Here is a 72,089-nt window from a genome sequence, read left to right as displayed (position 1 = left end):
ATGAACATAAAAAACTCTAAAAAGAATATAAGGATATATTTTTATTGAATAATACGTCAAAAAAACATAAAATGAAAAACAAAACTAATTAATGGTCTTCATTTTCAGTTCTCGGCCAATTTATTATCTCTGTATAAAAGCGGTGGTGTTCTTCTGGAATGTATACAAAAAGTCGCTTTATGTCTTCAAGTTTTTTTGAATTTATCGGAACCTTTCCTTGTGAATAAGCTGGTTGTTGCACAGGGGTAGGAAGTTGTAATAAGTTGGAGGTGGAAAGTCTAAATTTATGGCTTATAACCCCGTCTATAAAATTAAACGCCTTAACTACGCCAGGTTCATTTGAAGAATATCTAAAATGCGTGAAGTTTGAAATTTAAAATGTGTATTTTTGGTCTCTCGGCACACCTCTACCAAGAGATTCAATGGACAAAGTGTTTTTTTTATAGAACTTTGGCCACCAACCTTTAAAATCAGCAATATCTTCAGTTTTTGCAAGTTTTACAAAATATTTCGATTTGTTTGTTGAATTGACCATCATTTCGACGTATTCCATTATTGAGTAGATTCTATCATGTGTTTTAATCACTCGTTTAATGGTTGCAAAATTTCGATCATTTGTTAAAAAAGAGTGTCCTCGTTATGGAAAATACTGGTTAATGGTTTCGAATCGGTTCGTATGCACCAACGCCATTAAAAATCTGATTATAGTATGGTTTCGATTCTGACCACTGCAACTGTCGGAGAAAATATGTTGATGTTTAGTCCCGACTGGAATTTCATTCTGCAAAAAGTCCAAAAGAAATGACGCTACTTCGTTGGGACCCTTTCTTGCGATACCCTCTTGATAAAGGTAGAACTTGGCTTTCTGTTTTCCAGCTAAATTTATTCCAAAAACATTAAGAGTAAGCTGTCTTAAATAAAAAGTTTCTTGTACTGGAACCAGTGGCAATTGAAGGTTCTGCATATAATCAAATGTTATTACGACGGTATCATCATTTTCGGGATTTTGGGATATTTCAGTACAGAATTTTAGTTTGTTATAAAATTTCTTAGCTCTGCGTTTATGCACCATTAATTCCGCAGCAGCGGTTCGTTTAGCAGTATCATTCAGCAAGGGACTTTTTATTTTGACACCTAGTTCTTCGCATTTGCAGCAGGTGTCCAATTGCGGTCGTCCAAAAGAGACGGAAAATCTTTCTTAAAAGATTTTCAAGTAGAACTTGTATTTTATTTTGGTTGACGGGTTCTGTATTTTAAATAAATCGTACATAATTTTCACGTTAAGTTTCTCGTCAGGATAATGTCTTTCTTTGCTACTATAATGTGAAATTTTCGTAGGAAAGCTCCTGATATGATCCTCAATCTGGCAAACTATATTTCCTGGAATTGCATTTCCAGAAATACACTTGCCTCTTTTGTCATTAGGATGTTTGCCCTCTACAAGTAACTTAGTTAGACGTCGAACTCTAACAGGTGTAATTGCGTGAATGTTAATAAAAGCCTTTTTGCACACCACGATTCATCCAGATGAGGATGTTAAAAAGTATTTAAATGTGTAAGATTTCGGTTTAGCTCGCCCTATATTCCTCGGCCTTTTAACTTTGACGTTTTGGCAAGACATTAACGCTTGTAAATATGCATCCTGCTTATTCTTGGTTCCCAAAAGCCTGAATTTTTGAAGAATCTCCTGATGGTCACCTTCGGAAAATCGGTTATAACACTTTAACTTACATTCCCAAAAAAATATACTTAACAAAAGCTAACCTAACCTTCAAAACCCGTAACAACTTACCCGCAGTTTTCACCCTGTTCTTTAGCAGAAACTACAGCACCTTTATAATTAATAAATTCTTCACCCTTTAGTAGAATTTTTTATTATTTCACACTTGTATAACTTTCTTTTACCCTTCTTGTTCGTTAAAATAGTCGAAGCACTATCAGAGTCACTACCACTTGTTAACGGCAGGGTTTACAATAACAAACAACAAAACAAAAATAGCACTACTTATAATGCTTTGAGAAAGAGCACATGTCACTGACTTGTGTTGTTACTCAACGAAATCAATTATTAGGAGGAGAATAAAATTGTGCGAATGTTATCGGACAAGTGATGTTACTGTATGGAACGATGTATTTACCCTTAAATATTGCATTATCGGTATAAAACAAAATGGCCGAAAATATGATATGTGCTGTTTCTCAAATGACCGATTCAGTTGCTAAGATATAGATATTTGAAGTTGGTCTAGCGTAGCAAAAGGAAATTGATCATACGTGATTAAGTAGGCGGTGAATGACAAATGTTATCTTGGGTGACAGTCGCATTAATCAGTTAGCATTTACAGTATTGTCACCGCAAATTGTCAAAGCGTTAAGAATGCCGCAGGTCTTTATGTACGCAGAATATGCCGATATGGTGTTTGTTTATGGTGCACACCACGGAAGTGCCGAGACATCTTGTAGAGAATATGGTCGACGATTTTCGAGCAGACGACTACCGAGTCCAATAGTATTTACTCGTATCTGTGCCAAACTGCGTGAGACTGGTAGTGTACCCAGAAGAGAATTGCTGTACGCATTGGTCTTCCTCACGTAAAGGGATGGCTGATATAACATAAGCAAGGTTTGCATATATTTTATGTATAAAGGGTACAACACCAATTTCATCAATACTATTCACTGATGAATCAACCTTCACTCGCGACGGTATTAACAACACTCACAACTGGCATCGGTGGTCTCATGAAAATCCAAATGCTGCTGCTGAATCGAATTTCCAACATCGATTCTCCGTAAATCTATGGTGCGGAATTATTGAAAGAACGTTGCTTGTTCCCGTTGTATTTCCACAGTGTCTTACAGGAGCCGAATATTTAAATTTTTTACAAAACTCTATGTCAATAGAGGATATTCCTTTGAATTCAAGAAAGAATATGATATTTTAGCACTACGGACCTCCCGTACATTACAGCAGCCAAGTGACACAATACTTGAATAAAACTATCCCAGGACGTTGAATTGGCCACGGTGGTCTCATTAGTTGGCCACCAATGTCGCCTGACCTTACTACCCTAAATTTTGAATTATATGGATGGCCGAAAAATTAAATTTATCAAGAAAAATTAAATACGCGAGAGGAGTTAAGAGGACTTAAGATTATGCATTGTGCTGCCCGCATTAAGGAATGTCATGATGCTCTCCGAAGAACTATACTCGAAATTATTCCTAGAGTTGAGAAGTGTATTGAAGTTGCCGGTAAGATTTTCGAACCATTTGGCTAAACTAAGAATAGCGAATTTTTATTTATTTGTGTTAAAAGTTATTAAATAAAAACTATTATGCTCTAACACTAGCATTAAATCTAAGTAGCTGTATCTTAGCAATAAATGAAATTAGGATATATGTTTGTATGAACTTTTCTATTCAGAATAACGGTTACTATAATATATCAAAATATCCAGAAATTCCTCCTGAAACACCCTGTATAAGGAAAAACATTTTGGGATCATAAGGATTAAAGCCATAGTTTTTCCGTTTTCTGAGTATGGGAAAGTTAGAAAAAAATTCTTTCGACTGTTTTCTAACTAGATTTATTTCACTCCATAGATCACAAACATACTGGTATATAATAAAAAAAAAATTGTATTTTCTGTTATATGGATACCAGAGGTTTTATTTTGCTCTATTGATTACAAAACTAATAGTTGTAATGAGATCTGAGTAAATTTTTACCAAAAACGTTTTTTTTATTAGAAACATCTAGGCATGAAATTTTTTGACGAAACATAATTTTTTACGATTGTTTTCTAATCTTATCATCGGATTTATTTTACAACTAAATCATAAACACACATATATACTTACTTAACGTGGCCAAGCAACACTTTAAGCATTTTAGCCTCCTCGACCACCGCCCTCCATCTAGTTCTATCTCTTGCTACTTCATTCCAATTTCGTACTTCCGTCATGTTGGCGTCTCTCTCTACATTATCTTTCTGTTTGGTCTGCCTCTCTCAAGGGTCCCAATATCTCTATTCTCCGCCTTGACTTTGTGACCTGCCCATACAAGTTTTCTGGCCTTTATTATGCTAGTAATCTATGGCTGTTAAGTTATTTTCCCTACCTCACCATATATGTGTGTTTCCTTTACTGGATCTTGTACGGGTTCATACATTTTCCTTAAAGTTTTATTTTTAAAAGAGAGTAGTTTTTCTTGTTCTATAATAGTCACGATTCACGTCTTGCAACTATTCAGGACCACAGTAATCATAAATGTATTGTATATCTTCAGTTTTACTTTTCTTGGTAGATTTCGTGGTAAAAGCAAACTGCTCACAGCAGCTATGTCTCTATTGCCGCTATATATTCGACACTGCATTTCTTTTCTAACATCATTTGTTTCATTTATCTGTAAGCGAGCGTACTTCACTATTTCAAAAGATACATTATCTGTTATTAGGCTTATGTCTTTGTTTATTTCTCTTCATTACATGTAACTTCTTATATTTAGTTTTATCCTTACTTATCCGGAGCCTTATTCTAAATCCTTTCTCTTCTATTGGCGTATAAAGTCTTTTAAGCATTTCCTGTGTATTGCATATAATCCCCAAATTATCCACATATGCTACCACCTTGAATATTGTTTACCTATTTCTACACCATAATCATTACCAAGCCCTCTTGTCGTCTCTTTTATAATTGCTATTATTAATTTATAATTTTTAATAATTTTAGAATTGCTAAGAAGTTTAATCTAAAAACCGCCTTTAGATCTGGCAATACAATAGGAAGTTCCGTTTCCAAAACAAAGCCAGAATCTACAGGAGACACTAAAAACTGCATCTACCTGATCCCTTGTGAGTGTGGGGACTCATATGTTGGCGAACAAGGAACATCGCAAATGGACGACCACTGGAGAATTAGCCAGATCAGGCATTGCTGAACATACTTGGACAAACGGCCATAACATACACTGGTCTGAAACAAAAATCCTAAGGAAGGAATCACACTGGCCAAAAAGGAAATTTCTGCAAGCTGCCTACATAACGCCAAACCAGAGCGTCTTTAGCCAACCCAGTGTAAATATTTCCAACATACGGAGACCTCTTCTAGTAGACGCTCTCTTCACGCATCATCAGAATTCAAGCCTCATTGATGCCATCAATCATATATAAGCCTGCAGAATAGGAAATTGCTTTAGTTTACACTTGATAACGGTCGGAGATACTTACCGACCGAAACGTCGTGTTGTACGAAAACAAAGATAATGTGAGTCCGACTACCTGTTTCTACATTACCATTGTCTACTACTTTCAAAAATCATAAATAATAGCTTTGTATCTTTACGACTTATTTTAAAGACAGTTACAAAGAGCCTATCTCTATATGATATAATAATATTAATAATTCTAATACATGAATGGTAAATCCATAATATTGATGCCATGCTTAGCTCACATTATAGTGGACCTTCTCCTTTAATTTTCTCTGTAAAATTTTTGAAATGTTAATTAAATTATGTTGTAAACTAACTTTTATGAAGAAATATGGTTGCAATGATCAGTACCTCTCTACCTAACTGACAGTAAAGACAACGTCACTGAAGTAACACGAGCCGCCACTAATACAGTATTGCACGCATAATATGCAAATTAAAACTTTTTAATTCGACTGACAATTCATTTTATGTAACTTCTTTATCTAACATACAACAACTTATGATTTTATGCAATGGTAATTGCAGCCACGTGCCATACTTTAATCATTGCCCAGTATTTCAGCCACACTGATACAAAGGTTGCGCCATTATTTACTACCGCTTAACGTAAAATTTGTCTCACATTAATCTACATTTAATCAAAGTTAATGATCGTGCCCATTAGCTGTCCATAAGTCAAAATTTATTTAACACCAAAAAATTGTACCTCCGCAGTACTTGCACAATAACTTGATCCTTATATCGGTAGCTACGAAAGCTCGGCTTCTCGCATCTTTTACGTTCCGCTTGGGTTGTTCATTCTCGAATCGACGGATTATAAATCTGAAATTTCTTATATTAAACACGTTGTTGAGCAGACCTATAAATTAGTCGGTAGCTACTTATCAATAATTTCTCTCTTAGATTTTGCCGACTACAGTATTAAAGTATAAATATGAGGATAATCAAAAATTGATAAACAACGTAGAAAAGATAAATTATCCATTATATATCATAAGGCTAAAAATGTATAGAGAAGAAATTTCAGGTTAATCTAATTCAATAATTTTACACGTGTAAAAATAAAATGTTAAAATAATGCACCAAGATGACTAAATAAAACTGAGGCTTACATATAAAGAATATATTATATTAATAAAGTCAGAAGTGAAAATATATAAGTTTAATAAAAATATTTATTAACAGCACTCATCATTGACAAGAATTTGTAGCGAATTCCATGAAACTAATGATACAGATCATTTTAATTTATCAAGTTATAAAAAAACTTAGGTTACTGACGTTATTGTATTTATACTTATTTATGTTTTACGTTTGTAAATGTGATCTGACATATGCATATTATTATCTATTATATTTTGTAATAAGTTTGTGGTGCTATCTCTTAATCATTTTTATTGTCCCTAATTATTGATTTTATATTTTTCAATAAAGAAAGTTAAATATATTTTATTCTTTGAAAATAATTTAGTGTAGGATAATTTCATCAAATACCTAAAAAAGCATAAAAAATTACCTCGGAAACTTGAAAAATATGAAGAAATATTGTAAATCCCTGGACGCGAAAAAAAATCAGGGCCTGAAATAGAAATTGTTTCCTTGGAGATTTTAAATGCCTAAGATGAAGTGAACCTTTTTTTTCCTCGAAACTATTTGCAGTTCCTAGAAAATTAAAAATTCCGTTGAACGCCTAAAAAATATTTAAAAAAATATAAGAAAAATATCACGAAAAAAATACGTGTCTATACTATGTCTTCCAAATATTTGACAAAAAAATTTTAAAAATATTTTATCTTGTTTTTAGCATTTAATACTTTCCAAACTTATTCGTATATATCTCTTAAGCATTTAAGAGAACTTTATATATTTGATTAAAATTGGAATAGTATATTCTATAACAAGAGCGAAATAAGCAAAATACTACACGATTAGAGAGGTTTGTTGCCCGAGCCGTCAAGCGAGGGGAACGAGACTATTTTTTCTATGACTATCAAATAAAACAACAGGGTGTCCCAAATTTAAGTGTAAAAAATTCAAAGATAAAAGGTCAGTAAAATTAGGGTAAAATAGCGTAATTTAATACTTTTTAAAATATTTTGTAAAAATGTAAAACTTTCGAGTACTTCCGGAGATATCCGAATAAATCAAAAAATCTTTTAAATTATTTTCTGTCATGTAAAGTCGTAGAACAAAGTAAAAATAAACTTTTTCATAGCCACTCTTTTCGCCTTTCATGATAGTAATTTAAAATTGATGATAAGACATTTTGTCTTTCATAGATCATTATCAACTTTTTTTCTAGGGTCACTATAGTCAATTACATCACATCCAAATACTTCTATTTTTACCTTTTCAAAAAAAGTACCAGTATTGTATATTTTTATATATTATTATTAAAAAGAGTTTGTAAAAGCAAATAGAAACTTAAAATCCAAAAAAAAATTAAAAATGTAAATTAAATTTATATTACTCGATAAAAAAAACTATTTTTCTTTATATCAAATGTTTATTCTCATTCTTGAACAAACAAACTATCAAAAACAATAAAGGTTACAAAGGTTTCCTCATTTTCATTAATTTGGGACATCATTTGACTTGGAACATTTACGCGGTTTTGTAATGGGTTATCTATATATCATTCAGCAATTTCTGTAGATTTCCACCCTCCGTGTCTTTTTAATGTTTCTATATTCGCCCCAGAATCCACAAGCATTGTTGCAGATGTTCTTCGAAAATAATGACTCGTGTATAATCCAGGGTTGGGTAAGTTCAAAAATTGTGCCACTTGTTTAGGCATATATCCTAGTTTATTTATTTCAATCACTTGCTTGGTGCAGCATCCATTTTGAAATTTAATGAAGATACTATTTGTCGCAATATCTGGTGGCCGTAGAGATAAATATTCTTTAAATAAGGTATAAAACTTTCCAGTGATTGTAAATTGTCTAGGCACTTTAGTTTTTGTATCAGGAACATTTATTATTATCGCGGACCCAAAGTTCTCAATATCCTGAACTTTCATTAAGTAGAGATCTTGTCTTCGACAAGCTCTCATAATTCCTAATATCACAGCAACCTAAAAAATTAGTAAATTATACATGTTTATGGTATTTTAAAGATCTAGGATATGTGAGTAAAAATATGTGTAAATAAATGTATGTACCTTTGTAGCAAGATAAATATGATCTGGAGCATTATTTATGAAATGGTTGACTTCTTCTCCAGTTAATATCTTTGATTTTTTTCCTCGATAACCATCAGATAGTAGCCTGGCATATTTTGATATATCTGTATTGTGTTTAATGTTAATTATTTTTCTAATCATTGAATACAGTTTCCATAGTGTTGACGCTTTATTAGACTTAGCTAACTGACTAAAATAGGCGAAAATCACATTTTCGGAGAACGAATTAGCTTTTTTTAATTTTCGCCATTGCATGAAAGTGTCATATTGTTTAAGGTATAAATCTTTCGATTTTTCAGGCAACAGATTGCCAGCAGTCGCCTTCGCTAATTCTATAGTTTCTGGGGGAATAGCAGTGAAATCAAAATCGCTACTGCTTTCAGTATCAGTCACTAAAAAGAAATAAAGCTATAGAAATAACTAATGAAATATTTAAATTTACACTCCTTTTTGATGTATTGGCTAATATTTATAGAAGTATTTTTCTTAGCTTCGGAATGTTTGGATGTTAAAATGCATAAAGATATTACACAAATACAAAATTGAAGATAGGTTAGGATGTCAACGTTTCTAGGTTGAGTTTAGATGCACACGGAATTACGGTTCCGTTGTAGCTTTAATTGGTTGAATGTGTTCATCTTACTATAAAGTTCCGTGATCGCGGACTCGTGTAGATTTGTGTTTAGTCAATTGGAAGTATGACATGGCTTAAAATGACATAGTCATCTTAATTCAAGATTCGAAGTATGACTTTTAGGTGGCGTCACAAGTATTCATTTCGTAACAAGTGCGAGAATGAACTTTGCCGCACTTGTTGCGAAATGAAGCCATTTCTTTACCAAAAACTATATTGAAATGTACTTATTTTGCATATTAATAATCGTAAAAAAAAATTCTTAATTTTTTACTAATACAGTAATTAAAATTATTTTTTTTTTAAAATTTAATTTCATCTCGACTTTGAGATGCTTGACGTATTTTTTTTTAATTAAAAATAATTTTACATACTTTTCAGCCCTGAAGTTGTTTACCATCTCATTTCAGGTATCTTAAAGTTCTTCTAACAAAAACTCATTTTTGTTCGACATCTTTAGATATATTTGGCTTTTTTTCTAGGCTTCTGGAAATATTTTTTTGTGCTTTTTATGCTTATTTCATGTGACGAAAAAACTAATACTAAAACATTTTTTAATATTTTTCAGACATTTCAAGTCATTTTATGATTATTCTGTCGTTTTTAAAATTAAGCTTTAAGTGAAGTATCTTACTTGGATGAAAAAAAATTCTTTTAAAACCATGACAGTTTATTGGAAATCCAAAAGAACCATAGTTGGATTTCTATTTTGCCTAAGGCTAAATTGACAATTGATATTTTTTAATATTTATGTGATTTAAAAAAAATAAAGGACTACTTTGATATTCGTGTCTTGAGGGGACTAATAGCGTCTGTTCCCAGATTGAACGGCTCAAAATGAAACCTTGGCAACACGCAATGACTCGCGTGGCATTATATTTAGCCATGATCTCTTATAAAAAATTAGCTTGGAAACGCACCATAAAATGGAATGAAGAAGAAGATGAAAAGTGACGAAAACGCTAGCCAAGAAGAAATAAATAGACTAAACAAGGAAGTAGGAAAGGAACTCAGAAAAGACTTTAGACAATTCAAAGATGAAAAAATTATTAAAACTATCGTGGAAAACAAAAGCATGAAACGCAAACTAACAAATAGGAAAAGAGAAACTGTCAAACTGAAGAACAAGGATGGTAATATCACATCAAACAGAAAAAAATTGTTACAATTTGTGGAATTATTACAAAAAATCTTATATACTAAAGAAAATACTGTAAATCCAGAGAAATATCTGCAGAGAAGGGCAAAAAATCAGGTCTCCTAGGATATTCTACAGATCAGTCTGGACAAAATTATTATTGCTTTGAAAAAGATGAAGAATAATACAGCTTCAGGGGATAACGGAAGATAACGCATCACAGAATTATGGCTTCTGACAGGAAGACCAGCACTGCTGTCCATGATTTCAAAAACTCTTTAACCTATGTTTGGGGAATTAGAATATCCCAATATAGTGGAATAATTATATAATTATACTTTTGCACAAGAAGAGAGATATAAAAAATATTTACAAAAATTTTTTTGACGTTTTTTAACGCAATAGTGCGTAAAGCAATTTAATAGTTTTGGTTTTTTGTATATTTTTTAGTAGTAAAAAAAATGTATGTTACACGTGTGTAAAATTTTCTTTTTTCATTTATACGTATTGTCAATTTTCCATTCATAAAAAAAGTATCATTTTACAATTGTTCTTCACAAATTGTTCTTGCAACTACACTCTTTTCTTCTAAATATTTTAAGTACATGTTAATACATTGACGTCAATTTAGCTCCAAATGGCTATATCTTACCGAATTTATTTTAAATTTTACGTGAAAAAATCTATCTTCGAATAAACCTGAAAAGTATCTAAACAAAGGCAAAACCGCCATTAAAAAAAGTAGTTTTTATTATTTAATTGATAAACTCTTAAGAGTGCTCTTCTCAGCGATGAAAAGCTTATTAGCCTTATCACATAATTTTTTAAAATATTAAAAAAAATTAAAACCCTCAACTAACTAACACCCAATTACTTAACATCGTAAACCCTTTTATTTCTGCCATCGCTTAGACTAATAGATGGATTTCAAGTAAGCCCCAAATACTATATAGGAACATATAGTATTTGTATAGGTAACAATAACATCCAAGGCCTATAGGCCTATCATCCAAGACTATATTATTAAGTTCCCCCAGAACAAGATCCATAGTGAGGCTTCAAAAATTAGGACCAGTTTTCAGATAGTTTTGAACTTTGCAAACACCCTCGTTCTAATTTCTTTCAAATAAAACTAAGACCAAATTCGAAATCAGCTATAATGATGTAATGTAAATAATCTATAATAAAAGAAAAGACTTGAATAGGCAAGTTTTTAAAGATTCAAGTTTTTAGAGATTCAAGTATTGCAGGCCACTAAACACTATTGAATTCGGCTAATTAAATTTAAAAGCGCCCTTAATATCGAGAAAGACAGCAGATTTATATTTATTAGCATCAGCCTTAATATAATCAACTAATCTTTTAACATACATTTCAGTACTACGAGTTAAAACTATATTGGTAAATATGATGAAAATTATCCCCATCCTCGAATTCTTTCGAAAGTTTAATGAATTGCTCCAAAGTTTTTTTTAAGAAAGGTAATAAAGTTATGGCGATTAAGGATTACTAGCTGGTTTACCAGATTTCGGTATAGTGATTAATTTGCCAAATGTCCAAACTTTTGGAAAATATGAGAAAATAAGACAGTCATTGAAGAGACGACATAAAAAGTCTGCTATGATAACTGAGATCGTTTTCAGGATGATACCTGAAACCCCATCAGGTCCATGAGTATTTTCATATTTAGACATAATTACTAATGTTGAACTTCAGATGCATCAACTTCTAAATTAATATTCAAAGGTACCAAAGGAGTATCTAAAAGTGCCTGATCTCTAATTAAGTTTTGCTCAAGAAGGGAAATATAATGGACCTGGAAATATATAGTCCAATTAGTCTCCTTAACTATCATTATTAACTGTACACTAGAATGTTAACAAGTAGATTGGAGGCAAAGATGGGCATTAGTTACGGCAGCAAGCTGGTTTCTGCTCAAAGTTCAGTAAAAGCGACTACCTGACTACCGACATTGCTTGAAAACTTGAAAAGAAAAGACTATTGAATATAACCACCCCGTAGCATTGATATTTCTTAACTTCAAAAAGGCTTTTTATAAGGTAGCACTAGCGGTCATCTTACGAGCGTATCAAGGTTGTAGAGTCGACAACCAATATTGCGACGTAGTTAAAACTATATAGGAAAATGCTACAACATCTGTAAACCTACATTCTGAAAACAACAAGATAAAGATAGAAAGGGTAGTTAGGCAAGTTGTCACCAAAGCTATTTATTACTGTACGTATATAAGTATGCATTTAAAAGGTTACTATGCCCACAAAAATACTCATCGATAGAGAGAAATTCAATTAAATGAGCTTTGCGGATGATCGTTATTATGTCAGAGAATCTGAGAAGAAGAGTTCTATCGTACAAGAAATTGGACTGAACAAAATTTTGAAAACACCAAAATGATGACTAACATTTTTCCCAGTGATCAAATACAAATTAATATCAACAAAGTAGAATTGGTTGACAAGTATGTATATTTGGGTCATGAGACTAGAATAATCAAAGACAACTAAGCAAACGAATTATACTGTGGTGTAAAGATCATAATTGAAACAAAGAAAACCGCAGAAAAATTAAAGTAACACAAAAGCGACTAGAAAGTTTAATGCTTAGCCTGACCCTAAGAGACCGATAAATGAAGAGATACGCCGATGTACTGGGCAGATGATATTTAAAAAAAAAATCACTACTCGAACACGGACTGGGCACAATGCTAGAACAGAAGACGGGCGACTGTTAGAATGAACACCAAGAGCTAACAAGCATAGCTAAGGCAGACCTTCTACTCGATGGAGGAATAATCTGAAGAGAATAACAAAAAATTGGATTGCAATAGTCAGGGACAGAGAAAACTAAAGATGTATGGAGAAAGGCTGTTTTCAATAATGAATCTGAAAGGGGCTGAATAATGATATGGATGATGAATAGAGCTAGAACTAATTGTCACCGCAGGAATATAACCAGGTGTTACTAATTCTATTTAAATTATAGATTGAGTGTTGGCCTAATATCTACGTTTATTTGCTTTAACACAATTTCATTAATATTATAGTCCCTTTAATCATAAATAATGTTTTATTGTACTATGATAAGAAGGTATAAAGAAGTGACTTACGGTGAACTAATTGGCATTTAGTTGACAAGAAAAAGCTTAAATTATTGATAGAATAGTATACATAAATTCTACAATACATATAAGATATACTTTAAAGTATCACTGCAACAACAACTTTTACTAAAATACTTTAACCAGCAAAGTATCCTAAATTTTACTTCAGCTCCAAAAGATCTTAGAAGAGTTAGACTTAATTATTGCTAAACTATTGCTATAGCTAGGGATTACTAACTAAACTAGAACATTTCTTTAAAAAAACTTAGGAGCCTTCATACTCTTGGAAAAATAAAAGACAAAAAGCGTTTGGCTTAAGCATAGGATCTAAAAGAGTAAACATTATTTTGATATAATTCTTAGAATATATATTATGAAAAAATTAATTTCGTCTTCGTTTCCTCTTATTTTATTTGTTTTTTCTTAGGTTTATAATATTCATAAGATACTTCATTTAATATTTTAGCCGGTTAGGCGAAAATCATTCAGAGCGAGACAGACAGAAGTTCATTATGATGCGGTAGAAAAATAACTTCAATAAAATATTAGTTGCTATGTGGTCACTCCTAATTTCGTCATCTAAAGTATTTCACTTCACGCAGGCAAGCTGTATCTTATTTTGAATTTTCATCTCGCACTCGACGTTTCTGAGAGCTCAAATATATGAACGCTCTTAAATATATTATGCAACCTATGAGCTTCCCAGTTTCTTGCTTTAAGAGAATTAACACTCCTGCAAAGCTCCTAATACCAAATTACCAATAAAACTACTTTTATTACTAATAACTTAAGCCACATATACTTACTGATACTCCTCTCAGTTCCTAATAAGTTAAAGGTTATAAATATACGGAAGTCCCTGCCGTTTTATGGCCGAGGCCGGGAATCTCGGTTATTAATAACGCTCTTATTGGTAAAAGCTGGATTATAAACTCAAGCGTCATATTAAATTGTCACGTACTGGATGCTTCGCGATTATTAAAAGATGCGCGCTTATTTTCAATTGCGTTTTTTTTCTCGCTTTTCTGATTAGCGGTTGTTCAGGTAGACGCATACATTTTGTTGCTTATCATTTGCATAATTGCGAGTTATAAAGTGGTGTAATTACTGTGATCAGTACAGAAATGATTATGTAAACTAAAACTCAAATAAAATTAATATTACTAAAAAAAATACGGTAAACGATGGAAGAAGCTGAGCAGGAAGGTGTAAAGTGTTTTATTTTATTTTTTAGGTGACACCTAAATCATAATTGGGGCTGTGCACCTAATTCTTAACGTATTAAAGGATTAATATATTATTTAACGAGGAACGAAAAGCGGTAAACTAGTCATCTTCATATAATTATCTGCATCACCTTACATTTCAGCCATCGTTAGTTTGATACGAGATATGTACGCAACTTGTCCTAAATTTGGATTTACTCCATCTTAAAAGTTACAAAAATGCTATATTTATGCTAGTCAACACCAAGAGAACGAAGTATTTCTTTAGCCATACTTTTATTCAAGTCCACGATTTTACTATGCTTAACATGCTTAGAGATTTACATTATGTACTTGAATTTAATAATTAGTAATATGTACCTTAAGAACTGAACCTCCTGAATTAAGAGTTCAGCTGAGATCTGAAAAATAACATTTAAAGTATTTTTTTTTTAATTTTGAATTTTAGTCCTACTACATTAGTTGCTCCTACATTACACTTTAAGTTTTGAAGCAAATAATAGAATATCTTGATCTGAAACAATTAGTTGGACTAAATTTATGCTAAACATAATATCTACCCATTTAAAGGAGCATTCCTTAATATCTAGACATGCACATCAGTATTTCAAAATCAACATAATTAAACGCTTTGATTATATCTCAAGAAACGGTAGAAGGGACTTTCATATTATCATATAATAGGTATAAGAATCTTAAAAGGAAAATAGATAATCTTCTAGCATCTTAAAATTCGCCACCAACACTTATAGTCGAAATAGCTTCCTATAATAGTGGAGATATTGCTTTTTAAGATTTATTACCAATACTATATTTCCCAATCTCCTGGCGAGAAAAGAATAAGCTTTATTAGAAATATATATTTCTTTTTTCAATCCACATAATTCGTGGCCACCTCCAAATTTTTTTTGTCCTTGGTAGCAGATTGAGGTTTTAGTGAAAGTAAAAATTCGTAATTTAATAGTTCGAGTTTCGTCAAATTTTCGATTATAATTTTATCCTACTTTCCATAATATTTTATTTACTGCCTTTTCAAGGGATGCAAAAATAATAAATTTCCGTTACTTTATTCGTTTTTCCAATGCAAATAATTTGTGATCAGAAAAACTTCATGCTACCCAATAAAAGGATGATACTTGGGTGAAGCTGATAATATATAAATTACTATTTATACTTTAATACACTTTTTCCGTTATTTTGTGCAATATTCTTTTGATATGTACCCTACTTTTCATAATATTTGATTTACTGCAAACTGCTTTTCTAATACAATATCGCCTAGGGATAAAAGGTTAATGACCCTTTAAATAAAACTACTCACAAAACCTTTCCAATCAAAATTTAAGAGGCAATTCTTAAAACCTTAGACTTAAAAGTTACTGCATGAACTCCCTAAGCAGATGCAATCAAAATGAGCCTCTATCAAAATATGGTCCACTCCTTTGGCAATATATAGCCAAAGTACCAAGTAAGATTCCCACTGCATAAGATCTGAACTGCATAAGCTATAATGGAACTTTCCTTTTTCAATTAATTTCCTTTGATTTTTCTCATCATATAAATAAAAATATAGGCTTAAATAAATAATTCTTAAGGATTTCATGATAAAATTACCTGTAGGTATGATAAGACTGTTAAATCACTCAAATTTATACGTAATTGTGAACACAGCTAAAGGCTTTTATATGAACATAAAAATCTTCCAAGACTTAAACCATCCAATCCAAAAATAGCCATAAATCCTAAAGAAAGAACAATATATATTTCTTACAAGGCTTGAATCGATACAACTTAATTGAAATTATTTTAAATAATCAATTTTTACTATAGTAGTCTTTAGAACAGATGTTTTAAAATGATCTGTGAGTCTAGGGCAAAATCCAAAATGATGATAAAGGTTGCCAAGTCATCGATTTTTGTCATTTAGAAAAATACATTGAGAAAGTGTTATTTATTTCAATATATCTTAGATTTAATATTTATAAAATATAGACTTACTACATAAATATGTTATTGTAAATCTTGAGGTTGTTGTTAAAAATAATACTGAAGAACTTAAAAATGAAGAGATTCATAAGTACCTCACTCTAGGTTCTCTAAAATTATGCTTTTTTCTAAAACTGAATATTGAAGTTCAGGGTTAAAAATAATTTGCCAATACGCCAATATTATTACACCAAAATTGTTAACGCCTTTGATATAATTGCGCTCAAGGCCTAATAAGAACCAATTTGATAATGCACCTTCTAACTCTTATTGAAAACTTGAATTCCAAATAGGAAACTGTTGAAGGCCCTTCACCCTTCACAAGTACAAGTATAAAAACAGTTTTGAATGACAACATTATACAATATCATCATGAAATGTGTCTCTTGTTTCCTAAAATTAGTTATTAATAGAAAGTAAATGGTGCCAAAATTTTAGGATGAACTCAAATCCCATCTTTACGAAGAGTTTCACGACTAATGAAAGCAATTAGTTTATTCTTTGAAATGGATCGTGGGATCCTATAATATCCAGATAATTATAATAGATATCATTTCGAGAATTGAGTAAATACACTGAACCATGATTTTCACTTTTATGCTTATATTCATATTTAAATTGGTTTAAAAGAAATGACGTTGATACATTTTTTCTTTAGCGTTTCGCAAATAAGACTCCACCACTGAAATACTAAAAACATTAAGAAGTCCCCATGGCGCAAGCCATACTTTATACCTGCATACGGGGTGTGCCCAAAGTAACAATAATAATAACTGCCCGGTGTACGCCAGATAAATGAGCCACGATAAACAATTAATTAATGTTAGTTAATTATAAAGTGTGTCATAAAAAAATTCGGGAGAAATTAATATTCGAGCTATCGTGCGGAGAGATATCTTTGGTAGACGAGATGCGCTTATCTTTCTGGCTTATACCCGTGAGGCGGTTCTTTCTCTTTTGCCGACTTATCTTCTACTGCTGGCTGATGGTAAATTATTTAGTTGTGTCACTATAAATCTTTAGTTACTGACTGGTTTGTGTATGTTGTCTGTCAAAATTTAAGACTTTTATATGATATCAGACTTATACACCAATAACTGAATATTAAAAGAAGTTTTTTTATTATTTTAATTAACAGAGTAATATGCAAATATTAAAGTTTTAGAGAGAAAAAGTAGGTAGGATAATTTACTTTTAGATTTATTATATGTATACAGGGTGTTGCATAAATAAAGGTATATAATTTAATAGCAGATTCCTTTTAAAAGAAGAATGAAGTTAAGTTAAAATTTTCTAGCCCGAAAGTCAAAGGCAACCAAGATACAGGGTGAAAAACTTAATGTAATTTTTTTTTGAATTTTGGCCATATAGTTAGCATTCATAGCAATATTTTTTGTTTTTGACAAAATTTCGCAAATAAATTTTTTTTTACGGAAAATCTTAAAGTTAAACTTTTTTTAAATTATCTCATAAAGATCCCCACCAGCAGCATTTTGATTTTTTTAAACAAAACTAATAATAAGAACGCAATAAAAGGTAAAAGCAAACATAACGAAACGTGTGAGATTTAATTTTTATAACCACTTATCAAATTAAGTGACAACCCTAAAAAAGGAATGATTTGAAGGTTTGCCTCAGGAATTTGCTTTGATTGAGAAATTGTATTAATATGAAAAATTAAACTTATGGCCAAAATTCAAAAAAAATACGTTAGGAATAAGTTTATCACCCTGAATCTACGTTGTCTTTGACTTTTGGACTAAAAAAATTTAATTGAATCTTATTAATTTTTTAAAAGAAATCTGCTATTAAGTTATTGACTATTAGTTATTTGACACTCTGTATAATTTTCAGAATAGATTCTTGGATTATCTTAAATCTTTTTAAATAATTGCTGTAACATCCATCCTATACTATAACTACCATATTAGGTATTTATCAATTATTAGCCCAAGGTATTTGGTTTCTGAAACTTTAATGATCTGGTCATTATCTATTTTTATAAAAAGAAAGAAGGTCTTCAGCTTTGGTCAATAAAGAAGCTATATAATTAGTCGTAGACAGATTTAATAATAAATTATACAAACAGAGCTAATTTTTAGTTAACTTAAACACATCTATTACTGTTTATTCAGTCTTTCTAAAAGCATCTGGATAAGAAATTGACATAACAATCTAGCTCATTAAGAAATAAGGAATATAAGGATATTTATAGAAAACATTATCAAATGCTTTAGCGAAATCGCTAAAAACTTCATTATCTTCTTTGCCCAAATAAAACTTCAATAATATCAAGGAGGACATCATATTCTTGTCGAGAACATGTCATTTATGTTATTTATTTACAATAACATGACTAGCAATGAGAATCTGAGCCTATTTTCTGGAATGTAGTTTTAACAGTAGTAGTAGTGCCGGACTTAAGTATGGTCACAAGGAAAATTTTAAACCTTCTTGTTGCTTTGCCTGCTTTAAAACTATATATAATAAAAGATTAAGAATTTCAAAGAACATTTGCTAAATGTGTAATAAATTTTTTGTAGTATAAGTCTATTAAGTAATAAGTCTAAGAAATATTGAGTGCGAGCATCAGAATAAAGTCAAAATCATTGTGGTGAATAATAATTATTTTCGATTTTACACCTACATTTATAAAATATTTCTTAACAAAGTAGTAGCTGAATATAAGCAGCCTTAATAATTTTTCCGTTTGTTGCTTCCTTAATTATGTTTTTAATTATGTTTTCTTCCTTATATATTTTTATTTTGAATCATTTTTATTTATATCTCATTGGTTTTAGTTTAATTACTTGCTTATTTTTTAAACTCGTTTAACTTAGTTCAATAATAATAAGCTTTATTTCCAACAAGTTACATATACCCAGTTACAGGAAAATCAATTAAATATATAAATGTACAAGTACGAATGCATGAACTGTATTAGATTCATGCAACTAAACTATAAAAAAATTGCTATATAATAAAAAAAAGTAGTTTGAGAAAATAAATAATAAAAAAGCAACACTAAATTAGGATAAAAATCAAGAATTAATTTAAATCAAAAGAGCAGAAAAAAAATGAATAAATAAACGTATTCAAATTAAAAACTAAATAACTAAGAACTAAATAACCTAGTCTCCCCCATCGACCATACGTAGGTGACTCAAAATAAGTGCTAGATTTTCATGGTGAATGTTACGAGAATCAGCAATAGTGTTAAAGTTTTGACACATAAAGTGAATAGGACTCTGGTACAGAATGTTGGACCTGGCTGTGTCCAAGTTAAAAACTGGACACTGTCTAGATCCTGGGCGTGGTATATGAAAGCAAATCCTTTGCAAAAGGGATGGGCAGCCAATTTTATGGTTAAGTAAATTAAACAAGAATTTCACCGAACGCATCTCTCTTCTTCGCAAGTGACCGTTCAGTATATCTAGAGAGTAGCAGGTTATGGTCAAAACCTCTTGGAGGATAGACTCCATCATCCTTAAATGCCAAACATTTAAGGAATCGCCGTTGGACTGATTCTAATAGGTAAATGTGCTGGTTATAAATGGGAGACCAAATGAGGGAGCTGTAGTCCAGCCTGGATTTAACAAATGCATAGTAAAGAGTTTTGGCAGTGGCAGTGTTCGGAAAAAGTTTGCAATTTCTAATAATAAAGCCCAGCATACGAGTAGCCATAGAAACAGTATCTTCGATGTGAAAGATAAAAGAAAATCTTTGGTCAAAGGTGACTCCAAAACTCTTAAAACAGGTAGACCTTGCCAGAGATTCTCTATTAACTGAGTAATTAAAGGCAACTGGACTTTTGATTCGAAAGTAGCTGGCTACATTACACTTGGAAACATTAAGGTTAAGCCTGTTCAAAGTGCACCAATGGTGTACAGTATTGATGTTCTCTTGCAGTTCACCACAATCTGCTATAGAGTCAATCCTATGGAAAAGCTATAGGTCATCAGCATATGCTAACCGAGAGCAATTAAGGGTGGAGATTAAGTTATTAGCGAAAACGTTAAAGAGAAGGGGATCCAGGTTAGAGCCCTGAGGAACTCCAGAGGTGGGTGAAAAACAAGCAGATCTAAAGCCTTCGACCACTACAAACTTAGAGCGGTCAACTAAATAGGAGTTAAGGAGCTTTATCAAGCGATCGGAGAAACCAAACTGGCATTCAAGCTTATTTAATAGGATGAAGTGGTCAATCTGGTCAAAAGCCTTTTGAAAGTATGTGTAGATAACATCGATTTAACCTCTATCATTAAGTGCTTCACACACAAACTGAGAGAAGAATGCTAGGTTTGTAGTACATCATCGACCAGAAACAAAGCCATGTTGATCGCTGGCCAGCATGGACTTAAACTTGGGAAAAATTAATTTATGAAGAGCCAACTCGAATAACTTAAGGATTTGTAAGTGCAACAGAGCAGTCCTAAAAAACTAGAAATTAGATCTCGGCCAGAGGTCATTTTGTTTTTGAGACACTTGCTCGCCGTTATAATGTCGGTAGCTGCGAGCGCGACGACGTCTATGCAAATTAAGGGAGGTTCAGAGACGACAGGATGATCGCTGGGACGTGAGTTCGTGTATACACTCCTGAAATAATGTCCACAAGCGAACACAATACTGTCAGGCGTATTGTATTATTGGTTAGAAAGCTTCATTGAGCCGGGGATTTGAGACTGATTACGTTTGCCTCGAATAAAAGACCAAAATTCACTCGGATCGGAGGTTATTTTATTCTCAATACTATGGATGTACGTTTTGTAGGCTTGTGCAGTTAGACTTTTTAATTGTCTTGCGCAAAGATCTAAATATCTCTAGATGATGATTAGACTTAGAAATCTTAAAATTGCGAAATGCTCTTTCCTTTTTATATATATTACAAATTATGTCCCCCGAAAACCAGGGAGGGAAACGTCTTTTACATTTTACCTTGAAGGGTACCGCTCTAGCGAAAGTGTTGTTCAGTATATCATAAAAAACATCACATGCAGAGTTGACGTCCTGCTGCACCGTAACAGGCGACCAATCAGTATCTAGCAACAGCTGATACAAAAGCGGAAAGTTAGCCTTTCTAAAATTAAATTCCTTTATTTCAGCTTTATTAAGGGGTAGGTTATTGAGAGAGGTAAGGCCTGCACGGAATTCAAATGACAGAGAAGGATGGTAGGTGTCCTCCGGGACAAGAGATGCACCGCTGTTAAGTACAGAGATATCGAAGCTTGCAAAGATTAAATCTAAATAGCGAAGATTGTTATTAAGTTGTTATATAATAAGTGTTATATGGAGTTTAAAATTTAGTTTTATAGTATTAAGGCTGACTTATATTGAAAATTTATAAGAACTTATGACGAGAGTCAAAGATACCAGTAAAAAATACAATCTAATACTGAACGGAAATAAAACCAAATTCATGATTATCCGGAAAAAAATCAATGCCGGTCCAACTTACTATCAAAATCTAGATAATTAAAACAGTTGCTCTATACACGTACTTAGGTACAATAGTAAACAATGATGCTTAGGTACAATACTCAGCAAATTAAATGTCGGACTAAAAAAATCTCCAGCGAGCTTTCTAAAAATATCAAACACTTTTTAAAAGCCTTTAATCTAAGAATACAAGTCAGAGTGCTTCGCTGTTATGTGTTCTCAGTGTTACTTTATGGCGCAGAATTATGGACACGCAGAAGATGAATCTCTTGGTTTGATACCACAAATGATAATCGCTAATATCTATTAATGGATGAGCACTGAAAGAAGAAGAAGAATTGTTTAAGTAACTCATTTTCTTATTTATATCTATGCCGCATACCTATCGCAATCAATTTTTTAACCTCTTTTAGGTTATTTGTTGCAGAAAATCATTTTGTTTTAGACTCTTTCATTATTTGTAGATATATTTTAAGATTAGATTATTGTACTATTTACTGCCTTACAAATTCATATTAACAAGTGCATTTAAACAAATGATTCACTTTCTAGGAATAAAATTAATATTTGTTTTTTTTTCTTATACAGAGAGACTGATATATTAGACATATATAGAAAATAATTCCAAAAAAAAAGTTTTTATGAAAATTTTTATTTGTTTTTCATGAGCCATATAATCAAAATATAGAAAAACACGCCAAAAGTTCAATACTGTACGTTGCTAATGGACCAAAACCTAATCGATAAAACAAAATAAAATGAAATAAATTCAGAATTACAACATATATTCATTATTACTTTCCCTTAACATTAACAAAAGTTGCTTTGTCCATCCAAACCAACTAGACAGAAGTAAAAACCAAGGGGTTTCAAATCAAGCGATCTTACAGACCAGTAATATGGTCCTAGGCACTAACTACTGACCAAAAAACATCTCAAACAATTCTCTTATTATTTGATCAATGTTATAAGGAGTAATTAAAACCAAGAGGTGCCAAATTGTTCCAAAAAGTGATTCACCACTGGCAGATATTACAATTGAAGAAAAATACATAGACTAGAAAACTTAGCTTCTTATGTGTAAGTATTTTTTTAAGTATCTCGGAGCCAATTATTAAAATAATTTTCTTTTGTTAACATTCTTCTTTATTCCCCAATCTAATCTTTAAAAAATATTAACAAGAAAGATTTTTAAAATATCTACTAATTTGTCTTTGATTTTAAAATGTGCCTTAGTAGTAATTCAAACCTTAATTTTAAAATCGCTTTCATCGACTTGTGACCCGGTGTACAGTTTTGGTAAAAGAAGAATTTTTCACTTTTCCCTTGTGCCCTTATAATTTTTGTTTTTCTATGTATGTTTTTCTTTTTTTAAGATAGTCAATGACTAATATTCAGTGACCATCCCAAAATGCGAAAGAAAAATCTTTTCCGGTCGACTTTTATATCTTTGGCTAATTCGAAATGCTTCCCACTTAGCTGATGATCTCTTTGATAGTGTGTAGTGTCTGGATCTTCCTTAAATAGCTCTAAATAATTCTAAATCGTAGACGCATTGTCATCTTTTTCCATTATGAGCAAACGTATCACCTATTTGGAAAGAAACTTTCTCATATGCAATATTCATGCCAAATTGCATAAGCACCACCATATTATGATATTTTCCGAATGTTAGCTGTCTCACACAATTTTACTTTGCGACTATCTATCATGATTGAGGATTTGGGCGTAAAGGCTTCATTTGGATGACCACAGCGGTTAGTATCACTTGTGTCTGTACGACTGCATTTAAAATTTATTGTACCACCGACAAATTGTTGTTTTGGATAAAACAGAATCCAAAACTCTTTTCAAGCCATTACTGAGATTAAACGGTATATTCTCGATCAAGAATCAGTGTTTTATGCACACACTCAGTACTTTTCATATGTTTTAAAAACACTATCTATTTCTAAACTATTTTTCAGTCATTATTAGCCTAATATAGTAAATAGATGAATTGGGTAAGAGAAAACACATAGGATGAACAGCAAGATTACCAAATCTAGATTCTTGATGTCAAATTTACTTTTTCATCTCTCTCCTCTATATTCTTTTTAGCACCAAAAATGTAAAACCAAAATTACCAGGGGTGCGTATGATTTTCCTAAAAATTAGCTTCACGTTTCAGCTGCTCACTGTATAACTGCTTAGGGAGTAGATTTATCACGATAACAAAAATTCTGAATAAAAGCGGCCCGACAAAGTTTAGCACATAATATTTCCTGGCAAAGCGGTCGTGCCTAACGTCCCTTCTAGCCAAACGTTAATTTTATAATTTCACGGTAAAGTACCGCATTTTATACGAAACATGTAAAAGATGGGCACTATTCCTCCAGTTCAGGCTGTTCTGAACGGAGCAATTAAATCTAATATAACAGGCCTGCTAGCCTGCAGTCAAATAATAAAAGTCATAGTAGATTCGCGAAGAGATAAGAAAAATATAGACTGGAAAATTATTTTACAGCGCAATTGTAAATTAAATGGAGTTGTTTTATTTTAAATTTGGTTTGCATTGGCGCAGGTGTTTGTGGATTCGGTTACAAGAAACAGGCAATTTAATGATTTGTTGAGTCATTAACAATTTGAATGACAACATTTTTTTTCTTGTGCTTTATAAGGTTAAATCATAGTTTCTAGGGTCATAGAGTGTATTGTTTTGAAAAATACAACTGACTTCGGAAAATAGAAGAGAATAGTAATAATACGGAAAAATCATAATTGTACACCTGCCCTTCTAACATCACTCATGATGACATCCTTCAGGAGTCTGATTAAGGTGATCTTACGGCCTTAATGCTGCTCAACTATACAAAAGCATTTGACAAGTTAAATCTTTAATTATTATTGGTTGTCTTAAGTTATTTGCAATTTATAAATTTATTGGCATGTTGTTTAATAAAAAGGTACCTGTAGGATCGCACATAATGCGTAAAATGTAATAGTGTTCCTTAAGGATCTATACTCGGTCTACTTTCCTTTACACTCTATACTTCTTAACTTCACACCCATATTAGCTTTGTTTCTTCGCAATTTCATGCCGAGGCATTTAGTTTGAAAAATATTCATGACACAAATTTCAAGGTTTATGAAGACGTTACTTCCAAAAAGCTGTAAAACGGACAAAAGCGTGTAAAAAACCACTGTTTGAGTTTGAATCCTCAAAAATAGCGTAATGTTAAAAATGTGATGTAAATTTAAGATTTTCTGAACATGTTCATAACTTTATTAGATAGGTATAAGTTTGAGGTTAGTATCAAACTTATATATAGTCAAGATATATTTTTTTGAGTGCTCATTAAACTTTAATTGAGCTTTTAATTGCAATTTACCTATTGTGATGATTTCTATGGTCCATGCCTTCTTGAACATGATTCGAAGCGGAAACAACCAATACACGTGTGCGCGTTTGATTGGCAATGTCATGAAGTATTATAGGGGTGCAACTACAAAACTGCGAGAGATCCGATGGTTAAATATAAAGAAATGAAGAACTTTTCGTTGTTTGAATCGCTGAGATATCTGTACCAAAAAATTAAGTTTAGACACGATGTACAATTCAGACTTACGTCATAAATGTGTGATCCCTCATAAATTATATTCTCCTGCCCTACATAAAATTGCTCTTTTTGAAAGATTATTTAGTTACTCGATCTTGGCTTTAGATATTAGATTTCCTATTCAATTTAAAATATTGCCTTTATAAACATGAAGCCTTAAAAAAATAAACTTGTTTTTCCATCTGTAATTATAACTATAGTTATAAATATGAGAATCAGGTACTGAGACACGGTGTCAATCACTCAAGGGCTAAGATAGCTTAGCTTTAACTTCACCTTTTTGTAAGCTTTAATTAAAGTTTTCAATAAAGTCATTATTATTATTAAAATTATTATTAATATATGCATTTGTGCAAAAAGCTTGAATAAAAAAGTCCTGTTGTAAAAACTAAATAATGAATATCCTCAAAGGCTTTTCATAAGATTAGTAAAACATATATTTGCGTATTTTTTAAAAGTTTATTTGTTATAATTTTTGTAATTTATAGTTTCTATAAGGCCTTTTTATAAAATTTAAAATCCAACGTTTAGTCGCCGTCATTATTAGGTTTTTTAAAAGTAGCCTAGATTTTTTTTTTTTTTGGTTCAAAACGTGATTTATTAATTTTTCTAGAATCAATACTGCAATTACCTCCTGAAAAAATTTGAAAAAGTAAAAACATCTTTTTTGGCAATTTTTTTTCTATTAGATAAATATATGCTTCTTTAAAAATGTTAAACTGTTTTCCCACAACAGCTTGAACTTATTTTTGCATTGTATTATTTTAATAAAAATATAATAAACTCTAAGTAATAAAAAAAATTAAACACTAATTAAAACTCTTAAAAAAACACTTAATAAAAATTAATTCTTTAAAAAAACGGCTCAAACAGACCTCCTTCTTTGGCTAAACAACAAGTTCTAATAAAACAATAGTCCATCATAAAAACCATTTCCTACTTCCAAATAAAAGCTTCTAGTGAAATATTTATTTAGGCACATTCATTTAGGGACAAATCTGGATATCTAGAAGTCCATTTAATTTCGCCAGTCTCACTAATAAGATGGTTAGAAAAAGTATTTGTTAATAATTCTTTTTTCATAATCGATTTATGAGCAGGACAGCTGTCTTGTTGAAAATAGATTGATCCTAGGTGTAAATCATGACTTATTTGAATGGTAGGAAGAACTTACTTTTGCAGCAACTCAAAGTATTTTTGGGCGTCTAAAATACCACTAGCAAAAAATGGTCTTAAAAGAGGGTCGCTTAAAATACCTCAATGTCAAACATTCAATTTTAAGGATACTGAGTATGGGACTGCTCATTTTTCGTGACTAATATCAAAGAACGGAAGGGTTTTGTTTTATGCAATGAAAAAGAAGATTCATCTGAGAATGGATAATTTCGGAACAAAAATTTTTTCCTGTTCCATCATGGAAACATCTACTAATTTTTGGGAATATATGAAATAGTTCCTCTCCAACAGTTAATACTACTTGATAAGCCACAAACCATTTCTTCCAGGAATCGGTCTATTATTCGGTTTATTATTATTATTATTATTATGATTATTATTATTATTATTATTATTAACACACAAGTATTAAAATGTCTCATATATGCTTGTGTTAATAAGATACAAACATCTAATATATCAATTCTAGTTTTAAAAAAAAAACTTATAGAAAATTAGTATCTGACTATTTAAAAATATCATGTGTTACCTTGAATAGAAAGAATGTTATTACATATGAAACTTGTAAAGCGTGAACTGGCCCTTAGCTCAAGTAGTCTAATATTCATTAAAAAGTGCCAGCGAGATGTGAAGAAATATATGATAAAAAGATCAGAAAATGACTTTATTAAATCATAAGACCTACACATATTTTTAGCATTTTTTCATTGAACTTTATACAAAAATTCTTATCATACTTATTGAAGATCTATCTAAACAGTTCAGTTTTTTTTAATTATAAATTGTTACAGTTTATTTTCTTCAGATACATAAAGAATAAGAAAATAAAATAAATCCAAAATGTTAGCGAATGCATAGCTGGATTACTACTAAAACCATTTATGGCGCGAAAATCTTTGACCTCTAGGAGTCTTAAAGAACAAGCCTTTGAAGAATGTTGGGTTCTTGGTATTATTATGAAAATGTAAATACGTTAATTATTCTGCTAGTTTTTGTACAATTTTATTAGTATTCTGTAGTTAAAGTTGATTCGTAGGGTTTCTTTAGGGTTCTACTTACGTTTGGTTTATTATTTTCATCTATAGTGTTTAGTTTTTAAGTAGTTCATCTTGTTTGAGAGCCCCATTTTCGCCCCAATTTAGGATATTTAGGTTATATTATTGTAAATCCCTGTAGTTCTAATTTTCTCGAATTTGTATACTTGCTTGCTTTGACTGTCAGTATTCTGCTAAAATTATTGGTCTCTTTGGGCAAAAACAATGAAGATAATTCTAAATATTTCGAAACTGTTCCATCGGGTTTTAAAAAGGACGCGTTTCGTGACAATTCATTCAGTTTTAATTATTTAGTCAGTTTTTACCCTGAAAACAATTAAACGACAGTCAAAGCGAATTAGGTTAGTGTTTTTGACGTTGACAATAAAAGTGTGTTCCCGAATTTCGTTACAGTATTTTTGCCGGTTTTACTCCAATGAAAAGTTGAAAAGTCACCTTTTGAGTATTTTAGTTTGTGGATACTAAATGCAAATACGTACTGCAATAGTGAAGGATTATAAGTGCTGTAGTTAAATAAACCAACTTTTTCAAGAATTTTTGTTTAAGTGTCCAGTTTTGTGTTTCCGGGAAAAGGTCAATTCCATAGGTAAGTCTTAATATTTTCATTTGGCATCTTGGTTTATGATACTCTACATATTACATATGTAATTTTATACAAGTAGACTTGAGCATACCGTTAAATTTAACTATCAATGCTTATATCTACTTACTCTATTGGCGATTCCTCAATCTGGGTATTCCTCCACTTTCAGGCTTTTTTTTCTCCTCGGTATGGTTTTCATCCACTATTATAAGAAGTAGAAATCTCCACTCCTCTACTCCAATAACGTCCATAACATCTACATCGACATTTACTGTTACACCGATCCACCCAGGTCCTCCACCTCAATCATGCAGCCCTCTTGGAGTCAGGTTTGATCAATGTTTGTGATATATACCAACCAATCAAAGTCCTATCAACATTTATTAGCTTTACTGTAGTATATTATACTAAATACTAACCTCAAAATTACATTATCACTCTCATTATTAGATTTCACTACTACACTATTATTTTGAATAGTTTTATAATTACTAGGTGTATATTAATTATTTCATTGAAATACACCGTATAGATCTCCTTGTAAACTGGATAAATAGGCCTATTTCGAAAGTACTCAGGCAAACTTTTAGCCCCAAACAACAGAATATCAGATTTTACCCTTGATATAGACACTATATTCAGGAAGGGCATACATAACTTATTTTTAAAGTAATAGGTTTGATTAATAACTTTTCTTTTAATATAGATTCACTTGAACGTATCTCAGAACTAAAGCTTTTCTTTTATGTTTATTTTGATTTTTGAAAGATAACCTAACTTTCTAAGTTAGACAAGAGACTTTTGGTGTGAGCCCATGAGTTTTAAGGTACTCTCACACTAAAGCTGTAATTTAATGGCATATAATTTAATAGGCAAAGTAAAGGGTTAAGATTTATTTTATTGTTAATTTATTTCTTTCAAGTACAGGATTAATTACGCCATAACTCTTGTACATACTGATCAGTTTCAATATAATTAATTGTATTTATAAATCTCCCTGTCTGTTCTTCCTTGTGAGATTTTTATTCAGGTTTATAGGTATAGGCCTTTTGGTAATTTCCTGTTTTCGTGGTCATCGGGATTTTCTTATCCATCTAGGATAAAGCAGGTGGCGCTTATATTTTATTGAACTCTTGTGGAATCCACGCTACTCTACCAAAGTGGTTAGTGCTAGTCGGCTTCCCTTTGAGAAGATCCCCTGAGCAGTTATCTCTATTGCAAGTCTCCCTCCTCTCTCCCTCCTTCCATTGGTTCCCTTGTACCTATTTTCTAACCCTCACTTCCCATACTTTTACCCTCCTTTTCCCCCTTTTTCTTCCTGTTATTACCCATCCGTCCATTCAAATTTAATTGAATCCAAGTAAATAAGATAAATTATAATTAATTTATTTTTTTTAAATATAACAAAATGACGATTTAACTATATTATTTATTTTCTTAGATCTAAAGAAAACCATTAAGGGTATTAAACAATTTAATACTAATAATAAATATTTGTCATATACCATTGATTTTGATTGAAAAAGTTGAGAAACATTTTTAAAATCAAAAAAAGATATAATTATAACAGAAGATAATGTATTTTAAGTATTCTTAAACTTATATAAAAAAATGTAAATGATAACTTAAATACATCTTTTAAATAAAATCTATAAGATTTGAATTAATATGCTTATAATATATTAAAATAATTTGTTACCTTATTTCTTTTTTCTAATAAAGGAAAAAATAAATAAATTATTAGATTAAGTATTCTGATGCTCGTAATATATACCAATCCAATTCAAAACTTTAAATTGAACATTTTTTTATTAAAATGGAAACAACAGTCTTTTTAAATTATAATGTATTAGACTTAAAATGTCTTATAAAAGATAGCTTTACTGTTTTGAATAAGACGAAATGAAAATTAAAATATATTTTAGTCATATGAAAGTATACAATGAATAATAATTTATAGTCTGACTAGAATATAAATATTATTCTGAGATTATAGCTCCATGTGTGTTAAAATAAAAACTGCAGGTCTTATGTTAATTTTCTTATGCTCACTATCAGCTGTTTCGAAAAAGATAAAATTATTTAATTTTTTTTTTTGAATAAATAATGTCATTGGCCTAGCCAAAATGACCATCAACATTTGTTCAAATTGATTGTTATTTTTTTATAGTAATGCAACAGAATACTAAACGTAAAACAAATTATTATTCCTAAATTTAGTTAAATAATAAATGTCATCCCTACCTTAAGAAAAGTATATTATATATATTTACATAAATATTTATATTTGTCGTAAATAAAAATAAAAATTTGTCAAAAATTATACCTTATTGATAAATGTCCACCGTTCACGGTCGGCGGCATGTTCCACCAACAATCCATATAAATTTTAAGCCCATAATATAGTAATAAAACAGCAAGGGACACAGATAGGTACATGCGTGTGTTTTATTTTATTTGTTTTTAACTGCACACTTTTCCTCACAGGTTTAATTTACAATTACAAGATAAAAGAATGCGTGTGTTGAAACAAGCCCAACGTGGAAATGGAAATACAGGTTCTATGATAACAACATTAGCATTAAGTGGTGTTTCTATGTTGTCCGTTTTTGAATAGATTATGTTGGATTTATACTGTGGGTTGTGATTATGTAGACATGTAGAAATTTACGTTATACATAGGTCAGTAAGTTCAGGTTTTTTTTTAATAATAAATAGGTTTGAATTTCATTATTATATAGGTTAGAAAGAATTACGCTTTCTTTGGACTTTAAATTCACTTGCCGGTAAATATCATGTTTATAAAATAGTATAGTAACATAAATAAACTCTTCTAATTTATCTAAAATATTTCACATTAAAAATATAATAGCTAGGTAGTAAGAATATAAAAATAAAAGAAACGAGGTTTTATTTCCAATAAAACGTATATACTTGTAAATTATTATCAATTAAAAACCAATCCAAAGGCTTTTGGAGGCTCTTGAAATTTACAATGTTAACTAGGAACTAATTTGGGACTCCGATGACGTAAAAAATACTAATGTAATTTAAATTCATCCAGTAGTTCAGTGATTCAGAAAAATTATGTTTAACAATAAAAACCTATCTATTAGTCAAATTTCGCGTCTCTTCAAGCGCATTTAATCTTTGGTAAGAAGGGATAAGCTTTTATCTATGCGTTCCTTAGACTTTTTCATACCAGGTGCCTCCATCTATCTCCGAAAGGTTTTTCTGTCCAGCAGATTGTTTATTGATACGACTGCTACATATTTGACTACGTCGATTTTAGGTCTGGAAAATATGTGCTCAGATCCCAATCTAGCAAGGGTATCCTTCCTTATTTTCAGCCTTACTAAGTGGGTAAAAGCTTAGATCATCCTGCAGTTCTGCAGTTCTCTTTCATCAGCTTCTCTAGGACCTAAAAAGTTTAAGATATATTATTTGCATTTGCTATTTGTATAGAAAAAGCTCATAAATAAATAGAATCTCGGAATAATTTCACTAGAAAATATATATTTTTTAACTCTTTAATTATCCAAGTTAAATCAAGAATTGCAGATCTTATGTTAGTTCTATTATTTTCATATTTATTTAATTATGTACAGCATGTTTACAGTAATACCAAATATTTTCACTTCCTTATTCCTTATTTTAAAGCTTAAAGCATTATTCCATTTTATGATAATAGTATAGTTCCATTTACCCAATCTAGCTTTAGATCATTATTACCCTGTGAAGGTGGTTAATATTGTAAATAATGTTCAGATTTCCCCTGATTACAATAAACAAGTCTGTTTATTGTTTTTTGGTTACGCCTTTGATACTAATAATCAAGCCTTTGAAATGTATGATAACGCTTTCAATTTGAAAAATTTTAACAATGACGACACATTTTAAAATGTAGGTCTTAATAGAGTTTTATTAAAGTTAAGATATATTAAGGCAGTATTCTGAGCTCTAACGAAGGTCATTAACTTTATCTCTTTATACTGTCAATATTTCTATTAATTCAAAATAGATGTGCTTTTATAAGTAAACAGATTAGCTAATTTGATTGTGCAATACATTTAACTTAAAACAATTAATTACACAACCATCTCATTTTTAATAACTCAAGTACTATTATTGATATTTTTTTACTAATTACTAAATTGTTTTGAAAACTGGTATAATACCCTCTATATTTACTGATTATTTTAGTATTTCTGTGAAGTTACCGTTATTATTTGCAAGATGCCACCGCGGGTAGTAACTTTTAGACTTTAAGAAAATATAAACATACCTGACTTTTTAAACTATACGAGTATAAATCCATTGTTGATAAGGTAGATTTTTTAAATGATCAATGAATTGATTTATTTGATAAATATGCACCTGTTAGGACTTCTATTCTACTAGGAATTCTACTTCTATTTTGCCAAAAGTTAGAAATTCACCACGGCTGACTGAAAATAAAGAAGTTTTGCAGTAATTAATAGATAAATCGCTTAAACGGTTTATATTATCCAAACAAACATCTAAGTGGGACTATTATAAGCAACTTAGAAAGTAGAGCTTCTACTGCAGCAACTAGAGCAGAAAAAAAGGCTTTTACAGGAATAAATTTGAAAAGTGTACATATAAGGAAAAATGGATTAAAAAAATACCACCTTCTAAGCAAAAACAAATACCGGAAGTCTAAAAAAATTTTGATGAGTTAAATAAATATTTTACTGAGAGCAGCAATATTTTAAGTAAAGTTAATTAGGAAAAAATTGTTAGATTCTATAATAAGACTCCTCTACCAATATTAAATATTTTTTTTTTTTTAATACTGTTAATTATAGCGATATTTGCAAAACTCCACTAAACATTAGACTAGTCTTTTAAAGTAAGTAACCTTAATATATTTTTAGTTAATCTTTGTTGTCTTTATATAATTTCTTGTATTCTGCGTCTAGTTATTGAGTGTATAAGTAAGACCGACCTAAAAAATTCTTGAACGTATTCTTGACTCTCAAATATGCAAATTCTTTAATGAAAATGATATTTTGATAATTGATGATATAGTAAGAGGCCTTGTTGAATTACTCAAAGGCTTTTGATTTTTTTAAGTTTTAAATTTAGAAACTTTTAAAGTGTACCTCAAGGTAGGATATTAGGTCCATTATTTTTCATCATGAACACATTAAGATTTTATGTTGAATTAAAGCATTGCTCATATTATATACTTACTTACTTACTTGAACAGTTTAAAATTGAAGAGATTAAAATAAATGAATTACTGGCCTTGTATAACAATTCTTCTAAGCATCTCTTAACATTAAATCGATTTTAGTCAAGTGTCATTTTCCAAACTAAAAAAAATTTGAGAAATTCAAACGATAATCAAAATATTAAAATAGCGGATGGCACATATTACTGTTGTGGATAAATACAAGAGTTTGTGTGAGATCTTGGTGCTTTCACAATGTATTTATTGTAATACAGTTTATGGTTGGCGGTTGAATTGCAATGACAAAAATAGATTACAAAAACTCCAGAACGCTTGTATACGTCTTATGTTTAGTATTCGTAGGAAAGATCTTGTCACATATAAGCTCTCAGTGCTTAGATGGATTAATATGCAAAATCGGAGTATATTCCACTAACGTACTTTTTACCAACAAATTCTAATTCACATTGTTCACCTTATCTTTAGGATAAAATAACATTTCAAATGTTTATATACCTAGATATAAACTGAAATATTTAAATGGTCTTTTTTATATACCATTACTTCTTAAATTAATTCTATAGATCCAAGTCTTCTAATTTGGTCTGGGGATACTTTTCGTAGAAGAATAATGTCAATTCTAATGAATCAGCAGGAAAATTTTTATTTTTTTTTCAAAGCCCATTTATCATAAATTTTTATAAAATATTTGATTTAGGTGTAGTTTTTATATTTTTTGTATTTTTTTTTGCTCTTTGTGTGAGGGTCTGGAATATTTTGTTTTTATTTTTAGTAGTATAAATCATATATTTTTTTAGCTTATGTAGTTTACGTATGTCGTATTTTTAAATATCATTCGAAAACGTTATCCTAATTGTCTGCTTATTGAACTCTTTACAATTCCTTTTTTTTCGAGTCACAATGTTGAAGACGAAAATCTGAATTTGTCGGCTTTTTATTTGTATATATAGTTTTGTATTTCACTTATATTTGTTTTATTTTATATATTTAAATATATTATTAAGACTTCTATTCAAATGAAAGAATTTCTTAAAAGTTTAAAAAATATTGGAGGTGGAGACAGTGGTATTTCTAAACAGGTTCTTTGTGACGTTACTTCTGCCATTGGAGATCGACTATTGGATATAATCAATACATCACTTGGATCAGGTATATTCCCAGAGATGTGGAAATTGTCGACCGTAATTCCTGTTCCCAAAGTCCACAATACTAATCTTCACAATGAATTTAGACCAATAAATACAGTGCCGGTTTATGAAAAACTATTAGAAATTTGTAAAAGAACAGCTACTTGAGTTCTGCGTTAGTAATAATGTCATTGTCCCGAATCAATCCGGTTTTCGCGAAGGGCACTCCTGCAAGTCTTTTGTTGTTGGTATCTGTGATAGTTTCCTCAGAGCCGTTGACAATGGTAATTTTGTACTAGCCGTATTTTTAGATTTCAAACGAGCATTTGAAATAATTGATAGGACTATTTTATTGGAAAAACTTTATAGTCTTGGAGTATTGAGTAGAGGTATTGTGTTGGACTGGTTTAGGTCATATTTATCTAATAGGGTACAACGAGTTTTATTTAAGAATAGTATGTCTGAATTCATTAATGTAGAATATGGTGTGCCACAAGGAACAGTTTTGGGGCCATTATTGTTTCTATTATACATAAAATAAATGATATACATAATATAGTTAGAGTAACTACCAAACGTAATATTGAGTTGTTTGCTGATGATGCAATGCTTTATGTTAAGTGAAATAGCTTACAATAAATTGAAAATGAAATTAATAGTGATCTTAAAAACCTATTTAATTGGCTCTGTGTAAATAAATTATGTTTAAACATAGTACAACAAGTATTTGGGTACAATATTGGATTGTAATCTAAGTTTTTATAGGCATTTTGATTACATATTAAGAAAATTTTCTAAAAAAGTTGGATTTATTAGCCTAATAGGCAAAGAATTATCCATAAATACAAAATGGTCCCTGTATAAGGCAATAGCACTACACCCTATTTGCAGTTCTGCTTAATATAGAGGTAATACAAAACAGAGCTTTAAGAGTAATTTTGCGTTGTAATCGTTATACCCCTATAGAAACCATGTTAACTATCCTAAATGTGTTGTCAGTTAAGCAACGAATCGCGTATAATGTTCATGTATTTGTATTTAAATCGAAACATAACATGCACCCAAAATATATCGGTGATAAAGGTAAAGTTTTTAGTGATGTCCACAGATATCACCAGAAATCGTAATGATTTTATATTACTCGACAGATGCCAGACAGCCCAAATGTATAATTCGGTGTTACATAAGGGTATTATTGAATTTAACAAGTTACCAGTAAATATTAAAAACTGTGATAACTTAAACCAGTTCAAACGGCTCTTGAGGGAATATGTTCAAAATAACTGTTAACTGTTTATATTTCTTTTTTAGCTTTATCTTTTAGGTTTAAGTTTTATGTTCTTTATCGTGCGGAGATTGTTATTGTTATTCTTATTGTTGGTTTTATTTATTTTTATAATTTTAATAACTTTTTAAATTTAGCTTTATTTTTTAGGTTCAGGTTTTATGTTTTTATCATGGTGATTATTATTTTTTACATTTTATTTATTGATATGACTATTTTTTTCTGATTTTTATTAAAATTTTATTTTAGAATTAAGTTTTTATCTTATTTTTATGTTTATCGTTAAGGATATTTTATTTAATTTTTTAGGTTCTATTTTTACAATCTTTTATTTATTTAAGTTTAGGTCTAAGGTTTATGTACTGTTTATACAATGCGCCTTTATCGTATAACATTTATTTTTATTTTGATCTATGTCCACGTTAGCTAGGCCTCCTCTTTGATTCGACATTTGTACATACGTAGCTTGATTTTTTTAGTTATTAATTATTAATCAAACATCTTTGTATATTTTTATTTTTTTTTGCATCTAGCACTCTGTGCTAAATAAAGAAAGATTATTATATTATATTTTATATAAATATGCTAACGGTTTTTAACTTTTATTAGATCTAATGTAATGTCGTATTATGAAAATATTGAGTATTAAGTCAAAAACGTATAAATCTTTCTGATAAGGTTTTTAAAGGATTTAATGTATATAATAAAGATACACATCACTGTGGAAAGTTTGACTTAACAACGCGAAAAACTTCAAAACATCTTTTAGTTACAATGCCCATAAATATGTTTATGGTTTACCCCGTTAGTCATGAGTTTATATGATATTTAAAAATTTTTCTTATTTAGAAAATTTTATATGTATTTCAATTTCTATTTATTAAATTTAATTATCCTTTAAACAGTAATTTTTAACTACCTTCTTATAGCTTTTTTTATTTTTTTGTTTAAGAATTCTGTGGCAATAAATATTTTTATATAAATGACAAATTTAGTATTCTAATGATTAAGTTGATCTGATAATAGAGTTTTCTTTGTTCTTATAATTTTCTTACTAGGTAGTTGAGTATAGCAGTAATTTCAAGCTAGACCTCGCCACATTACTTTTCTTATATCACTTTTCGATCTATAAATAGATTAATTTATTAATCAGAACTTCAATTAAAGTTAAATCTCTAAAGTCATCATTTACACACCCAAGTATTCCATTTATGATTCTTGTCATTTCAAATGCGTTTCCAATCCTCTATTGATATAAAAATTTTCAATTAAACACAATCCTATCTCGCGTATGACATCAAGAGCATATCAGATTCGAGATGCCTGATTTAATTAGATGATAGAATGGGCACTATTAATTCACAAATGCAGGCACTAAATTACTTTTTTTTCTGAGTAATCTTCGATGACAATTAACTAAAGGATGTAGTTTTCTATGACAGACTTTCTAGGGATTAACATTTTACAGCTTTTTAATGAGGTTGCGAACTATAAGATATTTACAAAATTTTTAAATGCATCAAAGAAAATAATAAAATCTAATAGACCATATTCTACCGCATTATTAATCTGACATCTCTTTTGGACCCATTGTTTTGTCTGTTTTTAATGTATTATCTTAACTATTATAATAAGGCCTCTCTATTTTTTTGTTTTAAGGGTTTATCCATTTTTCACTTAGGATATGTAGGAGAGATGTTGTATGAGATAAGAAGTTATAACAAATTTTCTTACTGACTGTTATTTGCTCTAGTATCAAGTTCTTGGGGTATCCTTGGTATTCGTTCTAATTTTCGAGTTTATAAGTATTCTTATAGTATTTTTTAATATTTATTGACATTTTATTTAAGTCAGATTAGTCGAAGAATTAACCAAGATTTTCTTAAAGCAGGAGGATTCAAAGGAGTTACTTATTCTAACCAACTTATTAGAAAAGAGCCCTTTATGGCCAAATTCCTCATAATGGTTGATTACTAGCGCCTATAGCTTCTCCAAGAGAATATGATCATTGACACTAGCAAAAAGATTTATTAAATAATGATCTGCTCAAATGGAAAATATTTTGCTGATTGACTTTAAAATAGGTTTCTATACTTTACTGACGGTTAGCAGAACAGGCATATTAAGAAGAAATTATCTAGGTGTTACCCAAAGTTTCTAAAGACAACTTATTTTTCTACTTCCTGATTCTCTCTGGCTATTTACTTAACCAATATTTGTTATTCGAGCCATTCAGGAAATTCTTAACATGTCTCTGTAATCACTACATACCGAAAGTTTCAGGTTTTTTTCCAAGTTACTTTACAATGTGTTTAAACCTCGGTTTCTTACATAGACTCAAAAACACCTAATACTGGGGCCTGAAGTGATAAGACTTAACTCTTAAATACAGTTTTCATTTTTGTAATGAAATTTTTCTTTACCTTACTGCTTTGTCTGCCTCGAATTTTTACTCTACCCACTACTTTGTGTTTTTACCTTTGTTTTGAGTTATGTAAGTTTTCAATTCAATTTTTGGTATACCCTGCTTCATCCGTAAAAAGAATCGTGCTGATAAAGTTAGGGTTATTTCACTGCTGATCTAACAGCCAGTTTGCGAAGTGTATTCTAGGAGCAAAATCTCTGGGCAGTAGTTCATGCACTTTTTGTAAGTGATATGGGTACAACAGTTGTTCTTGAAGTACCATACGTACAATTGTTTTGGAAAAATGAAGCTAAGCGGCTAATCGAGTACTCGTTGTAGCAGTGTCAGCTACAGCGTTTAAAATATTTTCTTCCAATTGCACTGTACGTGCTGTTCTCCTCCGACCACCATTATACTTTTTTTTTTAAAACATCCTAAAATTGCATTAAGGAAATTTAATAGTATTACCTCATTAAGTGAAAAACAGAAACCTACCAGTTTCCCTTAGACGTTGATCAACACGTTGAAATGTTTTCTGATCCGAAATAATGCGATTGAGAAATCTTTCTTCGTACAATCTTTTTGCTTTCAATGCATTGCAAGACGCCAGACCATACATAAGATGCATATCTGCATACTCAATAAAAGTAAACTCCATATTTTGACGTAATTTAAATTAAAAGTTACCTAAAAATACAAAAATTAAAAAAATATTATCAAATAAAGGATGAATTTGTTGACAAAGATTAGGTTTAAATGATAGGTAGTTGCTAAATTTGGAGTATAGCAAAGTTTGTAATAATAATGCGTTCAAAAATGCAAACATTCCGATAAATAAGTCAGGTACAATACAATTGGTTTAGCTATTTTTTTTAGACATTAACATATAGGGTGTTAAAAATATACGCATTAAAGTGTACAACCTAGTCCGCCCCTGATAAAGCAAACAAGGTAAATGTATTTTAAGGATGTCATTTTAAGAGGTCTCAATAGTGTTCATCACCTAAAATTTTTATTAAATTCTACCGGGTAGTTTAAAAGTAATTTATGAAAAACCAATTTCCAGCAGCGTCCTTTAGGAGGCTGTATCTTCGTAAAGAAGGCCTGTAGGAATTTTTTTTATAAGACCGTTCGGTATTATTTTTCGATGTTCTACCTGGATCCGAGAGATTTCCTACATGAACCGGGACACCCTGTATAAATAGGAATTAAAGAAACGAGCTAAACGCCATTACAAATATATGTCTTACGAGAGCTTAAGTTAAATCGAATAACAATAAAACTGGATTAAGATTTCCTAGCACCGTTAAAGTTATGATTTTAATATTTCTGTATATAAAATGTGTTTCTTTTAACTATTTCGAAAATGTAAAAATTAAAAAAGAGAATTTGCAAGTACTTTAAACTCTAGTCTGTTACTCCTAACCTATTAGATGAAAACATCATCAGCGTATCCTTTGTAGTCTTTCAGATATGTTGAGAAATGACTACTTATAATTTATTCTTTCAAATAACTCATGAAAAGTATTTAATGTTTATTTAATAAAATTTAAGAAGTTAAATCGCAGGACTATGGGAAGAAGAGAAATGAGATGTCTATAACTAATTTAGAAAGGTTTGTTAAGTAAGTTAAGTTTGTTTGTAACGTTTTAGTTTAAACCAGATTCTTATGTACAGCACCAAAACAAAAATATTAATTTAAGAAAAGTTTGCCAGTGTTTAAAACCAGCTATGCATTTATCTGTTTTTCTTTTATTTCCCTAAATAATGTTTACATCTTATAAATTTCTTGTTTTCTCTAAAACACGCTTTTTGGTTCGTGCAATCAAATCTTCTCCAAGACTAAACGTGAACTTTAGAAAATCCATAATTTTATTTATTGCTGCGAAGATGTTGACCTTTGCAATCTTTTCGGTATTGAAGCCAGTTGTTTGCTACTGCCAAGTCAAATTACAGTAAATTAACTGTCTACTTATGAGTTTTAAAAAATATTAATAGCTCTTCATCATTAAATCACACACATCTAAATTCTCTGTTTTCGTTGTAGGATTTAACAACAGCTAAGTATGCTATTTCTGTTTTTGTTTTTTTTTCCTATTTTATTCCATCTTTCTTACTGTGGTTTCAGACTCTTCTTCAAAAGCTGTAAAGACCATCAATAATTTATATTTATTGTCGTTCCACTTTGTGGAATAAACTGTGCATTGTTTATCATCAATTCTGACTGAAATTTTTGACTCCTTTACTTGACGCTTTTTACCCTGTTAAACATAATCGTAGTGGTTGCATACATTTTTAAAGATTTAAATTTGTCAATCAAAGCCACTATTGGAAAATATCTTTCAAAATATAAATACCTATGTTCTGGCAAAGTCTCTAACAAGCCGCAAAACTACCTGGTACACCCAATGCCATCTCTATGTTTTTTAATGGAGCGGTATTATCCTGGTAGATTTTGAATTCCAAGACCAGTCGATCAGAATTTTTAAGAACCAGAGGTCTTGGCTTGTTCTTTACACCTTGCCGAATTGGATACCTACCTAAGAAAGGAATAATTTTCGCGTGTATTGAAAAAACCGTTTTCTCTTTTCTTTTAATGGCCCAACAATTTTCGACGAGATCAATAGTCGGCTGTATTTTCCACAACCTGGTCCTTGTGACATACTAAAATTATTTAAAACATATAAATTTACACTAGTTATGTAAAGTCTTTGTTGCGGCATTACGCAATTAATAAGCGGGAATTTAAATTTTGCGTTTCAATACATATGTATTCGTTGAACGTGAAAACATCCCATCAAAGTTGTTTCTTAAGAAGTGAAGTTATTTTCTTTTGTATTTTTTTGTACGGTACCTCTTTGGGACAATCTGACTTTTCCCAGTTTTTTTCGGAACCAAAATCGGACCACATTTCAACTAAAAATTAAAATATATCGAATAATTTATGACTTTTTTCTGTAATGTTTTTAAAATTTAACTAAATAAAATTATTACAAAAAATTGAATTGAACCAAGTTGGCTCCAGTGCCTGACAACTGAGACTTACGCCTTTTTTAAATTTCATTTATCCATTAGGATAATTTGTAACAACAGGAATACTAACGACTGAACCCACAAATTTTAACGGATACTTCTTCATATATTTTGAGCTATAAAATTGACTCTTTTTATTATTATTTTCACTAAATTGGGTATTGTTTGTAACTATGTTTGTTAGGCTTTTTTAGTTCTGATGATTTGAGTAAAATATGTCACCTGGTTATGTTTACGTTAAGATATCGAGTTTTTTTTTTGTTCTAACTAAAAGAAAAAGTGGTTTGGGAATGGCGGGCAGGCTTTTCTCCACAAGGAAATACCAATCTTTAGTCAATAGTTATGCATTTCGATGAGTTCATTTATCATCATCAGACTCTAACACTACATAGCTGGGAGATTTACATGAAAAATGTGTGATTTTGTGAATAAACTTTTTTGTTTGCACTAAACTTACGTTACATAGAAATATAAATTATTGAAAATGTAAGCAATCCAGATAACCCGTATTTCTCTTATATTTTCTCGATGATATAAAAACAAAAATGAGAAAACATATAGTAACGGTATAGTTTTGCAACAGTAGATTAATGTCAAAGTATCCCAGGATACGACACGGCGATGATGATAAGTTGATTCAGGCTAGGTGTCGATATCTTCACATAAATTCGCTAAAACAATCTCACCTCCGAGCGGGGTATAAATCAAGCCGCCAAGGAACTAGTAACTATAGTAACGGCAATTTTCTCCGGGAAAATGCGGAAAAAATGCGGAAAACACGCGGCCGAGTCCATTTGTTGGCACAAGTTGTTGTTCCTAACCTTCCATCTTGTTGTCTCGTCGGGCAACGCTCGCATTGCCGTAGGTGACAAGACCGTGATTAGAACGAAAGGAAAGGCCGTTCGACAATACAGAAACGTACTCGGAATAGTTATATTTAAGTTTATTTTTATTGGTTTTTATCTGATTTATTATATCAAAATTATCATTTTGCATTCTAACTCTCACTCCATCTGGAACGAGGGGTGATTAATTCACACAAAGATTAATTCACGAAATAAGAAAGGGACACGTCAGTCATATATTGTTACAAGGTAAGTTTAACGGTTTATGGAAAACACGAAATTTTTATACTTCTACAACATATAAAAAATTATTGTACCTGAAAGGTATGGATACATGTGTAATCAAATGACGTTCGAAAGTTGTTACCCTGACCTAGATGTTGATTTTCATATAGCATTTATCAAACTTTAAAATTACCAGTCTAACCAGTTAAATAAATGTTATGAAAGTCATTTCCTTCAATCCTTTCAAACTATGGTATTGGTTGCCTTGCATTTACGTCCCTCTAACCTAAGCCTGCAAGTCACTAGTCATTTAATATTTCACTCAAAATATGTACATCATGTCCCATTTTGGGTACTTTTGCTGGGTAACTCCATTATTTTTAACGTTAACGGGATGAGGTTTGAGGTTTTCGCGATAATGTGCTGCTTTCTCATGAAGCTAAAGATGTTAACGAAATTTTTATAGCCCTCTTATTTTTTAAATATAACTTTTAGACTTTTTTCTTTGGAATACAGTGGTGTAGATAATTTTTGTAAAATATTTACTACTATTGAGTTGCAAACCAAACTTATGTTTTTTAAATAAAACACCCTATAGACTAAAAAAATTGTCAATTTTTTGATGTTTCAAAAATATATAATAGTATGCACTTTTTTTTCGTACATTTTGTAAATTTAAATGCATAATTTAATAGTTATTGAATAATGTTTAATTATAATCATAAATAACAATAATAAACAATAGATAGTTACATATTACTGACGACCAATTGGATACGTAGCAAATAGGTATCTTTAATTTAATTCTGCAAATAAAAGAATCAATGGTCTCTTTCACAGATTTTTAAAGTCTGAATGAATTGCCTCTCGAAGTTCTGTCGTTGTATCGTGGTTTAAATACTTCATTTTGTATATAGCCCTTTAAAAGAAAATGTAGTATTAAGTAGTCTGAAGGTCGTGGAGACCATCTAACAGGTCCGTTTATACCCATTCATCTTTCAGGAAAGTTATTATCAAGAAACGCCCAAAGTTATAATTTGCTTCACCATTTTGCTAAAGGTAAAGAGCATTATATTAAGTTAATATAATATTTGCGAGCGGTTCTGAAATAACGTCCTCAAGGATTTTTAGTCTAGGATCTACGTGCTGTAAGACCTCCTTCAAAAATCCTATAAACCATTTTTATGCCATACTAAAACAGGACACTTCAACTTCGAAGCGTCCTTGTTGTGGGTTCTCAAACATTAAATGCCAATTTTCTATGTGCTAGTTGTTGGTATTGTAACAATTCAAAATGCCCGCAGTTGAAAAAAGCATTCATCTGACAAGATAAGTCTTACAAATAAATTAATAGCATCGAGTTGCTACAAAAACCACTGACAAAACAGTTTCATCTAGTTGCACCTTATGAAATTTGTATGAGTTACTTATTTTATTAGGTATTGCGTCACCTATAGCAAGAATCACTTTAGAAAATACTATCTGACACGCTCAAAAATTAAAAAGAAGAAAGAAATGGACTTATTCCCGTATATAAAGGAAATATGGACTCAAATCTTTAATGATACCTTTCGATATAGTTAATTTAATTTAAGTTCAAAAAGTTTTAAATACAATTATTTACTTGAGGTATAATAGATTTTTTTTATATACCTAGGAGCTGAGGTTTAATCTATTAATCTCTGAGCTCTTTCTCTGCTCTCTGTTCTTTTCAATATACTACCTAACTTATTTATGGATATTAAAATTAAAAACGATAAAAACAACGAGAAGACCTACTTTTTAAATAAAAATACCTAATTTGAATCAACGTTTCGGCAGTTATATCTACTACCGTTATCAAGGTAAGTAAAGTTGAATTAAATTAAATTAAAATTATGAACAAAATATACTTATCTTTTCAATTAAAACTTTCTTTAAAACTCCTTACTCGACAATACTTTAAATACTTTTTTATATAATTTAACGATTGATTAATAGGTTGACAAACTATTTAGAAAGATAACAAAAAATGTAAAGGTTACTTCTTTTAAAATTAATGAGATGTGATCTAATTAATTTTGAGAATCTCTCTCTTCTGTAGGGATGGTATTTCTTCAAGATCCACTCAGCATCAGTTTTTGGCATCCCAATTTTCTTCTCATTTTTCTGCATAATGATAAAGGTGTTGCTTCCATATATCCCAAAACACCTAGTCCTTTTCTTTCCCTATTCTCTTTGTTTTATATTTTAGAATGCGGATGAACAGATTATTCTTGTTCAACTAAATTTGTTTTTACACGGGCAAATTCCTCCAAAAACGGTTTCTTTTTTTTTGGGTATCTAACAAGCACAAATATATAGTGATACTAGAGATTTTCATACCAATAATAGGTCACTTAGCTTTGGAATTATAATTCCGAAACTCCTTTAAAATTTTCATTACTCTGTATAAAATATACTAGCTTATCATATTTTTCGTAATTTTCATACGCTGCCATTATTCGAAGAACTTGATAAATATAAATTAAATATAAATACCAAAATATTAAAAATAAATTGTTTCTGGGAAATAGAACGACAGTCAATCAAAAAAAAAATTGATAAGATACACCAATATTTGACATTTATTTTTGTTTCTTGTCTATAATAGTATCTATCAAATTATGAATTTAATTTTTTTAAATTATCATTTAGTTGCGTGTTTATGGAAAAAAGTATACACTATAATATATTTTTGAAACGGTAAAAAAAGGTAAAATTTATAAATATACAGGGTATTCTTTTTGAAAAAATATATTTTTTTAAACTCAAAATTAGTAAATATTTATAAAAAATTATTTACACCACTGTAATCTACGAAAAATCTACAAGAATATTATTTTACCTTCTCGATAAGTTGAGAACAGAGATACCGAGAGTGGTTCCAAAATGCAATATTTTCAAAAATTATCTGTATGTTGTTAACTAAGAGGGCTTTGAAAATTGTGTTAACGGCATTCATTCTAACCATATCTAATGTTGAAATTGTATGTTTAAAGACTAAGAGTAGATCAAGTAATTCTAAAAAAAAATTAAAACACAAATGCAATAAAATTAATGAAAGCTAAATAGCAATTAGTATACAAAAATACTAAAATCTATTCGAATAATCAGATGCCTATTAAAACGCTAAAATCTGTTAATGAACATCAAAAACGATAAAGGACATCAATAGGCGAGTAAGTAAGATCCCTAATGTCTGTGGACTGCAGAATTACGTCTTTAAGAATAGGATGGCAACAAATAGTGAATGCAACTTATGCATGCATAAAAGAGGATAATAAAAAATATAGAAAAGCTCAGCCCTAAGTCGAATATATTAAAAACGTTTCTCTCAATCAGCTTATCCATACTCCAAAGAAATTAGATTTACTGGTAAAAATTTTTAGGTATGAGCCATATTTATCACCTTATTGGGTCAACAAAAAAGGAAAAAACTCTATGTTTTGTGAAATTTTCCTTCAAAATAAATTTGCTAGTGTATGTCTATGATAAAAATGTATAGTCCGATGCTGAGAGTCAACTACCCAGGCAACTCTCGCACCTGGAAAAAAATATTAATTGCGACCAAAGAAGAGGAGCGCTTATAACTGCGGTCATAATATATTCTTCTTGGTTCTGATCTGCGATGTTACATCAAGTGTCCACGATTTATGTTGGTCTTTTTAATTTATTCTCGGCGGCCAGGCCCGCGAAAGGGCCCCGGGCCCAAATATTCCTGTTCGGCTATTTTATGACCGCAAAAGAACCAAGTCGAGGCGCAAGTATAATTAAAATGTTCAAAAGGGGGTAGAGGTCGTAGTATTTTAGACGCCACCGGTCCTCCACACGTTCAAAGTATAAATATTTACTTAAAACTTCGTTCGTTTACGTTAAATCTTACGTCGTTTCCCTAGAGAGAGAGAGAGACCTGCTTATTGTAGAATTAGAAAATAAAACATAATTTTATTTGAAAACTATTCTCTAGATCATCTGAAAACTCTATTCTTCTAGCAGAGTTTATCAGACTATGTAGAAAACAATTTTAGTGCTATATTTTATGATACCTTAGTCTGAGGTATCGATATAAAAATGATAATTTAACTTTTCCCTTTTTTTCTATACGATCATTTTATTTCCAAATTACTGTCTAGGTCGTCTGCAAATTATGTGTTTGTACAAAAGTTTATCAAACTGTGTAAGAAAAAATATAGTTTTAGTGCCATTATTTACGATGCCTTAGACTGAAGATGGCGATTTAAGAATAATTTTTTTTCTATAACATCATTTAATTTCTAAATGATTATAGTTAATACATAATTTATTTTGGTAACCTGTCAAAAAACCTGATAAATAACGTAAATAGCATAAATAACAGGTGGCAATATAGTCGTGACAAGTAAATAGCAGACTATATCTGGATCTTCTGCACATTTTATCTTTGTGGTAAAATTGTAAGTTACAAATAATAATAATGCGATATTATTATCATTTGTCTTATTGTCTTTTACAAACCTGCTGCTTAAGCCTGAGATTGCTGATTTTGGTATACAGGTTAATAATTATAATATTGTGAGAAGAGATAGAATTGGTAGAATCGGAGGAGTAGAATTTTATATTAACACATCTATTTAATTTGCGGTGCTCAATTTGGATAATAAATTTTATAATAATCAACCAAAGAATGTGTGCAGGGTTGCAGTTAAATGCGGTGGTAATCAAATTTTGTGTCTTGGGTCCTTGTACAGACCATCATCTGGTACTAATATGGTCCATAGTATGGAGGTGTTGAAGGATGTTTTGATAAAGCTCTTACCACAATTTGTTCCTTTACCACGTTTTGTTTTGGAAATGATCTAACTAATTACTTGTTAGAATTGTCAATTTCTACCTCAAATACCTTTACAAACACTTTAAAAAAATATAATTTATCACAACAGGTCAAGGACGCAGTTTGTATTTTACTTTTCGTTCTAATATTTTGCTGGATACATTGGTATATAGCGATGAGTTCCTAGTTGATGAAACGGAAGTTTTTGAAATAGATCACATTTCAAACCACAAACTACTTTTGCTTAAAATAAAATGCTCTAATATAAAATCAAAACTTATTATTAAGACTTATTGCGACTTTAATTATTTTAGCTACGCTAGTTTTAGGAGTGACTTGCACTCTTTTAATTTTTACTATATTTTCATGAACCTATGGAAAAATGGTATTATTTTAACAAAGAAGTAATTTAAAATTAGTAAAGTAATTAAAGCGTTTAAAAGACCCCAAAAATTTCTGGTACACAATTATTCACCTTAATCTCACAAGCAATAAAGATCAACCTAACAAGTCTAATATTACTGCAGATTAATTTAGCGATTTTTCGATTAAATCAGTTCCACAAATTTTGGAAAATAACGCTAGTTTTGTCAATACATGATTTATTAAATGATATACTTAATCTTTCTACTTGTCTCAACGAAAGTAATACAAAGGATTTTATTTGGTTTTAAATCTAACTCTACAAAAGATGATAAAATATTCTTAAGGATACTTTTTTCTAGTACCTCCTTTATTACGGCACGTTACCTTTTTAACTAATCATTGTCAAAGTGCAGATACAATTCTTGAGATCTGAAAAAGTGCATAATTATGTGATCCTGTTCCCAAAAGTGTCCAATCCTTCTAAGCCAATTGATTTTTGAGCGGTTATTATTTTACAGGTACTCTCTAAAATTCTTGAGAAGGTTGTAGCTAAACAATTACCTTTCTTTCTTAAAAGAAAAAATATTCTACCCGCATGTCAGTCTGATTTTCATAAAAATCACATCACTACTATCACTTCAGGTATCTGATGACATTTATGAGCCTGGAATGCAAACTTATGTATTTGCCTTATTTATTCTTTTGCATTTTAGTAAAGCGTTCTATACCATAGACCATCAATTCTTATTAACTAAATTAAAATATTATGATCTTGGGGATGCCGCTCTACGATTCTTTAAAAGTTACCTTATTAATAGAAAGCAAAGTGTGGTATACAATGGCTAAAAATTTGAATTCAAGGGCTTCATTTATCCTCCAGGGTAGTGTGCTAAATCCTCTTCGATGCATCCTAGGAATCAGTGCAAGAAGATGGTCTGATCTCGAGTCATGGTTAGGTACCAACGGCTGGAGACTTTCTGTAATTCTCTGGAAATGACAGTAATCATCACAAACAAATGTCGGTTACTAACTTTATACCTATCTCAGACCGTATCATGTTTTTTATCACCAATATAAAGAAACTAAACTTAATATAAGTTTATGCCTCTACTGCAGACAAGACTAAAGAAAAGTCAAACAATTCTACGAAATAGGTACACGCTTAAATCACTAAATTGCAGAGATATCCTTATAATTCCTAGAGGTTTAAGTGCAAAGGTTAGTAAAGGAAGATGTGATAAGATCGTACATTAATGAATCAGATTATTTAATTTTAATAAGCGCAGGATATATAAACATTATTAAATCACTTAAACTATCTCAGATGGTATAATAATAGGCAGGGAACAAGATCTTTTAATAGCTTAGATGCATGTTAATCTTAAAATAACTTCAAAGAAAAGAGACACTTAAATAAATCTTGAACACCTAAACAATCAAACAGCAACCGAACCGAGTTTTAAACACTAATAAACAAAAACCTGGAAAAACTTTACAAAAAGATTAAACACCGATACTGCAGAAATAATAATAAAAGATGGTATAAGATTAAATCAGCCTTATTGGCACCCTTCACCAGACATTAAAAAAGAGACACCTATAAAAAAGAAAAAAATTAAAAAATAATAATATTTCTTATCTAACATATATGTTGTAAGTATATATAAAGGGATAAATGAGTAGCATTACAAAATAACACAAAAAATACTCGAAAAGCAAAGAAAGACAACTACAAACTAAGATATGAGATGATTGAACAATTACAAGCAAAGTAAGTTTAACTTATCTTATAAGAATAATTAGGATCGGACATAATTATTATAAACAAAGTGCACAGAAAAGCTGCAGGCCCGAATCCATTATAATGCGAGTGTAAATTTTTAAATTAAGAGAAGAGGACTAGTTACCTATTCTGTATAAACCCAGCTATCACCATATATATAAAAGTGAATAATACCAAAAAAATGGTTCCTGTCCATGTTTATAACCCTATCTAAAAAAAATGGCAAGTACTGCTCTGACTACCATTAAAGGTAAGTGTACAATAAGCTTTTAATGTATACTCTGCTGAAAATCTTATTAAGAATTTTATTAAGATGCTCCATAATAAAATTTTAAAACAACTGGATGCAAATATAAGTGACACACAATTTGGATTTCGTGACGGCATAGAACCAAAGGAGGCATTGTTCGCCAAACGTTCTATTTTTTTACAAAGTACTATTTTTAATGTAAAGAATAGAGTGTAGTAGTGTAGTAATGTGAGTAGAACGCAACATGTTTAGCTATAAAAAAATTCTTAATAATATTTTTATTTTTATAACATATGTCAAATATTTAATATATATTTTAACATTGTATTTATATTTAAGAAAGAAAGTTTACCTGACCTCATAAATCTAAATCCTACGTGAACCTTACCGAATAGAAAACACACTCGCAGAAATATATTATGTCCGTATATCTTATTCGCGAACCCATATACGGCACATGTGGAAATAGAAAATGTTTGTAGCACTTTGTCTCGATGTAAACGTGATATATAAATTAACTTCTTATACAAAATAAATGGTCCGGATAAATCATATCGCTAATAATACATATTCAGAACTTTTATTTGCGCGAATTTATCGTAGTTTGCCATTCAATTGTAAATAATATAGTGGCGAGCGGCACTAATATTTCTTTATTCACGTTTCGAATATTGTCCATAATGCCACCACATTCTACTGCCGCATTTCTAAGTATTTTTATCAGAATAAAGGCTTTTAATCACGTCTTATTGGAGTTTTCATTCATAATGCAGTTTTGTATTGTTTCAAAAAAAGCGTACCAAAAATGTATGCATTAATAGAACAAAAGTTTTAATAATTTAACAACTTACTTTTTTTGAATGGATTTTGGAAAGCTTTCCTATTATGGACTCTTTTTATAGCTTCAGAGATGGTATTGAAAATTTAAATAATAAAATATTTATTTCGGCATTTATTGTATTTCTATCATAAAATCTTGATCATATGCAGTAAATGCGATTTAACCGATTCACTTTTTATTGCGTTTTTATCGCGAGTTGTTCCATCAGATCGAGAAATCCTCTTACAATTCATAAGCATTGAAAACTGATAAAGCCGATAAGGTTGAAAGGCAAATATTTATATGCCAACTTTTTTTTCTTTTCGGTATTCTTTTTTTTGTGGCTTCTGGAAAAATTTCTTTTTCTTGCTGATGTAATTTAAAAAAATCACTTTTACAAACACTTTTACTTTAAAAACATTTGACAGTAATGATTTTAGAAGTAATAGTTTAGAAAATGTATCCTTTCTATTTTAGATTCTAGAAAATTACGTTTAATAGTTTTATTGTATTATCTGTCCAGTGATCATTCGATGATTTTATCGACGAAAAAAATCTATTTATCTCATAGGGTATTATTAACTTATCTCCGCCTATCGAGGATCAGTTTTTTTTGTATTTGTAAGTTTATGAACTCATCAGCAAAATATATTTATTTATCGAAATTTAATATTTTTCGAGATTCAAAAATGCAATTAATATTAAAGAAGTCAATAAAAATTTTAAAGGTTTATCGATTAGCAAATTTTGTTTTTCTTTTCAACTTAGACATGATTTAATATTTATCGCTTAAATGATTTTATAGGCATAACAAGCCAGAATTAAAAAAACTATTTTTTTTAGGTATAGACTTTTCAACTACAAAATATTTATATCGGAAATTTTGAAGGATTTCTTTATGGTTCGAAATTACGTATAAGAAATACTAAATACCTTAAATAATTAAAATCCTCAAATTTTGATTTTTTGCCTTTATTATACATTTGTGAATCCTTCGATATATTTTATTATTAATTTACTTCTCTGGGAAAACATCTAATAATTAAAATCTTTATAAAAAAAAATTGTAGAATGGACTTAATTTAAAATGCTTTTAAAAGAAAATATTATTTAAATAAAGAATATTTAAACCCTAATATTTTTGTTATTTTAGGTTAAAAATAAAAAAAACTTTAACTACATTACTTTGCATTTAACATTTAACCACATAACATTTAACTCAACTTTACTTTAACTTCAGACTATTTATATTAGAACCAGGATACATAAAATCATATCCATTTATATTATGCATTTACTTACTAAAAATTTATAAAAGATAATATTTTTATTTTTTTTTTGTTGAATATTTATAACGTTTTCTTGAAGTAATATTGAAATCCAATGCATAGTGTGCAAGTATAATATCGTATTTATTGAAACGGTATATTAAGAGGTATATAAATATATTTATAGAATGTACCCTATAAAATATCTTTGATCCAATGAATTTTTCAATAAAATAAAATATTTATTTGAACCTTAACTTTAAATATTCGTCGGTATCGGTAAAATATTTTAATAAAAATAAACTATTGATCTTAACCAGTATTTATAAACACTTTAATAACATGAAATTAAGCAAAATATTTTATTACTCTTTCTTATTAATAACCCTAATAACGGCCTATATATTTGTTTAAATTTCAATTTATTTGACTGATCTTAGTCTAAAATATTAGTTTGTTAAAAAATGTGATTTTTATTAAATTACTTGTAGATTCCTTTTAAAATTACGTTGAACCTTTTATGCTGTATGTGTACATTTTCTTTGATATCACCCTTTAGGGCTTTTACTAACTATATACCTATTTGTCGTAATAAAAATCAAAATCAGCTTGAGATACTATCTTAATTGATTGCAAATCTCTTTTAAGCACATACTTTATATGCTTTGGCAAGCTAGTCAGAACATAATCTACCCACATAATAACCCCATGTACAAATATTTTCTGCTTTGAAATTTTCACGCCACGATAGGATTTGTCTTTAATACCTAAACTTACGTACACGATGACATTATAAATCTTTTTTATGTACCGTTAGTGTTAGTGCTGCTTATAGGCTTCAACAGTTTAAATGATAATTCTCTAATTTAGATTCGAAATAATATGCGCTTTAACTTTTAGGCTGTCTTGACCATATGGTCGGTTTTTAAGAACAAATGACCTATTAGACGCGTGGCGTTTACTTTGAATATTTTTGTTTTTATAAATGATTTAGTAAGATCCAAACTCAGATTAGTAGTGCGTATAGTAAAAGTATTAGCTTATTAGTTAGAAACATAAATATAAGGAGTTTTGAGATATTTAAAAAAAATAATACTTATTTATTTATGGATTTCGTTAATTTTAATATTTTCATACAGACGAATTTGTCACATGTCTTTACTATTTTACGGTTCTGCAGGTAGGTTATATTATATATAGTCCAAATAAAAATTAACTTTCATATATATTTCCTTTATTTTACAAATAAAATAATATTTGATAAACTACCAAAGCTTAAAGCAATTATCACCATTATCAATGGCCGTTTTGACTTTTTCTTCTGTATTTTCGTAAATTATTCCGTTGCATCCTGAACTTAGCTATGATCTAATCCCTTAATTAAGAAAAGTCCTCAATAAAGTTTACCTCGATTTTTGACTTTTTCTTATTTCTCTTTCATCTCTGACTACATGGTAAGCCCAGTTACACTTCAGCATTGTAATTCTTTTAACTCTGTTCTTAATATCAGTTTTTTTTTAATTATATAATTTAAAATTCTACTACTGATCTGTTGCTCTTGCTTGCTTTTTATGTCGTTTGCATCTTATTTATGATTTTTCTGATTATAAAGAGTCATAATATATATTAGAAATAATCGCAATAAGAAGAAACTGAGATTGCAGTATGGGTTACTGCAAATTCTCTTCAATGCATACTCTGAGGAAATCCTGACGAAAAACGAGTGGCCGATGGTATGTCATATTAATATTGGCGCAAAATCTTGAGGCTCTTTGAACACCGATCAGCATAAGTTGAAAAAGCATGTGCAACTTCGTTAAACTAAGAAAGCTACTCTGTTGAAAAGAATTAAAATTGAGATTATCACAAGTTACAATAAAAGCATTTTATATTTTCTCTACGTTGCTCTTGGAGTTGAAGCGTGCACTCTGGCTTATGATTAGGTACTTATTAAGATACTGGAGGTATTCAAAATACTGGAGAATTTGGTGTCTGGAGAGGGATATATGCTTAAATTTGTTATATAAAGAAAAAATAAAGGCCAAGAGAAGTAAAGAAAAGAGAAGTAATAATAGTATGGTATAATATAATATGGCGGTTAAAACTTGCAGAGTGGGTGCTCTGAGGTTTTTCCTATTCTTTTGTGGCGACTCCGAAGCGTCCATATCCTGTGAGGAGGTCAACGGCTACCTTAGTCTCGTTTTTTTCGTAGTTTTGCTATATTGCCTTTTATATGCTTAGGTGCACTTACCAAATATCACTATTTCTACCTTGTTCCCCCATTTTGAGTTCTTTCTATAGGTGTCCTTTAATAATGAGACTGGTTTAGGCTCAGGTGGCTTCTATTGCTTCGTTTCCTTTTAAACCACCATGTCCTATATTAAAGGGGATCTGTTACTGTTTGCTAATTGTTCTGCTGCTAACCGACTATTTCGTACTAGCCGGAAGTTAATTTTTTGGGATTTAAGCACTACAAGGACAACTTGGCCATCTGATAGTATATAAATCTTTTGCATTTGATTCTGCATGGTAGAAGTTTTAAATATGCTGATATTTTACTTTTCGATCGGTAAACTGTTTTATATTTAATCCATCTATATACAAGGCTAAGAACCCTGTTTCTAATGGTTTTCGTTTTTGTTCTATTTTGCGGTAGTCGTTTTTTATCACTTTAGAGCAACAGTCAGAATGGAATTTTGGTCCCATTTTATCTGTTAGTTTTGTCATGGCTCTTATTTTTGTACGGATAGGGAAGAGTATGAATGTATATTAAACCGTATCTACAGTGAAAATTACCGTGACGTTTGCTAATTTCTGCGGCAAAAGTACATAAAGAGGAAGAGAAGATATGAGTCATTGTTTCTTCTCCATATGTATGAGCCGAAAGCTATTTAGACAATTTAAAAAATCTCAGCTTTCCGTGAGCTGTGCATATTAATGTTATTCTTTAGCCAAATTCGCGTACCTGATTGCTCCTTGGTTTATTGGTATATACCCCTTTATTTCTTGCACATTTGTTAAATTCCATATATTAAAATTTCTTTTGGTATTATAGGCCATATATTAAAAAGGGTTAGTCTTAAAACCAGCTCTTGCAGAAAAACTTTAAAGGCCTTAAGGACATGTCTATAAGCCCTCTGATAAGGATCTTCTCTAATGAATCTCCAACATTACTGTTTATAAAACTTCTTCCTAATAAATTTAGTTTTAGTCACTTATGATCGAATAATCTTTTCTTAAATAAAATCTAAATCAAATAATGATATCAAAAATAACTATTTTTAAGTAGTACATCTTTAATGTTAATGTAATTCGTAATTGGTGCACACACATAATAAAATATAAATTATAAATAATATCTTATACCCTTTAAATCTTTTTCATTGCCATTTAATAAATAATTTAAGGATTCAAACATAAACCGTCTAGTTTTAAAGGTAAAATGGGAAACAAACATCAATTTAACGAAACGTCAATGCAGAGCCATTTTAAAATAAGCTATTGTTGATTCATTTCAGAGTTGGGGCTTGTTAAGGCCAATAAAGAACGAGAACGGACTTAAACAGACACATATATTTGACATGTTAAACAAAAAAAGGCTCTCGCTAACAAGTCGGGCCAAACTTGAAAGACTTAAAGGAGTGTCACAGCGCCAACTTTTCGTTTTATATATATGTATATGTTTTATATTCAGGACACAAAGCACCAAGAACCTTATACGGTGCTCTGATGATTTACGTTCGGAGATATTGGGTGGTTGTTAACCAGAGATACAGCGGTTCACTCTCCTATCTTATCAAAACGTGTCGCTGTACGTTCTCCCCGGTGACATACCGAAGAACGCCGAACTTATCTCTTTATACACATTGCACACATGGCGGCTACGTTATTGTTTTAGATCATTTATTTCTGGTAATGATGTTACCGCCAGCTAACCATTTTTTTAAAGATAGGCTTTGTAAGGCATACGTATTGCTTTGTTCTTTTTTTTTTATTAGTTTTGCTTGGAACTTTAACCTTGGTCATTAAGAATATAAATAACCTTCAATCTCTAATAAATAAGTGATCTAAAGAACGGTATTATCTTACTTATTACGCTAAACTATACCAAGTGCCCATTTCATTTTTAATTTAAATGCTAATACTAGTGCTAAAGTATGTGTAATCAAAAAATTTTTTGTTTAATGTTATTGTATTATAAATTGATAACATATTTTAAGAATTTTCTTACTAATGCGCATAACTTAAAAGAAGATGATGAGGCGTGCTTTAAAAATCTTGAATTTAATAGGATTAAACTATATTATTCCTTAAGGAATAAACCGTTTTGAAAAATATATTTTTACAGGAAAGTTTCCAATTACCTCAAAAATGTACACTTTTATTTTTTTTTTAAACATTATAGCTACAACAAACATAGTTATGTGCAGTTATGGTATGTTGTGTTTTTGGTTGAGAAATAAATTATGTTAAAAGCAATTGTTTAATTTCATTTTTCTAGCCTCATTTAACTATAGTTAATTTTGTTAATCATCCTTTCACATCTGACAGATTGCCGGTTTCCAGAATAAAGAATATAATCAAGTAGTAGATAATAATCAAAATTTTGAAGACAATATCAGTGTCTTTTTCTTCGGACCAAAAAAATTAATTAAACTGTTCTTTTTAATTTATAATTTGGATTTTTTTTTTTAATGATTCATACCATAAACCTAGATTGGTCATAGGAAATCGCATAATACTTTTTTAAGGCCCGCCAAGCATCTTAATTTTTGATTGCCTCCAAAAGAAAAAGACGAGGGGCATTAAATTTGTAGATCTTGTTAGTCAACAAATAGAAAGAATACTTCGTCATATCCATTAATTAAAAACATTTAAACATGTCTCTCTCAAAGTATCAATATAAAAGATTTATTTAAAATAAGGTTTTTTTAGCAGCTATTACTCCTTGCAGACACATTTAATACTATGTTAAATTATTTCAACTTTGGACGGGTAATATCTGTAGCAACTTTTCAAATTATCGTAATTGAAAATTACTAAATAAATTCCTTTGGCTTGCCGTGCTTTTTTCAGAAAAAAAAACATATTAAAACCGTTGATAAAATTTTTTTTCAGAATCAAAAGATAATAACGAAATTTAAACTCCCTTCCTTAAGCGCCAATTTATTATTTTTTATATATAGCTGTTTGCTTTAAAACTGAAAGAATAATAATATTCCGGAACTATATTAGATACCTAATAATAAGCGAGCTAAATTGTCAAAATTTAAATAAACAGTTTTTGTTTTTTATGAACTCATTGAACAAACTTCCATCATAAATCTTATATTCGGTTCCAAGGATTTTTAACTAAGCTCTTTAAAAATCTCAAAAACATTAACCGATTTAACATGCACGTGGCTAAGACTTGATTTTAATAACTTCTTTATCTAGGTATTGTCATTTTTTCACGAAAACTTAAGTAAGTATCCCCAAATATTTTCAATACGAATTAAACCATGAGTTTTTGCTCACCAGTTCATAACTTAAGTATTGTGACCACCTATTAAAAAATCAATTTTCGACTTACATTTTTGTCAAATGAGATAATATGTGCTTAAAAATTTTAAAACGTGAACGTATTTTTGTAGCGTCATTGTCTTATGTCGTTGATCTACTAGGTTATAGTGACTATTAAATATACGGGTGGCCGACTATATAGTCCAAGTAATATGTGGCTGATATGGAAAAGTGTCTTCAAAATTGAAAACTCCAACAGTATGCTGACGATTCCCAGGTATATATTGCTTTTGATACTCCAGGTCTGCATGAGGCGCAAAATAAAATAAATACTGATCTACAGAGCTTGGCCGTGTTTACTGAGAATCATAACTTAAAACTTAACGCATCAAAATCGTGTGTAATGTTTGTAACACATAACAAGAGTCAGCTGCAAAAGGTTTCAAACAGATTTAAAGTAGTTGTTAATGGCGAGTCTCTCCACTTGTAACTGAAAAACGTAATTTAGGTGTAGTTATTGATTCAAATCTTAACTTTACTTCCCATATTAAAGTCAAACTTCAAGCCGCCTACATCAGATTAAAGGACCTTTATCAGTATAAGAAAATGTTGCCTTCAAAAATAAAATATTGGCTGTGTGATACACTAGTTCTTTCATTACTTGACTATGGGGATATTGTATACGGTAATTCTTTAACTAAATACTTATCGAACAAAATACAAAAACTTCAGAATAGTTGCACGAGATATTCATTTAATATTGCCTCTAGAAACCGCATAACTCCATATTTAAATTCTAATTCAATTCTGAATATGAGCAATAGAAGGAAAGTACATATGTTTAATTTAATTTATAAAATAATGAAAACCGGACAGCCTGCAAATTTAAGAAATTTATTTTTTAATCAAGATATTCCTTATAATACAAGAAATCCCCATTTGCTTAGAATTCCTTTACATAGAACAGCAACCTTTAAAAAATCTTTTTTATATATGGGCATTCGGATGTGGAATGAACTACCTATTTATATAAAGGAATGTTCGCCTAAAAAATTTATTATAAACTTAAAAAAATATCTCTTAAACACGCAAATTATAGTAACCTAATGTGACCGTATTTTATAAAATGGTATTTTTGTTTTAATTAATGTTTTGCACACCTGATCTTGGTAATTGTAAATATTTACATTAAAATTGAATTCTCCCTCGCCTGTTATCTACCCTCCGTGCTCGCCCCTATACCGTTCTCGCTCGTCTTTGGATTCTTTTGTTTTTTTCTGTTTTTCTTTTTGCCCAGCTTCATAGCCACTCGCTAGTTCATTGTAAAATGCACATATTGTCCCTTTTGATTTTGGTATGGACCTTATTGTAAATACATAATATTACGTTTTTTAGAAAATAGTTTATTTAGGAACACGGGTTGTACAGCACATGTACAAGTAATCTATGTGCTTGCATGTGTATCGGTTTTTTTTTATAAAAATCGCGTTGCACTCCGATTACCAAACAAATTGTTGTAATTTTGAATTATTTGTATATTCATGGAATTTTGTTTTTTTATATTCTGTAATAATGTTTAACAATTTTGAATGTTAATAAAAGTATTTTTTTTTTATATTTGATCTATGTCCGAATCCTCCTAAGCTTCCGCGTTGTCTTTTTTTTAACTCTCTAAAAGCACTTACGAACGCTTTTATCAATATGATAAAGATGCTTTCTTAAAACTACTAAACTGTTTTCCAAAGACATATGCATAGATTTTGGACTAGACAAATGCAGAACACCAATAATGCTAAGGCGTCCACAGCATCACTGGATTAGAGCTTGAAAGCAGAGAATTAATCATGCCCATGGAAGAGGATGAGATATACAAATACCTTGGTTTTCAGCAATCGATCCGAAGCCAATTTAGTGGCACTAGACAGAATACCATACGAAAATACTTCATCCGCCTTAATAATATCTTGAAAGCAAGGCTAAATGGTATGGATGTGGTCAAAGCCATCTACACTTATGCTATACCAGGGCTAATATTCACATTTGGAATAGTCAAATGAACGGAGACTGAATAAGAAGAAATTAAAGAAATTATTGAAGAAATTGAAGAAATTAATACACGAACAATGATGACAAAATACAAAACCCACCATGTGAAATCAGGGATAGAATGGGCTCCATGAGCTGCCAAGAGTTCTTGGAGGTAGAGGGTTACATATTTTATCTCTCAGTAATAAGCCAACTTGCACAGGTTAAACTCCTTTAAAAGGTTGAACTTTTTCCATTATACAACGCGGCTACTCAAACACCACACATTCTCCAATGTATGTTTTGCATTGGTCCAAATTAGGTCGAAATTTTGATAATTATAGTTAGCTTACCTGAGTCCAATGGATAGATTTTCTTAAAAGCTATTGGAAACATATTTTTATAAGTAGAGACAACCATTAATGGTCGAAAGATGTTTTTTCATTTTGAAGATTTTGCATAACGTACCATGGATTTCAGAAATTCATAATACCACATTTAAAAAAAATTAGAAACTATTGGACAAATACTAATGAAAAGCCATTGAACTCATATTTTTATACATCAATCAGACCTTTTCTTCAAAAATAAAATATATAGGACATACTATGGATTTAGGTAAATTTTAAGCCTATCGATTAAAAAAAAAAAGTGAAAAGATATTGAACAAACAGAAATGGAAAGCCTGAAATAAACTGGATTCATTGTTATTCTTTTAGATTCAGAAGACGTGCGTCTCTCTTCGAAAACTGGACCTTCATTTTATTGAATATATTAGATCTTTAATAAATTTACAAAACTGTTAATCTCAGAACTTCAATAAAATAAAAAGTCATCAATGAAATAGTAATAAAAGGCAATTGGACAATTCCAATGCATGTGATAAAATAATAACTAAGGTAGTATGGTTTTAATGGATATATTTAGCAATTGTATGAACTTTCGCATCGATATTTATGTTATCATTGGATTTATGTTATTCATTTTTTGTTTCGCAGCTATTTGGATATATTATAGATGAGAAAAATTTACTATCCATTAGATTTTTTATTTTTCATTGGTTTTTTTTAGAAATTAAATAGATGTCGACTGGACATTTATTATTAAAAAAAAATATATATCATAGCTGTATAGTCAAGATAATTCACTAGCAACTTGCTCAGAAGTTTTAGCTTACGTACTCTAATATCCCTCACTATTAATATACCTCCGAAAATATCCTGGAAAATGGTCATTGTATAACACTATTCATTGTACTTCAAACACTATTCATTGTACTGGGATAGAAGTTCTATTACAGAGAGATATATTTCGGGTAATCGACCAGAAATAATTTTAATTGACAAAGGGCAAAGAAAGACTTTTCTGATCAACATTGCTGTGCCTACTACAATGGTAACGAGATTCAACAGCCATGAAGACAAAAATATGTTGATGTTGTTCGTATTGTACTCTCAACCATAGTTGTCATTCCTAATTATCTTTCTCGCCACCTTTTCTTTCTTTGTCTTACGCTATATTTAATCATAAAACAGCAAAATGGTTTTATCTTGCTTAGGCCAATGGCCCATACAATACCGCACCATAGCGCGAGCTACAAATAAAAAATAACTATAATAATAGTATTAATAATAATAATATTAAAAATTATAATTTAAAAATCTTAGATCCCTCACAAAAGGAACAAAAAGGCAGCAAACCTCATATCAAGACGTAAAGAAAAAATATATATATGGTGATCTCTTAGTTTAAAACTTCTTGCTTATCGCAGTTAAGATTATGTCGAGAATACGTGAATTTACATTAGGTTGTTCTTACTTTACATAAGGAAATATATAAACAATTTTACCAATATTATGCACTAATGCTTTTCACATACCAACATCTATTAATTCTATTATTTGGTGTTTTTTACAGCTATGAAAAATTTGCAAAGAATAAACAATAATATTTTCCTGTACTTTACATAAGGAAATATATAAACAATTTTACCAATAATATGCACTAATGCTTTTCACATACCAACATCTATTAATTCTATTATTTGGTGTTTTTTACAGCTATGAAAAATTTGCAAAGAATAAACAATAATATTTTCCTGTAAAGGTAAATATTAATTTGGCCACACACAACGTCCTCTTCGCACCTATAATAAGATTTTCATAGACCAATTTTCGTCTCGTCGTTAAACATATGGTGTCTTTAATTAAAAAAAAAAAAAGAGTCATCCTGCCGCCTTGGCCTGATGTCGATGGAATTGATGCGAGCAAATAAAACCATTAGTTAAAGCCGGTGACGGTTCGCGTCCAGCCTGGTCAGATTGTCAGTAATCGGGCAGTTAAGGTCGCAACTCAACTTTATTTCGGGCATAAATAAGCGTTTTAATGTAACATTTACTGCCTTCGATTCGTATAACCAAACCGGTCGACTAAAACCGATAAATAGTTTTCGAACGCATCTCGCCTTTATGAAAAGTTAACCAAGATTTTCTGACGCTCAGAGAATCTTCTAATCTACAAAAGATTGGTCATAGTGTAGCATTAGCCTAAAACATGCTTGTTAATGGTGGCCAAGGAAAAATTTTTGTATTATTATGTTTAGAAACCCCCATGATATAGTAAATAGCCGATACGCCATTTTCGATATTAATGAAACATCGCGTAGGTAGTTTGTTGAAGTTGTAATATTTAAACCGTACCTCACATGGATGGAATGTAAAATAATTAATAATTAAGGAGCACTATTTTTTTCAGATGGTCGAGGTTCTAACCTCGTAAAGATTTTCTTTGTATTGCCAAGTAACATTAAAGTTTGATAATCTAATTAATATAGAAAAAAGCATTTGCATTCTAAGTCAAGAGAGCGCTTTAGAGTTAAATTAAACTATTGAATTCTAAGATTATAGCAAACATATTTTCTTATAATACTTTTACGTTTTATGACCAAAATCGGATACCAAAGGTAGGTCTGTTAAGAAATTGATAATATGAGGTTTTTTAAAAGTTTAATTATTTATTTATTATGTGCATTTATTTCAAGATCGATCGCTAATCAATATTTTAGGCACCAATTCTTTGATTTGTCATGACGACAAAGTCATTGACTTTGTCGTCATCTGTTGGTTCTTTCGGGTGGTACACAATAAAGTAATTTTAAAATTTTAACATATATCTGCTGATTTAAATATAATCGTTTTGGACGCCTTTCAAAGTTTCAGCAAAAGGGTTATACGATAAAATATGTTCTTGTATCCTATTGATTGGAAAGAATTCATTGACTGGCAATAAAAACTGTGTGTCTTTTTATTTTGAAGTTCCATGAGTACACTATCGTTTAGTGAGGAAGGTTTAGATAGTTGAAGAGTTTAAAAACGATGTTTTTATTAATGAGGTATTTTATTACACAAATATTTGTGACGGCCGTGGAACACTGGTTACCAGAAATATGAAATTCTTAAGGTGGTTTTCACATGCTATTACGTAATGTTTCAGGTTTCCTATAAAACTATCTTTGATCAAGATAACAAGCAAGTGAAAATTTCAGATCTTAACATCAATAACAGAAATATGTGTGTGAAAAAAATATTTACCCTCACTTTATATGGAAACTAGAAATCTAACATGTTTTTAATGACAATAGAACTATTTTTAAGCACCCATATGTGTTTGAAATTTCTTTCTAAAATTAGAAAACTGTACGAGTAGTATAAAATAATAGTACCAGAGGTGTATATGTCCAATTTTCTCTTAAAATAATTATTATAATCAGTTTTTATTTGTTTAAAATAAAAACTTAAAATAAAATACTTGCAACGTGTTTAAAAATTAAGGAATTATAGGCTCCTTTTAACCGCATTTTACCGAGCGCTCAATAGCAATTTTTCCAAGATACCCATAATCGTACCTCAGCTCCGAAATATCCTAATTTGGTTAGACAACATGTTGAAATGGCATCTTATTCTCTATATTGGACGCCTTAAATATATTTTATTTAAATTGTGCACGCAAGTCGGACTTTTTTCTTTATTTCTCTACTCTAAATTTCACTTAATTGGCCTTTTTTATATTCGATTGCTGTCTCGGTAGACAATTTATAAATAACTTCGCTCTCTTAACTTAAATTGATTATACTATGAAGGATTTTTTTGAAAGGGTGGTTTAAATTATGGTTATGCAATAAATAAAAGTTATCTTTTTAAAAAATTGGTTTATTTAATAGGGAGTGAGTTTTACATAGGATCCCAAGATAGCATAACCAAATGTGATGGACGTCAACATTATAATATTTATTATTACATCAATTGCCAATGAAAATATAAGTTATTTAACAGTTTGCAAACACATTCCGATACAAAATAATCTTTTTTTTTAGATGAAAGCAATGCGCGTTTGATTATATATTTCTATTAATGTAAAGACATTAGTTATTCCGCAAATCCGCTTAAGCAACACTTCCCGTCTAATGTAATAAATCAAAATAAACAGAGAAAATATTATAATTAAGATATGTTTCCACAGTTTAACTTTCAATTGATTGAAATTAAAAAATCGGCCCATGGCCCGTGCCGTGAACTGGCGACCAGTTCGCGCCTACGCAAAATGGTCGATGTTAAGCGTGCCCATATAATACCGGAAATACCCGCTATTTTATGGTTTTTATCTTGGAGATATCTTTAGCATAAAGGCTACACTACAACGCTGCACGCACGGCTGAATTAACTACGCCGTACTGTTATCAGAGAGAAATTTGATAAGAAAATTAATGAATTCGCACGCAGAAAATATTTCAGTATGCGGTGGTTGTTCATTGACAAACTTGTCGTTTTATTTTGTTTAAAATTGACCTAATTTCGGCCTATAAATTCTGACAATAGGACGTTATGATGAGATCTGAGTAGACCTTTAAGAAATGAAAATTTTTGAAAATTAAAAAAATAACCATTTTAATATTCTTTTTGAATTAAAATTTGACTTTAAAATTTTCTAGATTTTGGGAACTATTATGATCTCATTAGATTCAGAAAGCCGGAAGCATGAAAAAATCATAGGAATTAAAGATTAGGGCCATATTTATCCTATAATGGTAAGATTGAGATATTTTATTTTATAATTTGGCCTATAAAGTTGAGATTTTATCATTTTTCGTAGAAAGAACTTCGGTCATTTTGAATCAAGATGCGAGTTGATTTACCTTTTTGACGTCAAAAGTTAAATGAGACGCCATTTGAGGGTAAACTAGCTGACTAAGTAAGTCAATGTAATACTGCTGACAACGCCATGGGAATTGTATATCATATGATTCAAACTAAGGCTTACGTCAAACACGTAGTGTATTTAAATACATAGGCTAAAGATTTCATTTGCAATAAAAGTGCAGTAAACTAGTATATATTATACCCGAATTTCATTCGTGGTCTCAAAAATGTGCACTGGTGCAAATGGAACCAAATTGTTTTATCTTGAGGGCAATAGCAGTAGATTTGCTTTGTTAGAAATTCATGTTGGTTAGACAAAAAAAAAATTGTCTTTGTTTTTTGAATTCCAATAGCAAAAAAATAGTCCTTTAATAGTATGTAGTTTTTAATCTAAACTTAAAATAAATTAAAATTGCGAGAAAGGTAACTTTAATTTAAAATAGAAGAGGTTATCATATGTGTTTTTCCTTAACCGCAGATAAAAACAATTATCTATTTAAAAATATATTATTTATTTTAATTATCTATTTGAAATTATACGTATTAATTATGTATTATAATTTATATTTCTTAGACCTTTTATTAAATCATTGAATCTTGTTAGATGAAGATGAATAAACGGTGAATTAAATTATAACATTAATTAACAATGGTTATGTATCTTTAAGGCAACCGATATAAACAATAAAAAGTATAAAAGATAGAGGGAAAGAGATACTTATACATGGTGGAAAAAGAAAATGCTTAAGCGATATTCTTTCGAAACCAATAAAAAATATATTGGATCTTGGACCAATTAAACTAATGAATGGAGTTATGTGAATTCAATATTATACTTCTAGATATATATAAGTACATACTGTTACCTGTTAGCTAAACTTATAAACAATAAATTTAACTGCAATAAATCTGTTATTCAGATACATAATAAGTGCAATACTATTTTAAAGAGAAAAAACTTGCTCTAAATATTAATGCAGCATAAGGAACCACAAAAATTGAAATTTCTTGTCAAAAAATTGTAAGATAAAAAATGTATTAATATGACAAGAAGAAGATTAAAAGAGAAGCTACAAAGAAAAAATAAAATTAATACAAAATTTGTTAGCTAGAATAAATATTATGTGAATTTAGTGTGTTTGAATAATTTTGACATATATTGATATTAAGGGATACCTTTAGGAAAGTTTTTGTTAAATTCACAAGTTTTTACTAAAAATATAATACATTAATTTCTGTATATGTAGGTATTAAAAAAAGAATGGTTCACCAGTACTAGTTATTAATTATTAATTATTACTCGATTTTTTAAAAATATTTTGTACTTCCATAACAAGAATCCATGTAAATAAATAGTACACTGAATAATGTAATAAACTGAGGAGATGCACACTTTTAACGGTCACAATTTTATGTGTACATACATTTTTTTTTAATTAAGCTACACCAAAAAATAGACCATACAAAAATTAAAATTTTTGGTCTCTTGCATTTTTTTTATATTTTTCTTATACGACTATTAGTTTTTGAGAAAATCGCCGGTGAATAAAAGGATAGCAATATCGTAAATTAAAAATCAAAGAAAAAATTTAGGAGGTAAGCTGTGTTTTGCAATTGTTGACATTTTTATTTTTGAGGTTTTAGTAGTAGGCTGTGAGTATTTGTTTTAGACATTTTTTAACTTGCTTGACATTTTGTGTAAAATAAATTTACTGTCATTGTTGACTTTGTTTAATTCCAGTAGTTTACTTCCCGTTTTAGATTTAAAGTGTAGTTTTTATTCCCATGTTTTATTTCTAAACGCTAACATTGCTAAAATGGAAAATGAACATTATTCATTCGAACATCTTGCAGACAATTTTCCTTCTCTATTCTGATTTTGTTAACTGTAAAATTTCTTTTAGCCTTATATTGATTCCAAGTATTTTCACTTTTATCATTTATCGCCCTCTTATATAAATTATCTCTTTCACGCATAAGTTCTCTTATGTCCTCGGTTATCCATTTTTTTATCCCTATATTTTAATATTTGTAAACATTTAGTCCTCGGACACATTTTATCTAAAATACTCTTTATGTCATTCACAAAAGAATTTGCCAATCTATTTACATGAGAGATACTGTTATTCCACTCAAATGCAAGAAGTTATTCTTGCAATTTTACAGAATTATAATTCTTAAATGATTTTTGATATGATACAAGTTCTATATTTTGATCTATTTTTGATTTGGGAGAATTGATAAAATAGAATGGTCACTAATTTTGGGTGTTATATGTACACTATGAGAGAAGTGCTTGTCATTGGTATTGGTGCATGTATTATAAAATCAATTATAGTTTGGCTAGCAGAAACGGTTCTAGTTGGAGTTTTGACTATCTGTGAAAATCCATTTCTAAATATTATGTCCCTAATTTTGTTGCCGTAGAATATATTTTTAAGCAGATTAAAATTGTCATAAGTCACCAACAATTACATTTGTTCCATTAAAGTCACTAACTTCATCTAGGTATTGACCAAAAAAAACACAGATATTTCAAAAGACAGTAACCAGACATAACTTTCAACACATACTACTTTTCTAATTCTATATTTAATATCACGCCTAATTAATGCTAAGACCCCTCCTGTTCTACTGTTATTACTTGTACATTGCTCTAATTTATACGCATCTATGACCAGCTCACATGACTCAATATCAGTTCTATCAGAGTTACGTGAGTCTCGCTTAAAAGAATAATCTTTGGTTTCCAATCGTTAATTAAAAGATTAATGTGATCCTTGTTGTTAATGTACCCTTGACAGTTAAAATAAAACATGTTTGCATTAAATACAATCTTGGACTAAATTTTTAACAACAAATAAATTTTTATAATTTCTTATGAAGTTTTGTACTTAAGAACTTAGAAAGCAAAATGAAAAATACACAAAAAATTTATGGTCTATTGTGTTCTTGTTCATTTTTTAAATATTTTCTTGCTTTTTGACTGATTACTTTTACAGGTTTTTAAATGAATCCTGTAAAAGCCTAAACTAAACAATTGAACAAAATACGTATGAACTCTTATTTTTAACAAAAAAAAAGTAAAAATAGAAAAGTTATTTTTAGCAATATTGTCCCAGATTTTTTCCTTATTCTTATTTCCCTTCCTTTTAAAAAGATAAAATCGATACTGAATTCAAAGTCTTTCATAAATAATTTCCCGTTTGCCACCCACCTTGATTTTGCTGTGAAATAAAATATAAGAACTTATGGTACATCATAAAATAAATTAAATAAATTCAGATTTTAATTGGAGGGACTATTACTCTACCAATTAAGCACATTTATAAATTTATCTCGCAAAGATTGCAAACCAATTAGCAGCGACTACAATTAACCATAAAATATTTACCTACCATTACTCGTTTGGCGCAACTTTACATATCGTCACACCATAATGAAAAGTGGCGTTTTGGACGCCATATTAATATTCTTGAAAGTTTCTAACGTGAATCGTGTTGGTGAGTAATTAATTTCACTAAATCATCCCGTAGCTAAATTAGGAAATTGTTGGTTTAACGATTTGGTGTGGAGATGCTCCTTATACGAACTGAATTCTATTAAGATGCTATGTGTATTGGCCGCGAGGGAATTAGACATTATTTAAATATTAATAGGGCTATTAAAAGTAATTTATGATAGTTTTATGTGGTTTGGATTCTATATGTTTTTTGCCTTGGAGCAGTAATTTTTATATAATTATTAAAAAATAAACTATTTTGTCTTCTAGGTATTTGATATTTTTTAATTATTTGCTGATCTAAAAATACTTTAAAGGCAGTTGAGTATAAAAAAATGTAGTTAGCGTATTTTAAAAATTGTATTTAATTGTTACCATATCCTCTACAGTTATGCCGAAATGCAAAGCATGCAAAAAACATATGGATAATAAATAAGCCTGGATCTAAAGAGATATCGTAAAAATTAGACGGAGCTAGAAACTAAACAAGCTAATATAGACATAGCGTTGAAGATTCTGTAATTCATGGTGCTAGGCATTTATGACTTGCTAAAAGGAACCACTAGAGTGGATATATGTATACATAATTAAAGAAAGATCCTAGATTCCATTAATAAGTAAAGTACTTAACATCAAATTATAGTTTACAGCTCAATAGTGTATTAGCCGAAGGCATCAATACAATATCATTAATTAGGATGAGATTAAGTCTTGTCTATACTCCAGCACCTTTGCTGGTTTGATCTAAGAGAGAACCCAAACTACCACTATGTTGCAATTTTAATCAAAGCTTGGATCTTTAGAGTGAATTATTTAGAAATCAGATAAAAACTTGTCAAAGATCTAAATATAAGAACACCTGACTAAATAAAATCAATTTATAATTAAAGGTTATAAGTACAGGATTTTTTACTTCATACTTAAGACTCAGGCCGTTCTTTTATTGTGCCAGCTTCTTTTATTACTATGGTATCAGTCTTATCCTATTTATCCTATAAAATTCCTTCCGTTTACTATAAAATTAAATAAATATAACAAAGAAAGTAAAATAAAAAAAAGCAAATAAATACTCAAAAATAAAATATCACTGCATTATGTAAGAAGCAAAAAACGATAAGGGGAAGAAGCAATCCTATGTGGCTCATATCGCAGTCAAAGAGATTTAACCAGAAGAGGCTCAGCAAAAAAAAATCGAAAATAAAGTTTTCCGAACCTATGTAAGTCTCATATCCCGTTAGAGCAAACATTATTTGAGAACAAGTAGAAACTTATATTTAAAATATTCTTGTTAAAACACTAATGCTATTCTGATGTTGAGCGATATTCCAGTTTCTGTAACATCCAGCGTTATTAGCCTTATTTTAGGATCGCTTAGAATCTTATAAATTCTCTCTCTATGGAACTCGAATTCATTATATAGAAAGACTGGATTTTATAAGATGACCTGCTAGTTCACCAGACCTATATTTATTTAGTCATGAGTAAAGCGGTACTTTAATCGTAGCTAATGCGCCTGAAATAGTTTTAAGAAAATGTATTTACCGCTTTAAATATTTAATGGATTTTTTAAAATTCATTAATATTTAGTGGCCAATAAACTATTGTAATAGTTTAGTAACCAAAAATTTGTTTGATGGCTCTTCGCATAGTAGTTTTTCTAGTTTTCTTATTGTTACTTTTAACAACCTACTCTATAACAACCTAGTGAACTTTTGCTGCTGATGGTTATGTCACTCTATGCTTGTAGTATTTTCATATTTCATCATAAAGATTTACTTCTTTTAAAAATTTTATTATATTCTTTAGATTTTCTTCATTTGGTTCAAGTATACGTTTTAAGTTTTTGGTAAATTGTGTTTTATTTTCAAAAAAATGTATTTTTTAGGAGGTTTTTAGTTTTTTGTTATATTTGCAAACGTTGCAGAATTTTCTAGATTGTGGAATAGATAAATGCGTTTTGCTAAATTATATGGTATTTTTTCTGCAGTTTTGATTTTTTGAATTTGGAATTCTTTTATATAAATTGGGCATGCTTTATAATGTGGTAACTGATTTTCATTACAACTTAGACAAATTGGTGAAGAGAAGCATTCTATGTATGTGTTTTACTTACTACAAATGTCTTTTTCAGGAAAAATGAGTGCATATTGCCCATATTTGGAGGTGGTATATAGCGACAGACTTTTATTCGAATAAAACCTGCATAGATTTGGTTCTTTGGTTTTAAATTTTAAAATTACGTTTGGTGTTATTTCTTTGTACTTGTTTAAAATTCTTTAAAGTTTTATCACTCATTCTTTTACAAATCTTGCAATAGTTCATTATCCGAGCATATTATTAAATCTTTGCTATATACAGGGTGTCCGGAAAAAGGAGGCCAATTCGCCGGCCACATATAGGGTAGACCAAAATAATGCGACTTTCGTCATGCCATTTTTTAATTGTGCGCTCGGTATTCAATATACAACGTGTCAAAATAAGAAATATAAAATCGTTTTTTTGATGTAAGTCGAGTGTTTCATGAGGTATTAAATTAAAATTTGGTGTAAGGGGGTTTTTTGGAACGAGAAATAGAAATCGTTCACGGATTCGCTATACCTTGCAGCGAGCGCCACCTGTTAAAAATACTATGTGTTAAAAATACCAAAACTTTTTTGTACCCCTGTATAATAAAGTTCTAGTAAAAAATTCTAATTACCCAATCTTTTCTTGTAAAAAAAGTATTCCTAGTAAATGTCGGCCTGAGAATCCGTTTATTAGATATCTTAATTTTAAAATCTAGATATTTCTTTCAAAAATATTTAGCTGACCTCGGGCACGAGTAACTTTTTACGTACTCTCAAAGTTAAATGCTTCTGACGCTCTTAACAAGCTTCTCAATTACTCTTAAATCTACATTTTTTAAATACATATTTGTATTTGGTGTGTTATCTTATTACTTATAAAACCATAATGGCTCATAGAACAAGAAATGTACCCTTTTCCGAAATGGCGGATATGGTTTTGATGTTTGGTAAGTTTTAAATCTTATTGTAAACAGTAAATACCTGTGAATACTCAACTAGGAAAATTTTACGCTAATGCTAGTTTAGCCGCTAGCACTATGCCCAGACATTCCCAAACCGATTTCATCCCAAAAGAAAATATTTTTTAAATCTGATTAACTGCCTAAGGGAGACTTGAAGTTTCAGCAAAAGCCGGTTCAACCGGTTTCAAGAGAAAGAGATTTTAAGAATTGTCGAAGAATCACCAAACATTAGTACTAGGATTTTGGCTGAACAGATGAGAAATATTGGGAAAACCGAGACACATAATATTTTACGGAGTCAACAACTTTACCCATTTCATCTTCAAAAAGTACAAGGTCTTTTACCCGACGATCCCGAGGAAAGACTTGGTTTTTGTAGATGATTATGTGAAATGAATAATAGAAATGTAGATTTTATAAGGGCGATTCATTTTACTGACGAAGCCACGTTCACGAGAAACGGCATGACAAATATCCATAACGCACACATATGGGCTGAAAAGAAACCTAGGGCCATAGTTGAGACACATCATCAAATAAATTTTAAAGCCAATGTGTGGGCAGGTGTTATGGATAACTTTCTTTTAGGACCTGTCATTTTACCAGGTAATTTGGTTACTGGTTTGATTCATTTCTGTTTTTACAAGAAATACTGCCCGATTTGCTTGATGATTTGCCTCTAAATTTAAGACAAAATCTTTGGTTTCAACTCGACGATGCTCCGGCTCATTTTGCTATAAATGGGATATAGGAACTATTTACATCAAGTATTTCTTAATCGTCGGATTGGTCGGGGTCGAGATGCTCCTGTTCCGTGGCCACCCCGTTCGCCCGGCCTTACACCTTTGACTTTTTCAGTCTGGGGATGTATAAGACTTTTTTAGCATTAACTTAGAAAAAATTGTGTACGTTTATTTTGGTAACTTCTTAAAATGTATCTAGATTTAAAAATTAAGATATCTAATAAACGGATTTTCAGGCCGACATTTACTAAGAATACTTTTTTTACAAGAAAAGATTGGATAATTAG

General features: G+C 30.1%; 1 long non-coding RNA gene across 1 annotated transcript; it reads left to right on the top strand.

Moving 5' to 3' along the window:
* The first annotated feature begins 28,162 nt into the window (after nucleotides 1–28,162).
* On the top strand, nucleotides 28,163–64,942 carry LOC126734014 (uncharacterized). Its single transcript, XR_007659923.1, has 4 exons — nucleotides 28,163–28,356; nucleotides 28,523–28,682; nucleotides 64,322–64,417; nucleotides 64,483–64,942. It is a non-coding gene; the product is annotated as an uncharacterized LOC126734014 (long non-coding RNA).
* The last annotated feature ends 7,147 nt before the right edge of the window (nucleotides 64,943–72,089 follow it).

Source organism: Anthonomus grandis, chromosome 3 (assembly GCF_022605725.1).
Source record: "Anthonomus grandis grandis chromosome 3, icAntGran1.3, whole genome shotgun sequence".
NCBI lineage: Eukaryota > Metazoa > Arthropoda > Insecta > Coleoptera > Curculionidae > Anthonomus > Anthonomus grandis.
Note: the sequence above shows the minus strand (reverse complement) of the source record. Positions and strands in the feature narration are given on the sequence as shown.